This window comes from Bactrocera oleae, chromosome 6, assembly GCF_042242935.1.
Source record: "Bactrocera oleae isolate idBacOlea1 chromosome 6, idBacOlea1, whole genome shotgun sequence".
In the NCBI taxonomy this organism is placed as follows: domain Eukaryota; kingdom Metazoa; phylum Arthropoda; class Insecta; order Diptera; family Tephritidae; genus Bactrocera; species Bactrocera oleae.
This window is the reverse complement of record NC_091540.1, coordinates 2,469,854-2,538,311: the sequence shown is the minus strand read 5'-3', so window position 1 is coordinate 2,538,311 and position 68,458 is coordinate 2,469,854. Positions and strand designations below refer to the sequence as shown.

The window sequence follows — 68,458 nt, the reverse complement described above, 5'->3', positions numbered from 1 at the left end:
TGGGCTGTTAAAGACATGCGTGTTAAGTCATCCGCTATTTAACATAAATATACTGCAGCTGGCTGAGATGGCTTTTGATTCACGCAGAATTTACATATATTTGCTATTTTGGTCTTTCGTATGAAGCTATTTTTGTAAATCTAGAGTTTTGGTGCTATGTTATTTTAGGCGAAATGCCTAAAAGATTGCTCGAGTTGGAGTTTAAAATAATTCGAAAATATTTTTGCCTATTGCATACTAACATGTACATATGTACATTAAGTTGTCGAAAATGAACATTAAGTCCTCATATTTGCATAGATTTAGAATGGCCTACAATATTCTCTAGATTTTACCAGATTTAATTTTTAATTTTTCTTTATAACCTGTGGCTTTTTCTTTGTGCAATTATTTTTTTGTAAACTTTATAGCATTCTTTTAGGCGTAATATCTCTTTTTAGTGTGCTCGCAATGCCACATTATACGTATCTACATTGTCATTTTATATTTACACCAACTATTCCAATTTTACTATTTACTAAAAATGTGCTCACTCCTCGGCGTTAGCCGCCGGTTTATTGCTTTTGACAGCTGAAAGTCTACTTTTATTTAGTTATTAAGACGATAAAAATTATTTATGATGGCTTATAGCAGTATTTTGTTGACCCAGCATATATTTTTTCTGCTTTTTCTTGATTGAGAGAAAGTCCAAAGGCAATAGAACCTTAAGAGGGTGGTGAGAGGCTGCAGTGATGGAAACAGATGGGACTTTTTTTACCTAAGGTTATTTTTATATGCGACTATCGAATAGTTTCCGAAACTTTAACATGAACTTATCGAATGAAATGTTTGCTGAAAATAACGCTTACGAGAGTATTATTGATGAGATTAATTAAAAGAAGTTGCGCTGAATTTCCCCGACACCTATAATTATTTTCAACTAGAGTCTTGAACAGCCTTAAATAAAATATGAAAGTAAAAGTTAGTGGAATGTGATTTTTTAGTAGACAAAATAATATAATAAAGCTTTTAATAAGCTTGATGAGAATTACTTATATGCTCATATTAATCAAACGAAATTTTGCGATTTCTTTCGCTTTTACATAGGTCTCAAGCACAGCTGGTTAAAAGTTTAATTTTAATTTTATTTTTTGAAGGTTTTTTTGTACCGGAATAATTTAATTTTCATTTTAATTTCTAACCTAATCACACAAAAAAAAATGTCTGTGAAATTGAACAAAAATGCCTGTCAGTTGCATGAATTTGATTAATTAGAAATATTCCATAGTGAAATATATACATTTGTTGTTGTTCTTGCCCCTGATAAGCAATATGATATCGTCCAACTAATAACATAAATTGCCTTGAAACAAAAATATATTTATTTATCTTAATTTTGCTACTTCTAGGCAATAAATAAATGTTATTTATACACAATTTTAAATTGTTTTGCTAAAAATGTTGATTAAATTCAGAAATACAGCAAATATTTATAACAAAATTGTAATTGCTTTAGTTTTTGTTGACAGCAGATATTGTTGGTTGCTCCAGCGCACATATCACTTTCTTTATTTTTTGCAAAAAGCCCACCAACTCCAATCAATTGGTGGAGAAATAATTGTTTTTAGTTTTTGTGGTGTGGCATTTGTGGTTAAACGCTATTTCCATATTTTGATTAAAATTTATTTTGTGTTTTTTTGAATTAATAAGCGAAAAACAATTTTGCAGCGGCAATTTTTGTGAATATATTTATATTTCTTTGTATGATGGTCTGTGGATAAAATTTAAACTCGTACTAAGCCTAAGTTGGGATAAGTCAGTTTAAGTTTTTTTCTTGGTAACAGTTCACAAATTGTTAAATTTATACAGATTGCGCTTAAAAGTTGGCTTATCAATGAATATCATTTAATAGCAAAGATTTTTTGGACATAGCGGATTTGACAAATATTTTGTATCTTTATCAGTCAGAGAATAATTTATATATGTATATATATATAACCATACAATGATTGTTGGCTTGCTGTAATCGTCTATTGGATTAGATTAGGTAGTGAATTTATTAATATACAAGTATACTATCTGAATTTAATGCATTTAATGTATAATAATAATTTTTTCAGGGAACTTACTTTACACTGCTCACTTTTTTATTGAAAAAATTTGAAATTATTTGGTGTTTTTTCAATATTCAGAGCTGTATAGCATACTTTAAGGCATTCACGGTATTTTCAATTTATTAAAACGTATTAACGAGTTTGTCTACAAAAATGCACAAATTATCACACCTGATTTCATAAGGATTTCATAAGTTAATTCCATAGCACACTTTTAGGCGTTTATACTTTACCGATTATAATACGCGTGCTGCTGCGCCTAAATATTAATATGAAGTTTATATTTGCTATCACATTGTTTGCAAAGTCCACTGTTGTTATGGATATACTCGTTTGTCACATTTTCCCTTCAAAAACAAGTTCAACAATCTTTTAACAAATAAATACTTTTTTCTCTTTTAATCTAAGTTGAAATTGCCTAAAACAAAGTTTTCAAAAACTTAATTGGCGAAAAATACTTTAACTAGCAATAAATAACGGTTCAGTGGTTTTATAAGATATGTGTCGAAAATGTTCCCGCAAACATAGTAACACACAATTACATGGGCTGCTGGAAATATGAGTAAAATGGTGTGTATTCATAAATGAATATAAATATATGATTGTATAGACACATATTCATATGAAGAATATTTACCCATTGCTATTTGTGTGGCTGCAAATGCTCACATTTGTAAATGTATATTTGAAATATGTTGCTTGGAAAAATATATAAGTGTTTTTAGCTGAAATAAATTTTTGTATATTTGTGTTGGTTTTATTGCAGTAATGTTTGTATGTATCCATCTAGTAAAATTTTGGAAGCATAAAGCTAGCGATAAAACTACAATATAATAAATCAACTTTTTTTTTTTTTAAATCATACTAATCTTTACAAATACATAACTATCTTGGTTAACCATTGCCTCGTTTTCGCTGTAATGTACAACAAGTTTTTAAGGATATAACTTCTGCCCGAATGATTCTCAGTTCGAATTGACAAATTTTATTGCCGTTTAGCAAAGAAATGAAAAATGGAAGCCAATAATAAATATACTTATATACCCAAACGCATATACCATATATATATATACTTGTATATATGTATTTAAAAACAGTAAATGCCAATCTATTGTGAATGATTTGATACGGCTAGTTTGTGTGATAGTTTATAAGGGAGGTTTTAATTTTATGTTCTTTTTTGAGAAAAAAGCTTTGATCTTTGGAAATCTTCAGAGAATTGAAAATACTTTGTCTGCTGCAATATTACTTTAAGAAGATCATATTAGAAAGTTAAATCTCACACTTACTGAACTGCGTGGTCATTATAACTATACCTTTGGTTTTTTGATTTACACAAATATTTTTGATTCCTGGCGAATCTCGAAAAAAATCGGTGTTAAAATCGATCAAAAATATCTTTATTATAAAAACCTCTAATTTCACAGAAAACAGCAGTTTCGAGGTAAAAAAGAACGTTGACTAACGGAGAAGGATACTTCTTCCAGTATACATTTTTCTTTATTCTTGGAACAATTTTACTTATACTTAGGAGGAAAGAAATTGAATGAAAACCCTAATCAATTATTCGATGAATCTAGTCAGAATTAAGGCAATTAAAGAAGTCATTGGTAAAATAGAACGTAGAATAGGTAGACCTAAGTTAACAGTGCTCTTATGACGTGTTGACTTTTGGAAGCGTGGGGTGGATTGCTACTCCTAACCCATAGAATACTTTTTTTACGGATACGAAGTTGTTCTACTGACTGGATATATTTTTTTAGAATTGTTGGGATTTTTCTAACATTCAATAGTATGAGTATTGAGTATTGATTCAAGATTCAGAAATGCAGCTTTTTTAGTTGAGAAGATACAAAACTGGATGGAAATAGTACTGCCTTGTATCATGCACTGAACTTGTGAAACGGTTTCCAAATTTTCGATATTTGCCAAAATAATTCGTACAATTAAACTAAATAACAAGAAGAAAAAAGATGGTGAGGTTCAAGTTGGTTGTCATCGAAGCCATCTAATGGCACGCCCAGGAAACGTGCTATTTCGACGGTATGCTTTACCTCCGCTGAGCCTAGTTGCTTAAATACCAACATCCATCTAGGCACACATTCCATCTGGGCTAAAGGATTTCGACGATTTCGTCTTGCTGATGACACCTCCTCATTGAACAAAATTTGAACGCAAAATACCACACCGACAAAAAATCAATGTAAACAAGCGAAAATTCAATTCATTATTCAGTTGACACATTTGTATATATATACACACACAACCACACTTCTCACCCATTTGTACAAAAGAAAACACTTAATTAAATGAAAAATGTTTGACGAGAACGAAGGTTTTTATTAGCTCACAAGCTGTCACGAGTGTGTCACATCAATATCAGGATGTCAAGCGATTTATCGCCTTTTAAAGGCCTCCAAATTCTTGGGATTAATGAACACACACAAATACAAACGTTTAGGCTGATACCTTTGTATGTATATATGTAAAATCACTTAACGGAACTGAGTTCGACATGAAGTGTGAAGCTCACTTCTTTCTCGTTTAAAATAATTTTTATGACATATTAAACTCTATTGATGCCTCAGCTGCAAGCAGCAAAGTATTATAAATATATTTGCAGATAAAGTTTAGAAACACAGTCGATGTCTCAATATTCTTTTATACAAATTCTTGCAACGGCAATGTAGATTTTTATTACTTTTCAAATTTTATCGCTTGCGATTTAAAATGATTAGAGAATATTGGCTGTATACTTGCTAATAAACTGAAGATTGAATATTAGTCTTATTACTAGCAAAATTCGAGTACATGAATCACACTTTTGGAAATATCAGTCTACCTTTATTTCTTCCAGAACCATGTTGTTGATGATTCTCACCAAGTAATTATAAAATAGTTAATACTAATGCTGCTCAGATGTTAGGTCCCTTTTTCGCATTATGAAACGGTTTGACCGACTATTTCTCGACCTAAGACTATCTTAAGAATATCGCGTGGGGCGATAAATATATATTGAGAATATTTTATGAGCAGAATTTAATTTGAAATAGAGAGAGAAGGTGACCTCGGTAATCTTTTTTCATTTTGTAGTTTTAAAATTTCGGAGATGTCCTAAAGAGTATGGGAGAGAAGGAGAGAGTTTTAGAGAGCGAAAGAGCATACAAGAGAAAGAGTGGTAAAGATAAAGTGCGAGAGGAAGAAGGATGGAGAGATAGAAATAGAGTAAAGTTCCTTGGCTTTGTCTTGCATGGAAATCAAAAAGGCTACATTTTCCTTTCTCGATGTTAGTTATAGCACCGCATTAATGTTTTAATAGCACTCATAGGTATAAATTGGAACTAATGAGCTTCAATACCCGCTGTATTTTTTTCACCACATTAACTTATTCAGTGTTCATATCTCAAGAAGAAATGCATTTCTCTCTAGAACCAACGCATATTCTTAAGCAATAGAAACTTTTCAAATCTAACCTCACTTTTATGGCAGCAACTATCTGATTCTAGGGAAGTTTTCATCATTTCGTATTGTCCTATTTGAAACAGATTGTTTTTCCTCTGAATTCGCTCCAAAAATATAAGATTTCGTTAATTTAGCCTAAATTTGGCTTCTTACTTCAGCCTTCGCTGAATTTATGGCTGACTTTCTACACTTGACGACACATTTAATTATCTTAATTTGTTTCCTCATTGATCTTTCTCATTGCGAAATTCTTTTTACAGAAAATTAATCGCTGTATTTCGCCTACGCTTTTGGCATTTAAACAGTCTCTCCTTGTTTGCTACTGATTGATGTCAATTGAAATGGATTCCTGGAAATCTATCTGGCATCTTCAAAATCGCTTAAGTCTCTTTGTGTAATTAATACGACCTGACTTCTATTGCCTGCATATTTGTTCATTGATTTGGATGGCTAGAATGCGTATTAGAAAATTTTTTTGTTTGATATATGATGAAGTAAATGGAATCGGTGAATACGAGTAAGAGAAAAAAGTAGGCGAATATTTTAACATCGACCAGTGGAGGCACTTGAAAAGTGTTTAATTAAGTATAAGACTGGATCAAATTGCCTTTGACATTAAAAAGGTCTACTGGCGCCTTTGCCTAGAAACATAGTGCATCGCAGGCGGTATTTTGTAATCATTGATTGATTTGATATTAATACAGCTGATTCATGCTGCTCAAAATGACTAATAGTAATATCCTTGTCTGATTGCTGTCGGTGTATAACAAAAGAACTTAATTTCTTGACAGTAAAATAAACCTTTTATTAATTATACTATCGAATTCAGTATTTTAAGTCTTGATGTTTAATTTATTTAGGGATGAGTTTTGAATTCGTAATTTTAAACTTCTTTAACTGCAATTTTCTTGTAATTCATTTGGTTGCTTTAATTGTTTGACAACCAATTCAAGCTCAGTTGAATTTGACGACAGCTTTAAGGCTAACAACAGCTGTTATTTTACAGAACTTACCCTAATATAATAACGTGGGACCATTCGTATTCAATAATAAACTATTTCTATTTCTCAGTCAACAATTAACAAGTTATTTTTAATTAAGTCACTAACTGATTCAAAAATTAACTAATTTTTTATTATCAAAATTGAAATTCCTAATAAAATATTTTTTATTTATGTTTGTTTTTAATTTAGTTTTTGAATTGAATTTAATTAAATGTGATGTGTAAAAAAATTTTGACTTAAAAGGTATATACGCGAATATACGCTTATCAGAGCAAAAGCACCCCTAAACAACTCAAGGCTTTTTATATCTATATTGTTAGTTAATATTTGATACAAATTACCACCTAAATTATACATTTTATGCGCAATTAGCAAACTTAACAATCGATTTTTCAACGAAATCGACTCAGTTATTGTTAGTTCAAATATTTGTTCGACTAATCAAAGCAATTAAACTTCATTGACTCAATTAATATTTTATTGGAGATTTGAGCGGACTTTTAACATTTCTTTGAGTATAATATATAGTGAATATAAAAAAATATTACTCCTTTTAAACATAATTGACTCAATTAAAATTAATGTTTCAATAATTTACCTTTAGAAAAGCGCTTTCCCCAAATAAGGATTAGTGAATATAAAATTTTACTTTAGAAAGCTTAGTTGACACAACTTAGCCAAATGTGAATATACATTATTAGAGATTTCAGCGGTATTTTAACATTTATTATTGACTTAATTAAAGTTAATGATTCAACAATTTATCTTCAGAAAATCTTTTTTCCTAAATGAGTATTAGTGAATATTAAATTTGATTAATTGACTCAATTAAGTTAAATTGACTCGACTAAGCTAAATGTTTTAATATTTAATTAGAGGCTGGAGCGGTCTTTAGATGTTTTCGTCTATTTATTATTGTGGTTAGTAAACTGGCACAGAAAATACCTCTACATTACATTACATCGAGTTCGACAACTTGCTGTAATCGTTAATCGACTCAATTAAACCAAATAATAGTACCTTACGTACTATGTACTCACTTTATTTGCGACCAGGTAAATTAGTTCTCATCACTTTATTTTATTAGTAGTTGGTATCCACATATATTTTGTACGTATTTACCATTGAATTACATTTGAACATTAATTTACATACAATCACTGATATGTACAGGTACACAAATACTTAGCAGACTAACACATACTACCCAGAAGACATTGAATACTATGGTAGAAAATATTTTTTTTGTTTTTCAGCATAGGAGTGATTAATAAGTATTAAAATAGTTGCTACAAATAAATTAGAAGCTAAGATTTATAATCATATAAGTTGTTTGCTGAGCAATTATAGGTATAAATACGTATTTATCAATTAATAATAAAGTTTATGCAATTTTTTTACAGTGGCGGACAAGTTGCTATAGTTATGTATAGTATAAAGTTGCAAAAATAAAAAAAAATATAACTAACAGTAGTCATTATTTTTATTATGTAAGTACTCTTTCTTCTTAAACAGTTCGAACAGCCGCATATTATTTACTTAAACTTAAACTTAAGCGCTAAGCACTCCAGCAGTACATTTTTGCCCTAAGTTTTCCAAACCCAGTACACTTTGCGTACTCACACATACATTCTGCATCAATTCTCTTATAAATCTGTGCGCAACACCGGCGGTCGCTCCGTCGCCGCATTTGCATGTGACACACCGCCATTGGCTTGCAACTCTGTCGCCTCATTTACCACACTGATAGCGCTCAGCTCCGAAGATTCAGCTGTTGTATTGTTGCCTTTAATCAGCTGACCATTGTCATAGCACGCAGTAAGCGTGAGATTGGCATTTGTAATTTCCGTCGGCAATGCTTCGGACGTCTCGGCCACGGTCATTGTTGTCGCGGTCGTAGCCGTGCCATACGTGGTATTTGTAAGCAAAGTAGTTGTGTTACTATCCACACCTAGTAGCGCCTCCTTTTGCTTTTGTCGTTGTTGTCGTATAGCCGCCAATTTGCGACCCTTCTTACCCAACTTGCTGAACATACTAATATCCTTGCTATGCAGCTCAGCTGTAGGCACAGTGCCGGTGCCGCTGGCTGTGAATGTAGTGTCCTTCGCGTTTATAGCGGTTATGGCGGCGAATGCTTTGCGGAAGCTCTTTTTATAGTTTTCACTTAGAAACGCATAGAGGAAGGGATTCATCGCTGAGTTAGAGTAACCGAGACAGCCGACAAGCAGGAAGATGGCAATTTCAAAGCGTGTAGCACACAGACTGGGGGTAGTTGTGATGAGTATTAGTTGCGAAATCCAGAAGGGCAACCAACAAAGTATATAAACCGTGATGACGGTCAGCACTAAACGTGTTACCTTGCGGTGGGAACGTTTCTTCTCTTTTGACTTATTCTGTGGGCCGACAGTACGCAATTTCCGTATGACGAGGTAGTAAAAGCAGAGTATGAAGACGAGCGGTGTAGCGAAACCGAGCGTAAAGACATACATAATAAAAGTGAAACCGGTTTCATGATGTCCCAACTCAGGCCACTTGATGTGACATGAAATATGTCCACTTTGCTCTACCGTATTCGCGAATATGATAACCGGTAACATCAGTAGGGCCGAGGCAAGCCATGCGAAGCAGGATACTAACTTCGAAATGAGTGGCGTGCGATATTGCGTCGAAGAGATCGGATGACAAACGGCTATGTAACGATCTGCTGACATGATCAATAAGAAGATCGATGAAGTAAACTGCGTAATTGACGTACTGACCATATAAGCTTTACACATGAAATTGCCGAATTGCCAACTACCGCTAACTATGGTATGCAGCAGGAAAGGTATGCCAATAAGGAAACATTCATCAGCCACTGCCAAATTGAGTATGTAGACATTCGTAATGGTTTGCATTTTCGAATAACGCAACACGACATAGATCACAAGCGTATTACCGAACAGACCAATAACACAAACGATCACATAGAGCACAAAATTCACTATATGCCCAATAGAGTCACCATTTGTTGGACAATTCTCATAGTATGAATATTCCATGGTTATATTGTAGGTGTCATTCTCTATGCTCACAGCCATCGCTGTGCTGAGATTGTGTAGCAACGGCGAGTCGATAGCCTCTTCGAGCGGGAAGAGCGCCAACGTCGGGATCTGCGGTTCATCGGGGTACGCGTTTGTAGCGACGTTGTGTGACATGTTGTATAGTCTATAGTGCACCTAAGCTACTATAGAGTTGAAGTTGAGAGGCCTGGAGTAGAAGTGAGTGAGTGAGCTGTTGCAGGTTTTATGTTGAGAGGAGTACACGTTTTCAGATGAATTTTGATTTAACTTCGTCTTGCTCAAATTTATATATTTTAAGCTCCGCTTTTTATTTAGTATCTCTCACCAACTGCCTAATAAGCTGCCATATCTGCAAGTAAAGAGAGATATAAGAAAAAAGATTTAAGTGGTAAGCTTAGTACGAAAAATGTTTGATGTTAACTGATGACATGTGTAAGAGGTGAGTCCGCATATTTTTCATTTTTTGAATTTTCGTTTTTACTACTTTTCTTTTGCTTTTGTTCACCATTGCTTCGACACACAATACCTTTAAGACCACTCAATAAAGCCAACACGTCGCATTGATGGGCTTCCATAAATCATAATACAACACAAATAGCCTGCACAAAGTAAAAAGTTTAGACAACTAAGTGGTATTGGGTAGTGCGCTGTGGAAATATGAGTTCGATAACAATATGTTGTTGTGAAAAGGAATATCGAAAAGAGACAGGAAGTGCAAAATTAAGCAAATACAAAGAGGGAAGGTGTATATGTAACAGGTACCAGATATTAATATCGAAAAGAGACAGGAAGTGCAAAATTAACCAAATACAAAGTAGGAAGGTGTGTATGGAACAGAAACCAGATAATAATAATCAATGTCAAATAGAGGGATGAAAACTTCATTCTGGCGGAACTGAATGCGATTATGGTCCGGATTCGCTGAGAAAACCACCTTGTTCTACAATAATAATACTTTTCTTCTTGTTGTTATAATATTGTTATTTTGGTAATATTCTAGCGGAACTCGTATAAATACCACCAGCAATCAGAGACTGGAGATCAAGCGTAGAATATTACTTGCCAACAGGTGCTACTTGGGATTGTTAGACGATTGATTAGCAGATCCCTCTCTCGACGAAAATTACGCTCTATAAGTCTGAAGCGCTAAAGCATGGATGACTAAGTGGTCTTAAAATTTTCTTTTTCTCAAAAAGTTTCATATTTAAATAGATGTAAATACTGAAGTTTATTTAATCTTTAGATAGATGGCAACTGCTGCCATCATGAATATTTTAAAGAAGTTGTCGGTTCAGTGTTCTGCGAGTCTATAGTCATGTCGCTCCGTTCATTTGGAGTATAAGGAAAAAGTTAAAGTTTCCATATGTATACTTTTTTCCTCAAGCTTAAACTAACACAGGCTAGGCTTACGTAGTCTATAAGGTAATATTAACTAAAACATAAAACCCTATAAACACATAGAAAAATCACGGGTATAAAATATAAATTCATACATATGAAAAAAACACCTTTTTTTAGCTCGCCTCAACACAATAGTACCTTTCTATGCCTGACGGTATCTACTATATTCTGCAACAAAACATTTTCTTCGTCTCTGTATTTATACTTTTACTTAGTTTGCGGGTTTCTTATGTTTCATTGGATATTCGCTTTATTGAAAGTGACAGCACATTAACATGCAGCAATCATTTGTAAACGCTTGTCTCAGCTGTCACGTTTTTCAGATGGCTACAAGAAGGGCTTTGAGCGTTTGGTGGCAATACCTTTAGAGCAGTTCAGTAGATAGCGAAGTTTTGCAATAATACTTTGATATATGTAAAGGTGGGTGGGCCTTAAATTCATTTAGTTGGCTAATTTTGTTAGATGAGCTTTTTGAAACTGTTTGTGCTAGTAGCAAATGAAGGTTAGATTAGATTTTTTGAAAGGGCTTAATAGTGTACCAGTAATTTAAAAAAAAAAACTGGAACGAGGATTTTAAACTTATATGGAATATCAAATTTGGTTTGTAACATTATATTAAGCTATAATATTATAGATTTTGATATGACTTTAACATCATGTTATCAAAAATTGATTGGTATACAGTTGACCTACGTTCAAGGCTTATGTTATATTTAAAAAAGTCTAGTTAAACTTTGAGTTTAACATATTCGCAAACTAGAACATAAGTAAGATATTTAAAAACACAGTTCAGTAAACTCGAGTTTGTATAGCGAACACTATCGTGTTTAACTCAGAGTTTCTAAAATATTTACTTTATTAAACATTTTTGCAAGAATATTCATAAACACAAAGTAATAAATTCGAGTTTATAAAGTCACAAATTGTGGGCTTAAGTCAGAGTGGAATCACAAACGCCTTATTCTATATACTTGGAAGAAGATCCTCGACTAATGGGATAGAAAATGTTCGAAAAACACACAGTATTAGACCTTGGTAGGTTTTTTTTTACTAAAATCCATAAAACATTCATCGAAATCAAATAACTGTATGCTTGGGAAGCTTTACTCCAACAATATTATATAAATTAGGTGGGAGTATTATGCAAATTGCAGCTTTATTGTAGAAAAAACATCGCGCCTACTTGGTTTTGTCTGTGGCATAAGGCGTTTCAACGCTAGGCGGAGGAAAATCTTCAAAACATATATATGTGCATATGGATTTGTGAAGCCAAAAGGAATTTGGCAACTTTTAACACCAAAAAATTGTTTACTTCATTCGCACGCGCCAATATGTCGGCAGCGATAAAATCTAAGCTACATTGCTATACAGACGTATAAATGTATATACAAGTATATATGTATATTTATATATTTTTACACTTGTATATATTTAAGCGTTACTTGGCTCGAAGAAAAATGAAATATTGGCATATATTAACTCGGAATAGCTGGCATTGTCATAGGCTCTGCATAGCATTAGCTTTTATTTATTTTGCGATTTAATGGGAAAGTGTGGGTGCATATATGTGCTGTACATATATATTTATATATATAACTAAATATATATATGTGTACATTTGCCATTTATCGACACATTTTGGCGTGCTTGAAAATGTTCAACGAAACGATTTATGCTGGCGCTCGCTAGAAAATACATATGTAACTGAAGATATAAAACTAAAAACAAAGCACATTTAGATAAAAGTAGAAGCAGAAGAAATATGGCAAGTGATAATGTTAACGAACGCGTACGCATTATGTGTGATTGATGGGCACTTTATACTAAATTTCCTACTTTTCTTACACATCAAAATATATGTTTATTTATTATATATATACATATGTGTAGTAGGGTATCCGTTATTCCCCTAATGATCTGTTTTTCGCAAACGACCCCTGAAGTTTCAGTCTTTGCACTGAAAATAAGAATCCAAACTAAACAAGCTATTCATTTTAAATTTAAGCCGTGCCTAAATCAATTTACTTTTTCCATAGATATTTAATATGTAATTTTTTGATCTTTTGCAATAAATTTTTTAGCTTTAAAGAAAATAAATCTTCAACTTTAAAAAGGCAATATTCTAATACAAACTTTTCCGATTTACAAAAAAGGTCTTTATAATTGTTTTCAAAAAAACATTACTATAAAAGTTATACGCAGTTAAAGTTATGCATCATGTACTGTATTCATATAGTGCACCATGGCGTATGAGCAACGCAGAATCTATACATAATTGTATGAATTTATTGGGAAATTTTTATAAAGTCGAAATTTTTTTATTAAAATATGAGTTTTGCAAAGTGGTAGATTTATTCGCTTTGGAGATAAAAAATTTATTGCAAAAGATCAAAAAATCCCTTGCTATATATATGAGAAAAGCAAAGTAATTTAGGCACGGTTTAAATTGCAATACAAATTTTTTTTTTGAAAAATTTTTGGGGACAAGAACTGAAACTACTGGGAGCATTTGCAAAAAAAAAAAATAATAATAACTTTGTAAATAATGGACACCCTAATATATATAAGTGACTAAATCTACTTCACTTTATGCGCATCTTTCGAGGCACACGCAGCTGACCTGAATTTCTCGCTTTCGTCTCGTTTTTATTGACCAAACATTACAAATGATTGGCAGCACTGGTAGGTGGTGGTCGAATACTTTTGTGCAATACTGTGTTGGGCGCATTAACGAGCCTTACTTAAGCCTTATGAGTTTTTGATGTGCCTTTCGTTAATATTAAATGATTATAATGATAAATTTGCTTTTAGTGAGTTACGTTTTGCTTATTTTTGTCCATTACTTTTAATATCTTCCATTTTTGATATGCAATCTGGGTCAATAAACTTGCCTTCTGTGCATTTTATATAACTATTGCTTGGATTGTGTCGCGGTAGTTATACTTTCTCAATAAGATGTTAATAAATTTCACTTTAATAGTATTCAATAAATAATGTGGACGTCAAAGGGATTTTTGCTGAGACTTTGAGTGAATCAAGCAATAGGTATGAGTTAGAGAACGAAATGTTTTAATAATAATAGCAAAATGCAATGCATAAAAGATAGAAGTATGAAAGAATTTTGGTAAAAAATGTACCTTAAAACACTTGCTTTAATATAGGCGATAATTCCTTCAAAAGATAATGGTTGCGCTGACACTCACCAGCATTTAACTAATCTCATTTTGTAAGGTAAAAATCTCTTTCTAAAGAGATGCTTATAAAATTGAATAAAAAAATTTTTTTGCACACCTGAAAAATCTTTAGAGGCTGGCAATTTAATGAATAGTAATGATTATTTCTTCTTCATAGAGCTGGCACCTCTCTCTTATGTATAATTTTCAAACAAAACTTCCTTCACTTTCGCTCTCTTTTCTTTTCCTGTATGTATGTATAATATAGGTATGTATGTATATAAATGATTTTTTGCCATAAAAAAGCGTTAAATCGCCAACAAATTTAAAACACAGTCTGGAAGCTAAAAGCATTCACACGCAGGTATGCACGAGTGCAACACGCAAACAAGGACTGAACCTTGAGTGGCCACTAAGGTGACCAACGACAAAAAGGACATGACAACAATAATGATGAGTCGTCGGTCATATTTGCATAATAACGGCGACGGCGGCAGTAGACGTAAACATACGGTTTATGTGGAAGAGTGTGTTTGAGTGCTCTTGAAGCCAACACTTGCGGTTGCTGTTGACATTGTTATACTTATATGTATATATATAGTATATATACGGCTGGTTGTTGTTGTCGTTAGTTGTTGCTTTGCTGTCGCGAAACGCTCGTTTCACTCCATTTTGGTATAATTTTGCATGTAAATTGCAAAATTTCATTGCAATTCAAGACTCAGCCATTCGTTTGATGTAGTTGAAAACACCGCTGACAAGAGAGAAAAAGCGCAAGGGAAACATGAAGAGGAGTTGGACCAGGGGCGACTGCATGATGTGGTGTGATTAAAAAGGCGGATAATAAAACGGCGGTGTGTTTAAATGCAATCAAGAGGAAGGAAGGGATTTTGTAGTCGGTTTAAGTGGTTGTAAATTTAATATGTGCAAAAAGCAATGAGCGAAAGGGAATTAAAGGGATAAATTCAGTCTTTAACTGAGAAATTAAATTAAATTTATTATAGCTGCTAGCTGCATATGTGAAATGAAAAACTTCAGTTATTTTAAATACTGTGCGGGGTTAAAAAAGAGTCGATTACGAAATAAATAAGGAAAGACTAAGTTCGAGTGCATCCAAATGCTGTAAACTCGTAGAATTAGCATGGATCAAAGGCAACAATATATTTTTAGTGATTGTTCAAACTTTAGAAAATATTAAATTAATCGTAATATTGCCACAAGCTTTCACTGAGATGTCTTACAACAATACCGAGTTAAGCAATATAAGGTCAAGAAACGGGACGAAATTTTGTATATTATATTAGGTATATATGGGGGTACGGATATTACAACAGATTTTAATCATTTATAGAAGCATATTCCCTTATTATCAGCAAAAATTTGACACTTAATTTTTTACTAAGAATTTTTATCACTCTCACTGATATTTTTTATTCAAAGCCAGAAAAGTCTTATTATTCGCAATTGAGGTACTTTGAAACATTATAGTCGGATGGCGATCATTTTTAGACGATAGTTCAGACAGAATATTATTGCTACTATGTGTATAAAATTTTATCCCGATATCTTCCATGTTGCTTGATTTGTATATTGTAAAGTGACATAATCTGATGAAATTAGTATTGGGTTATTACGTTCATTTTCACAGTTATCGCGCTATTAATAGTTTTTAATATAATCGTTATATCCTGATCATTTTGATATATACATATAGCTCTATATCTATCACGATTGGTTTGTGATATTACAAACAACCGTTAGATGAACAAAACTATGCAACAATTTGCGAGAGGAAAACATAATAAACATAGGCATTAAAAAAAATTTTAGTAGAAATTGTTCTATGCGCTCTCCAGCTAGCGCTACTCATCAACACAGCTGGGTATAATAACCCCAAGTCTATTTCTATATTCAACTAGTAAAACTTTTTGACGCGCACCAACATGCAGATAATCAAGCTTACGCGCTTGCCATCCACTTGGCATGCCGGTTGAGTAATAAATACTTTCATTGTCCTAATCAAAACCGTTATAGCGCTAAGAGAGCGCCGAAAATAGCTGCACTTAAGGCGTAATAAACCCGCCAACTGCGTCGCCAACAGCGCGGCTGTAATGAAGCAAGCTAAATATTTCCATTACCGCTGAGATGGTTGAGTTTAATTGCTCAATTGTGTTGACTCAACGAAAAGCGGCGAGTGCGTTGCCGCGTTCCATGTTGAATGGTGGCAATAATTTCCACGATTGGAAGTGTTAGTTAAGATAATTATTAATTTCGAGGCATAAATTATGTTATGAGGACATTAATGGCTGCAAATGTGTGAGTGAATTTCGAGATGAGAAGGTGGTCGGAGTGTTGCACTAGTTAGTGCTATTAGTGTGTGGAAAAATGGCAACTTATTTCTTAAGATAGCTTAAATTAGCCTCGATAAACTTAACCTACTGATGATCCAACTTCTTTAAGCCTTATGAAAAATAAGTTTTCTAAAGGTACACAAAGACCTCCGTAGTGGCGATAACCTGCACAAATTCAATTCCCACACGTCGAATAGTTATTTGAAGTTTGGTAAACAAATAAGTCGCTTGTGGTCAAATCTTGAGGATCGCGGTGCAAGAGCACGCTTTTCTTCAACAAGTGGAGCTGTTTTATTTTCAATTCGGCGACAGTTCGATTAAATCATTTCGTATATTAAATATCTGTGATCTTTTTCTTTTAAGATGCCCATCTCATATTAGTACGCTATCGTGCATTTTTATTACTTTATAGTGGAGAACGCCTGAGCGTGGAAACCGCTGTATAACCGCGTTGAAACTCACTAAATCAATTTTGACGGTCACTATCGAAGAAACAAAGTAAGGGTATAAAGAATCCAAGCGCTATTTAATTTTATCGCTCGATTTCCTTTCCAAAAAAATGAATCGAATAACCTATCAGATTGCCAAGCGACTTGACGAAGAATGATTGGATTGGATTGAAAGGATAACTTTTAAACTTTTATTTGGGTAAATTTATGCTATATATGCTACAGAAATGTTAAAAGAGCAAACGAAGAAGAGGCACCTTCAAAGTGCTCATTTCGGTTTTAATAGCAATGAAATTTTTAGGAAATATTCAGCGTCATGTTCTAAGAAGCCTTAAAATATATTTAGTGTTTTTTGCAAGCATTTTTTAAATGGCGTGCAAAGAGTTTAAAATAGTTTGAATATATGCAACTATTTGAGAACATATCACACTTTCACATCTCTTTTTACAAGTGTCTCTCAACTTCTCAAAAAACTGAGAAGAATATATATATACAGCTTATCTCTTTAACTTTAATCAAATATCGTGTTATTACTTTAGTAAACTTCTCATAAAACAAAAGCTATTAAATTAATTGCTCATCACTCACACAACCCACATTTTCAGCAAATTAATTGAAAACACTCAATTGAGGCTTAAGCACTTGCAGACAATACACGCAACACATATATGTGTCTCTAAGGATATGTAATGAGTGACTTGGAATAGGTTAATAACACGTGGCTATTAAATACTGCATATAATTATTATTGCTTAGTTATTTGCTTGGAAATATAAAATTTAATACGATGCTTATATGGTTTCCGCAATTCTAAATTTGTTTTGTCTATATATGGAGTATTTTTTTATAAAAGTGAAACCTTTTATTTAGTCGGGACTTCTGCCAAATTTCAGAGCATATTTTGCAAAGGAACGCAGTAAGTTAAGGTTATGTTTAATAAAGTTAGGTTAAGTTAAATAGAGTCCGGTCAGGTTAAGTTGGGTTAGCTTTGGTTAGCTGCGGTCAAGTTAAGCTAACTGATGTTAGATTAGAAAAAAAAAATTTGAGTTGAATGAAATTAAGTAAGGTTAGGTTAAACCAAGTCGAAATGCTTTAAGTAAGGCTTGGTTAGATAAGGTTTGATTAATGTATTGCATAAATTTCAGGCTGTTTTATAACACTTAAGTAAAATGAAATTGTAACAGAACAACGTGAAGAGGAACAACGTGAAGAGATGTAAACATTTTCCACTCTATTTTTATACCCTGAACAGGATATATTACATACGCCATGATGTTTTTAACACCCAAAAGGAAGCGCCAGCGACTTTATAAAGTATATATATAATATAATATGACCGTCTCTTCGTTAGACTGTCTGTATATACGCGAGCTAGTCCCTTCGTTTTCGAGATATCGATCTGAGATTTTGCACACGTCCTTTTCTCTCTAAGAAGCTGCTCATTTGTTTGAAAAGGACAGCTATAGCATATAGCTAACCTACAAACTGACTGTTCCAACACAAGTCGTTATATGGAAACTTTTTTATATGAGGAGATATGTTCACGAAATCTGGCACATATTAAAACTCAAGGCATCGCTACAATCTCCGAAGAAATTATTCAAATCATACTACCATAGCATATAGCTATCGCAAAAACTGACAGATCAAACGCAAGTCTTTTTATGGAAAACCTTATTATTTGACATATCTTCACGAAATTTGGCACAGATTATGGTCCAATGCAACGGCACAATTTTCAAAAAAATTGTTGAGATCGGATCGCTGTAGCATCGTGTATGAAATCTTTTGTATCTGTGAATTGTATTATAGCTTCGGTGCAAGCAAAGTTAGTGCTTTTACTTGTTGTTATATTCCTTAAACCCGAGATGTAGTTTTTTAGACATAGGTGCTTTGGCATTTAATAACCGTTAGTGTTTCGTTAACCTGACTTTTCCAACTCCCATCATTTGTACCTAACTAATTCAAGTTTTCTATGAATCATCCCCACTCTTTTTCCAGACTTGTAAACAATACCAGCCAAGTGTAACGAAAAATTGCAATAAAATTCCTCTTTCATCCGGCTACAGCGACGTTCGAGCACGTAAAAGTAGCGGCTCTTAGTGGCGAGTAAGTAGCGGCTGTAATATACAAATACAACATAGAAACTTTTATATGTGCATTAGGGCAGGGTTAGACTGTGCAACATATCACAATGTGCTGACATGAGCAAGAAAGCAAATAAATATAATAAATGAAATTCTGCAGGGTAATGCAAATATTTGGTTTTTAAAAAGACTTTATAGAAGCACTGTTTGCTTGTGCGGATAGTTTTATACATTTCTCTTGTTTGATTTAACTGTATAAAACACTCACAACAGGCAAACAGTGGCGTGTGGCACATATACAACACGGAAACAAATGCGTTCACACATACATAGATCTTCGAAAAACAATAAACAAGAAATTGTACTCATACTAGTATAAATGGAAAGTCGTTTGAGTCATTGGCGCTTCTGCCATTTCACTAATGTATGTACATATAATTTATTGCCTTTGCGTAAATAAAAAAGCTAAATAGATTTATATATCACATTATTATGTTTACTGAACGAATGGAAGGAAAGTTATTGTGTATTTTTTCTACTAAAGCAAATACGCATGCAGATATATAAATATGCATGTAACCTGTAGAGAAAATTTTAGCTGGTAACACAAATATCTGTTTCCGAAATGAAATAATTTTAGCGAGTTCTCGCAATAATCAGTTTGTATGACAGCTATACAAGTATGCTATAGTAATGCGATCTAGAATTTTTTTTTCGGATATTGTAGTTTTTCTTGCAAAATAATCCGTAACAAATTTCGAGAAGATATCTCGTCAGATGAAAAAGTTTTCTATACGAGATTTTGATTCTAATCGTTCAGTTTGTATGACTGCTATGTGCTATTCGGTATGCCGCGAATCCGATAAATAGGCAGTTTCTTCGGGGGAAAAGATAATGTGTGTATCTCAAAAGCTGAGGGACTAGTTCGCGTATACTTGTACGTCGACGTAAGAATAAAACGGACCTGTCTAAATCAACTCAGAGGCAATAGTTCCTTTAAATGGTTTTCATCCCGTCAAAATTATCATAATGGCGAAACAAACAAACAACTTGCATAAATTAATTGGCATAAGTAAATAGAAAGAGAAAGCTGATATAATACTTTCATGCTCATTGTAATGTTTAAATCATTTCTTCTTTTTCTTATGCAACTCTGCTAACAAGAGAGATAGACAGAGATAGAGTGACGAATCGAACACAGATATTGAAATGCTTAGCACTAATTTAATATTTAACAATTGTTCCAATTAGGTATTTTTATTGTAAACCAAAATATCTAAAAAGTTACTTCCGCTTCCTTGTCACGCTCAAGTAGCGCAAACTAAACCAATTGCCCATTAATTTTGGCGAGCAATGGAGTGCAGCGAAACGTTCTCAAGTGGATGGTTAGTGTGTGTCTATGTGTTTGTGTGAGATTACATGTATTCGTTTAACCATGTCTAAGAGTGTATTTGTGTGAGTATGCGCTAATATTGGTGCTAAATGTAAGTGTGCTTAAATAAAATATGCCATAGCTAAAATGTATGTGTGTGTGTGTGCCTAATAATAAGTGTTTCAAATATGTGCTATTTACCATGCGGATGAGCAAACGACTACGATAAGAGCGAAAAGTGAAGCGAGAATGGCCAAAGCGCGAGCCGTGGGAAAAAAGTTTATAAATAAAGTAGTGAAATTAAATGAAGTTTGTTTTTAGAAAACAGTGTATGAAAGTGGAGCAGGAAACTTGTAAAAATTTTGACAGTGTGAGGAAATTTACGAAGCGATGAGGAAGTAACGAGTAGAAAGTAGATTAGTGAATGAAAGCAAAATAAGTTCTTGATAGTTTTCGGGCGTTTTCAGCAAGTGTAGCGCACGCTTTAAGCTTAAAGTCCTTTTGCTTATAGGATTATTACTTCAACTCCTGTTGATAATTGACTTTATGCAAATCCTTCTTTAAGGAGATGAAGTGGTAAGAATTAAAAATAATTAACAACAGAAAACAATGAAAAAGGCTTTTTTTAATCTCTTTGACCGTCTCATAAGCTTTTTATTTATATAAAGACAAGAAAAATTAATGCATACAATCTATAATACCCTTCCAGGTGCATTTTTTAAAGCATAAAAATGTATAAAAGATTACGGCTATAAAAAGTTTGAATGCCAGCTATATGCTAAAGCGGTCTGATCTCAAAGATATGTTCGTAGATTGTAGCAAAGACTTTAAAAAAAACTGTACCAAATTTTGTTCAATAGAGAGATTTTCATACAAATACATGAGCTTGATCGTTTAGTGATATATAGAGAATGACAGCTTAATGCAATAGTGATCCCATCTGAACAATTTCTTCGGAGATTGTAGCGATGCTTTGGATAATAATAAAATTTCTTTACTTTTCCATACAATGACTTCACTTTGATCGTTCAATTTGTATGGCAGCTATATGATATAGTTTCCCGATTCCAATTAATGAGCAGCTTCTTGGTAAGAATAGAACGTGTACCGAATTTCAGATCGATATCTCAAAACCTGAGGGATTAGCTTGCGTATATATAGTCGGACAAACAGACGGATCAATATGATCATTTATATATATATTTTATAGGGTTTCCGACGTTTCCTATTCGGCCTTTCTAAGTTCGTGGCAAACTTAATATACCCTGTTCAGTGTATACAATTTTTTATGAATATCTGTAGATTTATTCTTAAGTTAAACTATTTGAATATATATAAATATAAACTCTTTATATATCTGTAATATAAATTATTTATATATATTACATTTCGTATACCCATATACAATCTCTCACAAATATTTGTATATGGATTTGTAGCCAAAACAATTGTATACTATGCGTAAGCACATTCAGCGCGTTTTGTTTTGCTTTAACGTAGTCTACTTTTAGGCGCTACCGCATTTTAAATATAATTAGATAATTAATATTCATTAACAGCTCGTTGTGGAAATTGACTTTAAACTTAGCTAAATGAGTCGAAATTAATTCAAATGACTCAGTGTCGAGTTGATTAAAGTGAAATGATGTTGCAGATTTGAAAGGCGCTTAGTGTGCGGTTTTTTCGGAAGGCTTAGCAGGAAGTCAAAATGATTTGTTTGCAAATTTGTTTTGCATGCTTTTAAGTTGTTATTATCGTAAGGTTGTTGTTATTAAAATCCTTATGCAGTAAAGGGATTTAAGTTTCTAAACAGTCGTTGGAGTTTATTTTTTAAATTTAAAAAGTTTTTTTTTATACATTTTTGTGGGGAGACAAGGTGCCAAAGTATAAGAGTAAATTGGACTGGAATTTGTACTTCTGTAAAAATTTTAATCATTTATGAATAATTTAAAAAGCTCGTTAATAATTCTAAGCCCGGAATCCCTTTTTGGAATTTTTAAATCGAAAAGGAAAAATCCATGTCTGGTCAAGGAGATATTCATGAAAAATTATTTCTGTTTTACTCTAATGTGGTTTTGTTGTAGTCTAAAAAAGCATTTCACAAATAATATTGAAGCTGCTGAGTTGAGAGTACTTGCGTAGGCTTATGTGTGTCTGTATATTTTATCGTTATTTGATATAAGAGGTTTGGTTCTTTCCTTCCTCCTATAGCATAAAGTACAGATAAGTTTCCATTTGATCTTTCCAGGCAACATTTTCCCGGTATACACGTATTTAAGCCACAATGCCTTCTCCGAATAAAAGAAATAGTGCATAATTGGCACTAATTGAATATTTAATCCACCTCAATGAAAATATGGATTTATTTTAAGATGAAACCCCATTTAAACTCGTGAGTCTACCTGGATACAGGTTCGATATTGTGACGCATCTCTCATAATTTGAGTGTAATCTTTTTCTAGCGAGCCTTTTTTTGAGTATTTTTTTATAAAACACGAAAAATAAATATTTTATATAAAAACCAAAAATACTTTGAGTGCAGTAATTTGAGGACTCACGAAATGTCCTGAAACTTTGACATTATTCTTAGTAGGTTAGTATTCTAAGACAAGAATAGAGACGTATAGTTTGTGGCGCTATCTCTTGATTCGTTCAAAGGCTTTTTAGCCTATCTAGCACATTCAGATGGCAAGTCATTACTATATATCTGTTTAAATACCTCTGGCGTGTTAAGACCTAGGAAGAATTTTTGTTCAATGATGCCAAGTTTTAATGCGGTTTTAGAGCTAAAGAGTTTTCATATCGTTTCCATAAGATGGAGTCACTAGAATTGAATGCATATGTGTTTAGTAAGGCATGATCTTCCCAAGACACAATCGACCAATTAGCTTATCATAAATGTAGGAAAACGATTACAAAGTTGCATGAATTAAAAACTTTTAAATCACTTAAATCTCCAATGTATTTTTTTAGCAAGTTTAACCTGCTCTCTGGCCTCCAAAGAATGATCGCTGGATAGAACTTGCCGAGGCTGGGATCTAATTTAAAACCGAAAGACATTTATGTAACAAAATCGGTATCGAAAAGTTGGAACTAATTCGAAAAAAGTGTCTTTCTGACAAAAATAAAACTTTAAAAGACGTCTCCCCTATTTGAACATTGAATATAATGAACATCCACGGCAGTTATCCACTTTTATTAGTAGTATTAGGTGTAGTTCGCTCATTGTTATGAAAACCGTTACTGTATTTACGAAAAATCAAAACTTAGCTGTATATGCTCTCTATGAAATTTTCTAATTTCATGTAGTAATGCATGAAGTGAGTCTATCTCTACAATATAAAGAATATCCGAAGAATTATCTTAGCATATATGTGCATTTTCTCTTTGAATGGACGCTACTAGAAATAATTATTTCGATCTTTGTATATTACTCAAGCAGGTGTGATAACTTCTGGAAAAAGCGGTTAAAATTTGGTCAATTCCAGTTTCATAGACTAGTCGCTAGAGGTCAGTGTTTGAAATGCTATGAAGATTTATTGTAGCAGCAATAAATTTATAGTTTATAGTTGTGTTAAATATCTATAGAGCAATCCTTTCCAATAAACTGCTTATTAAATTTAAAAAAAAATTTCTAAGTTTTGGATGGAGCATTAGAAAATTTATTTTGAGAGTTTTGGGAAATTTTAGTGCTTAAAACGGTATTTAATTTTAATGTAATATCCGGAAAAATGCTTAAATTTTATTAAATTTGCATTTTGTTTGCATATTCAACTAGTTTGTGTGTTCAAAAGTGCAAAAAATTAAAAAAAAACAAAGATTCCACATTAATCCGTTAAGCATACAAGTAGTTTAGCATATTTGAAGAACTTTATTTATTTTTGTGTTTATTTGACGTAAAAAACACAGTCGTATGGATTTACAGACATGTTTAATTGCATGTTAAAGGAATATATTATCGCAGGCCAGCTGATTGTGCACAAAAATGGTTAGATTTTGTTTTATTAATTTATTTTTTTTATAACTTTTTTTATTTAATCTGTTTGATCTGTTTTACATATTCTATATACGAGTATTTTTTGTATTTTTTAAATTACTTTTTGTATATCAAAAAAGTATTTTACAAGCGCATGTTTTGTGTTGAGCATTTCTCCTCACGCAACCTTGAATTAAAAAAATTTTTTGCACAATATCAAAATGCATATAAAATACAAATGTTTATTTGCCTTGAAGAAAAAAATTTAAAAGCAATATTCAACTTTTGTTTTATTAAATTTGAAAAAAAAAGAAATAATACTCTGGCTTATTGCCACGTGTATGATTTGAAGCGACTCGGAGCGTCTGCCTGTGTGCTTCAATTGTCCGCCACTTAGCCATTGGCAACATTTATTTGTTGCTAGATTTTTCGCTGCTGCCTGGCTATCTTTCAATTTCTATCCGTTGCGCTAAAGCGTTTGTTGCCACAAGCGTCACTAAGTAAACTGCATAAAGAAATTTCCGAATTTTTCTGCGTTAGATTCACTTTCGATTTGGACAAATACAAACAAACAAGTTTGCATACGAATACAGTAAAAAGCGAAAAAACAACAAAAAACTGTATTTGTGCTATTATGCTAGTGCTATGCAGTCAACGTCGCTCGCCAAGTGCTCTTACGACATTCAAAAGCTGTTTTTCCTCAACAACACACACTCACAGTAATTTAATTTTTAAGGTGTGTGTGTTTTCGTTCGATTTACTGTTGATGTTTATTTAAATTCGTTTTTGTCGCTGCTTTGTCCATTTATTGTTTATCTTTGTAATTTCAAATGGCATGGAATTTGGCTAGTTGCGCTTGGGCGGTTGGTAACACTAAGTTCTATGCTATGTCATGTCATGCTATATTATGTACGAGTATGTTTGTATAATGTCTATTGTAAATATTTTATGCATTCTATTACGTCATTTAGTCGCTGTACTTATCGGTGGCCTCTAGGGAGCATATAATTGCTTTCATCCGTTATTATGTTGTTGCTATGGAAGAGGCGTGTATAGGTGGAGCTTTTGTAGGAGTTGGCATAATTTGGACATTATGTGTTGATAGATGGAGCATATTCTTGCGAAGACTTTAAGTTTGTTTATTAACAAAGGAGCACATAAAACTTCAAAGATATGGTTGTGTGGCGCAAACCAAAGAAAGCCTTAGTAATAGTTCGAAAATGCTATGGCTAACTGGTTGCTGAAATGCTTGCATTCACGGTGGAGCAGCAACTACACTCAGTTACTTTAATTCACAATCACACGACAATTTGAGTTCAGTACTTTATAGAAATAATGACTCTGTATGCTTATATTGTTCCAAATGCTTAAATATCACGGATTTCTGGAACATTTATATATTGATGAGCTTGCTAAACTCTTCTTCATTCACGGTAGATTAGCTGCTAGTAAACTATTCACAATAGTTAGTAAATTTAATTTATTATTGTTAACGCACACTTTTGTTCAAACAATTCGAAGTCCTATGATATTCGTCTGCTTAATAAATTTCTGGCTAATGTTAGAGGTATAGCTAGCGGGCTATACTAGTTGCTAGCTAGGAACTGCAGACTTATTCATTTTTATGACTTGAAATAAGTAATGTTTGATGATATTAGACTTTTTTTAAGGAATAACAGACAAGAATCTCTTTCTCTTTACTCTCTCACTTTCTCTTTCCATTTTTCCCTTTCTCTTTCACTTTCTCCTTTGTGTAGATAAAATTTTACAATATTTGTCAATTTTAAAGTTGTTAGATACCCTATAGGATCTGGAGCCACTTGGGCGTATACGTATTGTAATTAAATACAGAAATCCCTCTGGCGTTGTTACTTATATGATTATGTTGTCGTTAAATGACAGATACATTTTATTCACATTCACAGCCGTTGGCAAACTTAATAAGTGTTGCTTAAGTATATACTTAACTCATTTTCGGCTTTGCGAATTAAATGAAATTTTGCAAGATAAGAAAAAAAAAAGCGAATATGTATATATTTACGCCCACATCAAAAAGTTAGCACCTAAAAGAATACACCAAGTCCTCACACATGTCTGCGTAAATACAAGTATTTGAAGCTTTTTCTCTCGCTTTTTACGCTTCAGTATAACACCCAACGGCAGAGTGTTCGTGGAATTTTAATTATGTTGCTAATAAATGTTAACAAGAGTTAAGTAAACACAGACAAGTCTACAATAGGATGGAAAGTGTTATTGTGTGCACCAAACCCATATTAGATTGTTAACAAACTTCCATTGAACTGACTAAACTGAGGCAAACAAAGTTGACAGTGGCCCGAGTGTTGTTGGTAAAATAAGAAACAACTCAGAGTCAATGTGTGCAAGCATATTGTTGTGTTGTTGTGCAGCTATTGAGTTATACTTGTAGGTATAATTACATTCTCGCATGGATGTGCTCATATGGTGATCCGCTTTCCGCCGGATGATGAGTTTGGACTAATATTGAGTTACTAATTTATTAAAAGCATTATTGGTTTATGGCTCTGATGTTTTTAATAATAATGATATATAATAATATTAATAATTTTAAATGGCTGGTGGCAACCCACTGTTCAATTTTGTAGAACCCTGTACTTGGTATGTATGGTTTTGGTTTACTATTTACCGTATATGTATTCGGCCTGCCGACAATGTCCACGGGTGCTATGTTTAAAATGACATTAACTGCTATTGTTGGTGTAGTCCGTAGTGCATCAGAGATGCATATGGGGATCGCTCTTTGGACATGTTCAAGCTTCTTAGCAAGTGTAGTCTTCTTGAACACCCCATTCAAGATGAAAACACCATAGAACATTATTGGTTTGACTAATTTACGGTTTAGTAGAGCCAAAACATCACCTTTGGTGGGAGTCTCTACCTTTTTTCCATAGCTCTTCTACAGCAATATAAGGCAACCGATGCCTCCCTTACTCTCTCCTCAATTTTTGGGCGTCATGAAAAGTTTCTATCAAGGATGAGCAATAAGTATTTCACTTGAAACGTCATCTTCTCCTGTTTTTTAAGTTCGGTCGTTAGCTACCAAGAGCCAAAGCAGTGGGGAAAGTACCCAACCTTGCGGGGTGCGCCTGTTAAATTTTTGGGATGTCCTTGACACTGCTCTTAAGATAGTCGAAGAACCACCACATATGATAAAAATCTTGTGGGAAACTCTGGGAATAGTGCAGTTTCCAGTGCCGAGGCCGAATCTAGCTAGAAGGTAATTATTCTCGTTTGGGCATTTTCAATATCGAGACAAAAGCTTCGGGGAAAACATTTTCAACAAATATAGGTACTACAGATGTGCATACACTTTTTGGAAATTATGAAAAAAGTGTTAGTTAAAGAAAAGAAGGAAATAAAGTGCTGATGAAGAATACTTTTAAATGGATAGAACACCTTAAGTAGCCGAAATGGTAAATCCCAGCCTAAAACTTTTACCAACGACCACCACGTTTAAGTTATCAAACGATATAAATTATTAAAATAATAAATTTAAACCAAAATATTTTTCTAATCTTAAATCCATTTGAAGTCTTAGCCTTTCTGCACTCAATACGTAACAGATTTGCCACAATATTAAATTGCATTAGGAAAGGCAAGCAATTTACCCAACTAGCTTGAATATTAGATAAACTTGACTGCAGCTACAACTTGCCACATTATCACCAACTAGCAACCAAAGCAACATAATGCAAAGAAAGCGGGTGCACACTGGCCGCCACATTATTGCGCTGGTGCCAAGTGACCTACAAAAAGGAAAACACTGAAATACAAATGGGCAACAACAACAGGAAGAGCAACAAGAGTGCGGGCCAAAGGCCAAAGGGGTTATTTGCTGCAAAGAATGAAAATAGCGGAAAGGCGTTGCAAGTACACCACGTAGTATAGGTAATTGTGGGAGCTGGCAACGCTGTGCGGCACGTACTGGCAAATAATGTGTTATTGGTGCAGCAAAGTGGTGCCACCGTGTGGTTACCGCAAATGTTTGTGCTTCATCTGCTTCGTTGAATACTCTGGTTGTATATTATTAACTTTTTTCTTTTTAGTGCGCTTCATATTACTCACTCACCACAACAAAGCGTTCTATGTTCATTGTGATTAAAAACGCTATCACTCATACGCTCCGCAGTCCTGCTGCCAGCAATTGTGGTTAGCTTAGTTAGCGCGCTTTCCTGCTTTCTTTGTGTTGCTGTTGTACACAGATTTCGGCAACTCGCCGGTGGCATCTAAAAATTGCCATTTAAAATACGCAACTACAAAAACAAGAACAATAACAAGTTTTCGTAGTCAGCTCTATGTTTCCTTTCACAAAGTCGATATTTTTTTCTGTGGCTTCAGCGTCTGGCTATAAATTGCCAAATTACCAACAGCAAATATAATAGTAGGTGCAGTTGTGTTGTCAGCTTGCAGTACGGTCATTGGCGAGATTTTCTTCTGCTTTTTCCGTCTCAATGGTGAGCTGAAAAGCTAAATTTTAAAATGTTGCAGCTGCAGCTTTTAGTTTGTATCTACAGTTTATAGTCGACGAGAGCAGGATATTTGTGGCATATATGTATATATGGTTTATATAACTGCATTTTAATTGTAGAAAATAAAACTAAGTTTATCAGGTTTCACTAAACCGTAGCTATTTTCGTATGTACAAGAAAGTTTAACTTGCACAAGAGTTTAAATTTTTATGTGAGAATTTATTTTACTGTTATTTGGGTTACATATGTATATACGTACAATAAAAAATGGTTAATAGCAAATTGTGTTAAATTTTTAGCCTTGTGATAATTTTATTTGAAACTTGGCAAATAATTTAGCTTTATTAGATAGATAAGGGTTTGCCATTATGTTTTAAAAATTATTTCGTGCAAGTGACCGCCGCGAATAGCTCCAATAAATTCCAGCCAGAGCAACTCCGAAAAAAGTATTGCCTCATTGAAAACCACATCTCTAACAGTGTATCCTTTTGCCTTAAATAGATAAAATCACAGCTATGATTTCACTAATATAATATAAAATTTGGCCAACACCTGATGATGGTGTCCCAGGCTTTGATCCTTGCAAATTGCAAGAGAAAAAAATTTTCGCTTACATCTTAACTGAGCTCTTTCTTTCTTGTTTAATTTAGTTTTCTATTCGGTAAAGTCGGCCTCCATGGCGGTATTGAACTGCTTAGTCAACTAAAATTTTTGTCAAGCGAGTGTCGTTTCCCCTTATTTTGAGAACAAAAGAAGGTCGTACGGTGGATAAGGCGGCCTATTTCGAATATTGTTGGCTGGAGCGCTTCAGCTCGTTTTTCTGCAATTCAGCGTCGTATTTGGCATAGTATATCCTTAAGACTGTCTTGACTTTGACCAGGACGTCGATGTAGATCCCACTTTGCGAAGCTCAGCGTGGGAATCGCGGACTATAATTACTAATTACAGCCTCCCAGTGATCTTTTACTTTACTGCTCGATTTTCCTTCCAAATCAAGATTTGAATCAAATACCGATATTGCATATTTTCCATTCGAAAAACGTAAGGATGAGAGTTATTATCTGCAGATACCATGTAACAACACCAGCTAATGTTCATCAATAATTCTTCATCTATACGTTTCATCATTAAAGTAGGTGTTCCTGTTATTTGTTGGAATTTCCTGATGACACATAGAAACATATCGATTCAATGCTGTTGTAAAACTTCTTGAGGTTCTTATTTGAGCAGTTATGTGGTAATGCCTCAATCAAGCACATAACTATCATTCAGTGAAGGAATGTGGCATGTGGCATGAAGTATCACTGAGTAACAGCGGATTGACATTGACAATGACAGTGGCCGTCACTGTAGCCATGGACATTAGCAGCGCGCCCATCACCAGGTGTGGTGGTTCATTTTATGCTGTGCCAGCGGCTAAAGCTGTTATTATCCAAACAACCGAAGCGAAGTACAACCATATACACAAATACAGATGAGTTCCCACATTAATGCGCTCGTAATTTTGCTGTAAACCAGAGCGCATTTAAATACACATTTCGCTTTCATGCGTCTTTTTATGTCTTCCACTCGTTCAGTTGTAATACTTACCACACCACTGTGCTCAATTATCGGCAACAGGTTTGCGCAGCGCTGTGTGCGGCTTTGCACGTAAACTTTATAAACGATTTTTAAGTAAATTGGTGAGTGAATCAGTGAATGTGTGAGTAAGTGGTGTCGAGCGAGCGTACTTTGGGTGTGTGTGATTTCAGGACTGCTTGGCTGTTAAGAGCTCTCAAATGACAACAACTTCAGCGCTGATGACTCTGCGGTGACAGCTGCAACGATAATAAACACCGCACTGTCGGAGAATATAATGAGAAAGCCGCAAGCAGCTAACAGTGAAAGTGAATTGCGCGCTCAGCTCAAGGTGAGTGCGCGGCATTTAGAGGGCGTAAAGGACAAGGCAAGTAAGTTGACTGCCTGGGAAGGTGATTTGCTGTGGATTGTGGATATTACGTAGTTGTTGATGTTTGTGGCAGCATGCGGCGACAAGGCGTTAGCCATGCGCTGCTTCTTTGTTCGCTCGTTGATCGGCGACTTCGATTGCGTTTGACTTTGGTTTACTTTCTAGTTGTTTGCAATTTCGTTCAACATTTGGCCCGATGGGTGTGTTGTCGGTCGCCTTAGTAACCAACTCAGTTTTCGGTTGCAAGTCAAGCATGTAAATACTTATATGAAATCAGTTAGGTATAAATAAATTTTAAGGTACAAATAATACAGCAGAGCGATTGTCACCTTAATTAAATTCCTGTAATTGTTGTAGTGATATTGGAAAATCAAAAGTGAATTCAATAGTGAAGCTCGAACGAATTGCAGCAAGCCAAAAAAAGAGAGGAGTAAGTTAGTGATAGTCGGCATCAATATATTTATATTTGAGCTTGATGGTTCTTTGACTTTTAAGTTTTTTCTCAACTACAAGAATCAGAACTTAAAGTGTTTTTAATTATTTTTTTTAATCGGATGAACTTTTTATCTTTTCAGAGACTATCGGTTTGTTAAAATTGTCCAATTTTTCGATAAATATTTTCTACAACAAATGCTCCGTTATTAATATTTTCGTCATGTTATTTTCGGTTGTATAAATTTTTTAACTATCCAGACTAAAATTTTAATTTCAACCACATGTTTTTCACATAATCAGAGTTGTATTTTCGTTTACATTACTGCATAGTTTAGGAAGCTTTTTTAAACTCAGCTAATACATACTAGACCTATTATAGTTAACATATCCAGTATTTCGCATAAGACATAGTGCTGAAATATAAGTTAGATGCTTAAGAACATCATCATGAATGGAATTGGTTAGACTTTGGTCTTGGTAAAATTTAGTTATAAAACTAATTGAGTCTGTGACCTGTAATATAACTAAAAAAAATAACAAAATTGATAGCTTTAAAAAAATTGTAACAGTGTTTCCACTCGGTTACACCCGAACTTCGGCCTTCCTTACTTGCATAGTTTTATTTTACAAATTTTAAAATCGCTACTTTTCTTGGTACTTACTTTGCCTCATTGATGCCTTATATATAGACTCTCGTATATTTGTGGCTTGGATCAAATGCAAATAAACAAAGCTTCCGTTATTTATGCCGAGTTCACTTTTTGGTTTTTTAAATGTTTATACCAATGTTTTTAAGAATATTTGAACAATATACTGTTTTATAAAATTCAAAATAATTTTCAAGCTGAAGTACTGGCAACACTACTGTAAATTTGACTACCGTTATATTCGTTTCGATTTAACTGTAATTCTGTTATTTTTAATAGATATACATGTTATATATTTAAAACATATATATCAAATTGTAACTTTGCAGTGTGATTGTAATAATAATTTTTTTTCAACACTGAGCTTTTGAAACACTAAATTAAGTTTTTGGGTTTTTAAGTAGTATTTGAATTGCAACAATTGTACTTTTATATATTTTAAGTTCAAATGAAATTTTGTAATTGATTTTTTTAATAAATGTTTGATATAATAATGAGTGATTTTTTATAGATACATTGTTATAAGTGAAGCATACCTAGGATAGATATTTTAGATTTTGGCATATTTACTTATAATTTGACACTCACTTAATTGAAAAGTTTGTTGACTTATTATAATTTCTACTGCATTTGCTGTTTAATTGTTTTAGTTAAATCTAAGAAGAAAATTTTATACTTTTAAGTTATAGGTATTTTTCAACTTTCTAGGACTTGAAAATAATAGGCTATTTTTAGAATATTTTTTGAAAATATGTGTTTCGAATGTTACTTTTGCTGTTGTTATTTTTTTAATTTTTTCTGCATTGTTTGGTTTTGTAAAATATTTTCAAAATGTTGCTTATGTTATTGAATTTTTTGCACTAGAATTTTTTTTTTGCAAATAATGCTAATTCAGAATTTTTATGAGTGTCGACACTATTTCATTTGTTAATAAAATTTTTTAAAATGTATCTCTTGTTGTTGTAATTTTTGTACTTATTTTCATATATTCTTCTTGTTTTTGAAAATATTTTCGAAATTTTGTCTTTATTTTTGTGTTTTCTCGAACTTTTTTTCTATTTAAATCTAATTTAGTATTTTCTTGTTTTTCAAAACCATTTTATAAACAGAATTCAACACTATGTTAATATTTTTTTCCGAACTGCTCACAATACTCATAAATTAGAAAATAAATTATTATCATTTTCGAAACTAATCACACAAACGCCGCAACAATGGCAATTAATTCACTTTTATAGCCAATAAATTAATTAAACAGCAACAATGGTTGTGAGCGTACCCACTCATTCTAAGTTATTTGTAAGCGATAAAGTTCAAGAAGCAGCTGTTTTCGACCGCTTTTCTAGGCCACGTTTGGCAAGTTGTGTTGTTAGCAAACGACTGATTTGTGCCAAAGGCGCGAAAGCCGCAAACACGAAAATCTCGCACGCAGCCAAAGAAGTGAAGCAACCAAAGAGGAAGTACAAAGCACAAACGCACACCAACCCATACACGTACACACATAAGGAATAACGGACAAACGTGTAAACGTTGAAAATGACGAGATAACAGGCATGCACGCAGCAGCACACACACACACAAAATCGCCGATAAGAATGCTGAAACAACAATAACAACAACACACTGACAGCGTGTTAATGAAAAATAGCGAGCAGTGTCGGCATTTTGTGGCGAGTAAATTTTTGAATGTCTGAGTAATAACGAGTAACGGTGAACCGGCACATGCGCTTGTTGCCAGCAAACGTTTTGTTTGTTGTCTGCCGAGCAGCTGACTCAACTGTCAATGACAGCGGTAGTACAAACAAAAACTACAACAAGAATGCGTGCATAAATAAATAAATAAATGATTAAAAAAAAACAACAATGCTTACATGTGCTACAAGGCCATTCACAGGAGCAATAAAAATGACTGCCCTCTGCAAGCCACTGGAATTTCGGTGAACTTTTCCATGCTACGCAGCTTTTTCAAAGTTCATAAAAAGCTTTTGTATTTGCGAAATATTTTTTTATATTTTTATTTATTTATTGTTCACTGTTGGGCACTCGCTGAGTAATTATTATTAGTGATTACATTGACCAGCCCTTCACCCCAAAAGCTACTTGGTTGAGAATGGTGTTAGTATTCACGCCTGCACGGCTGACAAATTGTTGTCCCGTGGAGCTTTCCAGCTGTTTACGTTCAAGTAATCAAATTTGGCAATGAGATACGATGAGTTATTGTTTACATTTTACGTTGCAGGTGCACAAATATTTTATTGGAATAGGTGATTATATTTTGTAAATATACGGTTATTTATAGAAATTCTTACTAGATTTACCAATGTGGTATAAAAAGGCTGTGCGATTTGTTTTAAAATTAAAATTTTGAACTTTAAAGAAAAAATATTTTGGGAATTATTTTCAAAAAAAAAAAAAAAACTAAAAGAAAATATATATATAGCTATGATCTCACTGGCATAACTGAATATTTGTGGTCAACTAGCTCTGTGACAATCTCTCGAACACCTTCTGAGTGATTTTTGTTTATTATTTTTCATTTTTATCATTAGGGAGATACCTAAATACCTTAACCTCACTTTATGTGGTGTAAATACCGGAAATATGAGACAAGTAATTTTTAAAATGAACAAATATTATATAGCAACGAGTTTAGTTTCAAGTCAGATATTATTTTATGGTAAGATTCCAAAATTCCTTGTTGAATGCTCAAAAAGAATATAATCAAAAATTTATATTTCAAAAACAAGCTTTTAGTTAAAAGAAACTCTCAGAAAGCATTTATAATTGGCATTCTATATATGGGAATACCTGTGTTGCCTTAACCAGTCTTCAAATAAAATTGTAGTATGTTTATGTGAGAAGAGATAACCTTTTACTGTCAAGAAAGACCTGAAACTGGGTGAAAGACCTTTTAAATAAAATATCAAAAATTTAAACTAACTATATAATAACTGTATACATAAAAATACACATAATTTTATATGATTTTTATCAGTGGAAAGTATGAGTTTCACATCTTCCTAACTCTGTTCCAGCGGGAAAAATAACATTCCCGCCTATAAACACATATGAATATACTCGGTAGAGATAATCCTGGAAATTTGTGCAATAACTACTCAGTCACTGCTAGAAGAACATATAAAGTTACCATGTAACTGTTATTTGCAGAAAGCTTTCGTGAAAGCTTTTTTTTCAGTTATTGCTTCGAGATTTAGTTAGTTATTTAAAAGTAAAAATGTTTATTTCGAAAAATGTTCATGTTTTGCAAGATAATGGTTCCCTCATACACAACTTTACGTAATTTTCGTACCTAAATGATTCTATATGTATGAATCTGTTAAAAAATTACATTATGTTACATATGCATGCACAATAACATAAGTGTTAAATTATAATAATGTTAGTCTAGGGTCTATAGCATAAATGGTAAATCATAATGTTACCCCTACAACATGTAGTAACTTTACAGCGGTTTCTATTGCAGAATATTTTCGAAAAACGTATGTTAACTCCACGTAAATGCAAAACTCCTACATAACACTGTAGTTAACATATAGTTTGAAGGCGAGTGTGTAAAATTGAGCATAACATAACAGTATGGTAACTAGACCAGTTACCCGAATATTTTATGAGAAATTGTTTAATGTTCTGTCAATGAGCAACAACTGTGGTAGGTAAGAATTTTTATTCTGCTAAGTATAATGACCATGCATGCAAAGGTCCATGAGACTACTAGCTTTAAGCAAGGCTCACATGGCCGCAATGAAAGGTGTCTTAACTGGACACTGTCCCATTGGCACTCACGCGTTGAGACTTAAGATTTTGGAGGTCGCAACTTGTCAAAGCAGCAGGGAGAAAGATGAAGGAAGCTTTCACCAGACTAAGGTTGAAGCATCTTGCTTGCCATACTTTCTACGAACCCAGCGAATTGGCTGGCGTAGATATTAGCCAGCTCAATAAATTTGTGGTTGGCTCTAGGCGCTTTGTAGTTATGCGACGGTCTTTTCGATCCTTACTTAGGAGTTCTAGGCATCACAATGGATAGTCGTGTCTAGCTGTTCAAGTGTGATTATTCGTGGTCTCATGAAAAATCTGCTTATTTGCCTAATCTAAGCAAGTAACTTTAAGATTCGACGCTCGATGGTGATTTTTCAATTAAAAATAGCCTGATGATTCCATACTACCCAATTAGATGATTTTATAGTTTTTTCTTCTTCTTCTTCAAGCTGTATAAAAACATTTAATACCAATTTACAAATTCAATACATTCAAATACAATCCGCTTGCCTCCAGACATCGCTTTTAAAGTCGCAATAATTTCATATTTGAATATTTCGAGTTTCATAACTTGAATAGCCACAGCGTTTACGATGGCATTCATGAAGTAATTGAGCGTAATTAATTTTTAAGTGAAAACAACTGTGTACATTACCGAAAGTTTTCACATTTTTCATACACACACATACAAGTATAAACACACCAAACAAATATAGTTGTGTAAGTGCAATCTTGTAATTTTCCCTCATAAATATTTCAGCACTACTATTTATCATAGCTGTAAATCAATGAATGCTTATGATTACAGAGGCGTTCCTGCTGCATTAAAACTTACGTATATACTTACGTATGTATGTGTATGTGTAGAAGTGTGGGTGTATTTCTTTGATTTTATGGCAAAAACATTTCAATTGGAATTGAATATAAAGCAGACTTTTGATTTTGCATTATGCTTTTTGTGATTTTTAAGTGCTTCAATTGTAATTATAACGGCATTATAAGCGCTGTGTCGGTGAATTTTCATTGTGTGCGTACGAGTGTACGTCTCATGAATTACGGCTTCATTGGTTTTCTTTCCAAAATGCACGTGTAAATATATTTTTCTTGTTCCAACAAGCTACAAGCTACAGTTTGACAATGTCTCGTAAATTTCGAAGTGTTATGGTAGACCTGATTTCCGGCAATACTTTCATCTATATTGATTTAAGTATTTTTGCTTGTAAATAGTAAACGCACCTTGAACTTTGTATTCGCATGGATTTAGTTTATGAGATTCCCTTCGCAATTTTGTTGTTTGACATATGGTAATTGGAAGGGACGGAAAGGAGGCGAAGATTTTAGTAACATAGTTTGATGGCCTTGTTGCTTTAAGAAATATTGATTGGTTTGGAACAATTAGTTTTTATTTGCATGGAGCTTAGATATTAGCGACTGAAGAGCCGGATGGCCATAGAAACCAATGAATCGTATTTTTCGTATGAACTTTAAGCTTATTTTTAAAGCTTACATCTTATTTTTAAAGAAGAATATTTAGTTTAAGTGCGTCTCTTCTAGTTGCGCCATTACTCCATATTTGTGGTTGAGCGTTTTCTAAGTTATAAAAGCGATCCTTCGATATTGCATTATTCGTTATTGGATTTTATGACTAATATAAATTTTTAGTTTTATCTTACGGGAAAAAAGCCCAGCAGATTGACTTCGCCGAGGCGATTAATAACTAGATTCTTGAGCTTCGATTTCACACCTTAACTTTATATCCTGGAGCGGCATATTGCTGAAACTCAAAATAGTTCCAGTTTCCTATTTCCATTTTAAATTGAGATTCCAACGAATTGTGGTATATTTCTGCTTACCTCGCCTTTGGCCAAAATGGAGTTTCTAGACGAGTTTCTAAAGAAAAATTATCTCACCGTCCTATAATCTCTACCAAGTTTGGAAGATTCGATTTTCGGTTTCTATATTGACTAATATATAGAGAAGTAAAATTTCAGAACTAATTTCGGAGATATGACCATATTTGTAAGAATAAATTAACTTAGTGTAATTGGCTTTCAATACTTTCAACGCGTTTTTCTCGAAACGCTGTCCTCAGAGTCGGTGAGGAAAACATCTCCGAAAAGGCAGGACTGATTGACTTGAACTTTTTAATTGTTTACTTAAATGAACTTAATGTAAGCTATAAAACACGTTTATCGCTTCATATTAATCATGAAACACAAATAAATAAGTTTTACTCATTCCATTAATGTTTAGAAGTTTTGAGTTAAGTTTTTTATTGCGTTATATTCTGTACGCTTTTCTCCGTCCTTATAAGTATTTAACATACATTTCAATAAATGCTTACCCTCCTTGTATCAACCAGCCTTGACCTAGTGCACATTTTCTAGTAAGCATATACATACATCTGCTCTTTATGTTAACTTAATACAAGTGTATTCGAAAGACTTACTTTTACATATATTGAAGGCATTGCAAGACTGCAGACGCCCTTACGTCGGCAAGGTTTTATACTTTTATTTTCTTTAACTCGCTAAACCAATACTTTTCTTACTTTCTTAGTTATTTCAATACATACTTGGGCAATAATGTACCATTCAAGGTGCCATAAGATGCTTATAAGTAAGGGTGGTTCTCATCTTAGTAATTGCATAGTAATTGAACTATGAAGAGGCAAAGTATTGCTTTACAACAACAGATGAAGTGCGACTCTTTGAAAATGTTGGTATTCCAGTTAAAGATATATTTAATTTCAGTCAAAATTGTGGCTATTTGCGGCAATCCTACAAACCGCAACCAACCATTGACTGACATTTTGAAAGCACCTGACTTCAAAAACACTTCAAGAGCCTTCAATGCTCAGATTATGTAGTTAAGTGAGTGGTCTCTAAAATTTTTTTCAAATTTAGCTAAGCCTATATTAAAAAACGAGTATAGCGAACTTGAGGTTAACTAAGACTATATCGAGTCTCGAATAATTTCGGTTACCAAAAGTTCATGCCAATATAAAATTCTATGCTTATTCCACCATACCGACAGAACTATTTAAAACTGGATCTTTATTGTAGATTCTAATTCTGAGTTTTTATAGAAGATAAAAAATATCTTGAGACTCGAATAAGTTGAGCGAAATCACTCAAATTGTAGCCATTAAATTTAGTCAGTTTAAGCCTTCTTAACATATTAAAAAACGAAATTGAATAATATTTATACAAACTATTTTCTATAAAATGTTAGTCAAATTCTTTCAACTGGCATCACGCAAAAAGCACAGATCGGGGTTTTCCACATTTGGGTTCTCTTGTTTTTAAACAAAAATATAGAATAAGAGTTGCCACATGTATTTCAATTAGCTAGTAACATGAAGATTAGAAATTATGTTACAGAATTCATTTTTAAAAGTCTTATTTGACAAAGTTTCGTTAAAATTTTTTACTTGATAGTTTTTTGTGGAGTTGCCAACTGTTTTTAAATAAAAACTGTTTGAAAACTGCTGACTAATTGAAAATTGAAAATGGAGTATTTGCAAAAATATGTATGCCAAGTTTTTGTTTAATTAAAAGATGGAATAGGGTTGCTCTGTTTACTAAATAATCATAAAATCTTTGCAAAATGTATACAAGTGAATGCAAAAAAAATACTTCTGCAATGTTTTTAAAAAATATAATCTTATAGAGTTGCCGCCTAGTTCGAAGCATAGATATCAATTTTTTTTTTGGAAAAAGTGTTTTGAAGTGCACGAATTTGGATACACGGTGGCATGGAATTAAAATTTTTTAAACAGCCTGTCAGCGAATATTCAAAAAGGATTAGCTGGGAAGCAAACGTATATATGTATATACATATATATTTGTTCCCATTGCTCCTGCACTTAGCAAAGGGTCACTACGATATTTGCATGTTAGAAATGTGCTTTAATAATTTTTACGAGTAAAATAGGACAAGTTATATTAGCTAAAACGATTTTAAAATTCATACGAGAAAAGTTTGTGGTTATACAATTGTTTTGCAACCAATGCTCATTTAAACTGAGCACATTTGTATTACGTACCTGGTAACAATTTGTATATCCTATATTTTATTTCACCAATCTAAAATTTTTTTTTAATATATGCGCTAACAAAGCCGCGACTTCAAGTTAGTGTAAAATATTTCGAAATTTTTTTAAAAATTATATACATATTAACAAATTTTCGTAACAAAAACCAGCTTGCATACTATTAAGCAGACAATAAAATGCTATAAAATATGGGACAATAAAGCACATATCAACCATTCACTCAGAAATTCCATTTACACATCCATCAGTCGCCACATGTTGAATGCAATAATTAAAAGCTTTGAATATGTGGGAATATATATACAATATATTTGCATAATATATGTATGTATATGTATACGTGGGTGCTTTGCATCACATGCTCAGTAGATATGAGTATGTTGATGGACAACAACAACAAACCAAATTTAAGGTATTTGTATAAAATGAATGAATAATAGGAAAGTGCATTTGCAACGGTAAACAATACTCGCACACTTGTGGTGGCCCACACATATACAAGTACATGTATATGTATATAGTTATCGCGCCGTAACCATGTTGCACGCACAAACCACAGTTAACAGTACTCTTTTGTATAGCTAGCTTCGCATATTAGACACTACTACCAGTACTAGAAACCTTTATGCTGCTTTTCGCTTTAATAGTGTCGCTCTTCACGCAATCAACGCCATTAAAATAGTTAAGTAAGGTAATTCCGTTGGTGCAATGTGATAGCTTAATTGTTGGCGTATTGTTGTGAGATACCGTGACTACATATGTATATGCATGTAAAGGGTGTATTTTTTAGTGATAGATAATTTTTACTTCAAATCATTTACATATTTTAAGTCGATCCCCGACTAGTCTATAATAGTTGATTTATTACCATAGACTCTTGACTTAACGTAATTTTACAAAAATCAGACTAACTTAGTCCCATCTAGTGAGTAAGATTATCAATTGATTAGCTTCTCACTTTTTATAAAATACACAATATGACAATTATGTTTATTTATGTGCCGGTAAGGTAAGTATTGTATCTCATCTCGGAAAAGGGCCCGACGATAAAAATTTTGTTAGTAAGGCGCCGCACAGAGCACGAATTTCGGAAATACCATACATTTCCACGATTCAAATGTCAAACACATATGTTCACTTTAACAGTCGATTTGTCAGCCAGTTTGACAGCTATTTCTCTAGGAAATTTTAACCCCACAAAGATCATGTAAATATATGTTTATCATTTGCAGCACCTTAGCAATGACCACAGTATTTACTATTGTTGACGTTAATTACCGCAATAGCCACCTCTAACAGCTGCATATACTGTATATGCTTTCCAAGCTTAAAAGCTGAAGTTAGAAAGAGCGAAAGAATGGCAAAACATAGTATAGCAAAGCGAAAGAATATATAACAAAAATCTGATATGTACAGCCCGCTCAAAAGAATGCAAAAACAAACAGCGCTAAAAGCCCTTTCTGTCACATTTCAGATAACTATTGTTCTCACATTTTCCAACTGTCACAATACTTCTACTTTCTCATATGACTCTCATGTTGCAATTACACAATTTCATGCGTCATTGCACTGGCTACGCTTAGATTTTCTGTTTGGCGTAGCAGTGTTAAGACATCAGTTTGCAAATTTGTTGAAATGTCATTTGTGTGCCTCATGTTGCATGTCTGCGTAACATGCTGCTCGTCAAGCTGTCCACTAACTGACAACAGCATGTTGGCAACATTTTCTAACTTAAACCTTCTCCCTTCCCCTGCTATGGCAGCTGCGAGTAACGTGTGCAATCACTGTTTCGTAATTTGTTTTCATTTGTGCGAATTGGCAACAATGCAACAGTCAAGTTGTTACAGAAAGATTTGGCTTTTGCTCATTACACATTTCCCGTTAGTTTATTTTCCTGCCCAAGTACTTTAGAACACATATATCACTCAATATACGACCTGTACGAAAGGTATCGATGCATTTTTCAGTTTTAACCATGTAATGCTTCTTTACTTGATGAGTTTATTGACGGATATATTTTTTTGTATAATGGCTAAATCGAATTTGTAGATTTTTGAAATTTATAGTTTAAATTCGAACATGTTTTTGGTATAACAATCTGTTAATGAGGTAGTAAGAAAAGGTTAAGTGCGGTCCAGAAAACAGATCTGCAATTAAGATTACATAAATTAAGACCTGATATAAACGATTAAATTGTAGTTTTTATCATGTTTAGGAGCTAAGTTAGGGCACTTTATATTTTCACCATTAACAGTATTTAAGAGGTGTGTCGATTTTGACCATCTACAACACTAAACTATTGGGTTTTAAAAGTGCGGAGAAGCACATGTACCAAGACTAATTAAGATTTCTAAAGTTTATTCCAGTTATTGTATATACGGACGAATGTACAGACGGACTCAAATCCAGACAGATATTTCACCGGAAATCCGTTCGTTGTCCCGATCACTTTGATATACATAATTCCGTATCTTTATCTTTTAATTTTGGGTGCCACTAAAAACCATTAAGTGAACCAAACGGTTGCACTCTGTGTAGCAAATTGTCAGAGAGTTTACTTTCATGAATTACGACACACTTCCGGGATTAACGACACTATATAAACTACGTGTAATCTTTTTAAACCGCTACTTGCAACTTTGTCACTTAAGTACAGTAAATTGTAATATATCGCACACTTCCACATATAGTAAGTCTGTACCAAGCAGAGCAGAAGCGAGCACGCTCTATGTATGTGTGCTTGTGCGTTATGCGAAAAATTAAAATTACATTACTTACCTGCGGCTTGTAGTCAGTTCGCTACTTTGCCACAATTTTCAATGCATTCTTTTCAACGTGTGTGTATTTGAGTGTACGTGTGTGGGTGAGCTTAAAAAGTTTATAGCGCGCATGTTATTTGTTGTTGGTTTTGTATATAGTTTGTGAAATTCTTTTCACTGCTGCTCGCTTTCAAATGAGTGTTGTGTTTAATTTAGTGCCGCATGACGCCGTGTGGCAGCTTCCATGCATTTTTTCCTTTACCTCTTGAGCGCATTTCTTTTGAGGCAGCCCAAGCCATATAAGGCTGCTGTTTGATTTTAACATGTCGACATACATACATACAAGTATATATACTTGTATAGATATGTATATGTTACCGTTGGTTATTTGCTTATATGTCAGCGAGCTGTAATTTTCTTAAGTGCTTGCGGCATGAAATTTGACTGCATTTGCTTTGTAGCAACGAAATGCCATAATGCCGTTATAATGGAAGTTGGTTTTAATGAATAAAGAATTTTTAAAATGTAATCAAATTGTAACTGGGTGCACTTAAGGACGCTGATCATTTGTGCGGAAGTCTGTTATAGTATCGAAGAAGCCTCGGCACATATACGAGCAGTAAAAGTTAAGCATTGTAAGAAAATATAATGGCTTCTATATATCGTTTGTAGCGCTTTCTCTCTTACTTGAATGAGAGTATTGATAATATCCAAAAGGTGGAGGATCCTAAGTTATAAGACGATTTGAAGTAGAAGGTATTCATTAGAGTGCTATTGCTTATCGAGAAACGGAATCCTCGTATCAACACAAATAACTATAAAATTATGAACAACAAATGTAAGTACACGATAGTTTAACTTTGAGTACAAAATTTTCTCACAAAAGACGCACATAACCTTAAGGCATTATATATACACTTGCAATTCAGAAAAAATGCGTTTTTTGTAATATTTTTATAAAGATATATTCAATTCAACAAATAAATGAAGATAATATACATTTTCATAATTTTGTGTGTTTTAAAAATCGGTGATTCATTTCGAAAGATTTTGTATTTCTTTTAACATGTAGCAGATCACCAGAAGCACCCCCGAAAAAAAGTGTCGGATAATTCCCATTGACTCTGAAAACAGCGCTTCGAGTAAAACAAGTTTAAAGTTTTGCTAGTCGATAACACTAAATTAAAAAATTCTTACTTATGGCCATATCTTCGACACTAATTGATGGATCAACTCAAAATGTTCGGAGAATATTCTCAAATTTTTGTATGTACATGAGATATATACGTAAGATATATTTCAAAACAAGCAAACGATTTCTTGAAATTCCCAAGTAATCCTTTAAACTAAGCGCGCCTTTAAGTTTGTGGAGATTTTGATGTCTTCACCCCAGCCAGAGCATGTACACCATGATAGGTGAACATATTGGGCTAATATTTCCCTTCAATATAATTGGGTAAATCATGTTATGAGCCTTTGAAATTTTTATTTGTTTGCCAAATTTCTTAATGGCTTAATACAGAGAATCAATAATTGCCTTATTTCCAACAAAACACCAGTCAAAATATCAGTTGGTGTTTAGCAAATCAGCTGTTTCTTTTTTGTAGACTGTTTTTGATCTTATTTATTCAAAAACGAGACATTTTTCTAGGGAAAAGTGAAAATGTCCTCGATTTTCTTTAATAAAGACCAAAGTGCAAGAGCTTAGACAGTTTTAAAGAAACCGATACAATTTTTGTGGCACCTGTGTTTAATGTCTCCTAAGACTAGTACCGGTTATGCAAGGGATAAATGTTTTATCGAGACTTCCACTTGCGAGTTGTATGCAATAAAGTGTACAAAAAGAAAACAGCAGCAAAAGATAGTAATTCCTTCAAAAACGAAGCAAGAAAATATATCGACTTTAAATATACATATTATTTTACCTTATAGATTTTCTGCATAATTTAATCATCAACTTCAATGCGAAATTTTTCTCTAATTTCCTGTTCTACTTCACGATGGCCTCCTGTACGCCTCCGCTCCACTGCCGCGTTTCCATATTAAACAATTTGCAGTGAAAAAATTTAATTAACGCCCTTTTGTTAGCATTTGCAATTTCTTGGCGAGTTTTTTGGGTGCAAAGAATTTACAACTGATTGCTTAATACCCCTTGACAGTTCAATTAACACGAAATTTGTTTCTAATTAGTTGCAGACGACTTAAATTTATTCAGCCAAAAGAAAGATAGTAATCGTTTTCGGCTCGGTGTCTAAAAAGAAAGGAAAAATTTACTAGACGTAAGTGAACTTTCTTATCGCTTTTTCTTACTTTACATTCTATTTCTTTCATGTTCAAACATTCAAAATTTTTCCATTTTGCTTCTGTGATTGGAATGCACATGTTTTTGGTAAAATTTAGTGTGGAATTTCTTCTGTAACTAAAACTATATTTCTTACACTTATTTTGCTTTTACGAAAGATTGTTTAAGCTTTGACTTAAGAATGTAATAAGCTATGAGTGACAACGTAATTAACGGTTAATAATGAGTACTACTGCATTGTTAGTGTTATCGCTTTTAACTTATTGACAGGCTACTAGGCGGTTTCTCTTTTGATGCAGTTTAGTCTAGCATTTTGACAGTTTCGCATATTTCAAGATCACCTTATATTTGCAATGCCTTTTACTTCAAATTCTTCCTATCTTACTCAACTATTCTCATTATATTTGCTAACAAATAATTTGATTATTGTTAAAGGTATTGTTTGTGCGAAATTACCTATGGTAAAAAAATAATATTGTTATGAAGAGAGTGAAAATATTAAACCTTTTCTTGGAATTTTGTAAAGTAAAACAAATTTCGACCACTTAAAAGGAAAATAATAAGAAAGACCCACAAGTTCTCTAATGAAAATTTAAATAAGAAATATGACTGGCGAGCATTGAAGCAAATATAATCGCATAATTAAACAATGCAAATAAAAATACAAAAAATGTTTTGCAAATTTTTCAAAACCTATTCAAATATTTTTAACGTTTCATTTTCTTCAAATCTTTATTTGTCAGCCCATAATTTGCCGACAATTACGGGTAAATACAAATCGAAGGCTAAATCTACTCAATTGCTTTTGGCTTATTCAGCATTCAAAACGTTCAATATGCAGATACTTATGTTATTACCAAATTTTTTAATATTTTTTTGCGGATTTTCTTTTTCTGTGGATATAAATGTGCTTAAAAACTCACACACGTATACACAAAAGCATTGGCAACGCCGCCACAGACGTCTGCGTTCTGCGGTCTGTGGTCTGCGCTAATATGTATGTAATTCGCAATATTCGCTCACTGTCTAGTCTGCCAGCATAATACGACTAGGGTCTCGCTGAGTTCGCACACGCCCACAGAAGCATTGTGCGCGTCGATAAACAAAGGTGGGCCAAATCGAGGGCGGCGAAGGCGTACAAGCGTGGAGACAGTAAGCAATAAAAATGCAAATTTACATGGCAACGCTGAAATATAGGAAACAGTTGCAAATTGCGTTCTGAAAGTAAAATTATTTAAAGAGAGAGGAAAGTGAAAATATCTATTTGAGGGTAAATGAGATAATAAATATTTAAGTTTCTTGGGGTTTTTATTTAATTACTATTGCAGACGTCTGTGTAATGGTGACTGGTATTTAGAAGGTGCGAGCGTTTATTATGAAATTGTGGATTCAATTTGGCACTAAATTTCGCACTTAGTAATAGCAAACTACCGACTGCATTAGTAGAAAATTCTCATTATAAAATTTATAATACTATACAATATGGAAAAATGTAGTTAGATTAAGCTAATACAATAGAATAAGAAAAACTGTTAACTTTGGCTGTACCGATGTTTTAATACGCTTCACAGGTTCATTTTCAGGTTTATACAAGGTCTAATACCATACAAAACAGACACTGCTATACATTTTATACTTTGACGATTTGAGATCAGATATTCTGGATGCAGAAGAGTCAGCGAATTAACCTCAAGAACGTGTGTAATTAGCAGTGCCCCGTGTGGCGTGGATTTACTTATCACTACTAAAAAGACTGCGCTAATATCCTTGTCAAACTGTCATCGCTTTGGTGGGTTTCGGCTTATTTCCATTTATCAAAGCATCACTTAAAACCAGCTAGCCCGGTTCAAAGAGACCGCAATCCCAAAAGCAACTAAGTGACAAAGTGCGTAAAGTACCTAAGATACCTACTGTAGTACATAACTCACAGACATATGCACAGCTATGTGTTCATATATACATATATACTAAGAACAAGCATATCGTATATATGTATATGGTATACGCACATCAAACGCCATCAAAGTTGCCTGTAAACAACTTGCACATAGCTTACATAACGATATTAATGTAGGAGGCCCTGTGACCTCTTTCGTGTATTTGTGTGCATCGATGCTAGCGTATACCATACTCGTACTTCAATTAAAAGATGCCCGACGCCCCATGGTGTTGAAGTGCGTTAAGACATAAATGTGCAGAGACACAATAAAAGGCGAGCTGTGCGTTGCTTAGTGGCACTTGCTAAATGCGCAACAGTGCTATTAGATGAGTAGTAAGGAATGCAAAAATAACAGCAACATATGTACATGGTATGTGGACGATACTCAAATGCTGTTAAGCTAGTGAAACTACACTTAACCACTTAGTTCTACAGTATAAAGAGTAGGACTGAAGTGTAAGTAAAAAGTATGGAGGTTGCAGCTACTTACTACTTTAGTGGGACAATTTAAGTAGGAAGTATATGAAGGGAGAGTTGAAGGCCTAAAACCATTAAATGCATCGATTATCACTTCACTTGGAAAGACATGTATACTTCCAATAGGTTGAATATTAGGTTGTTTGCTGAATATTTCATCATCCACTACGCTCTTAGATCTAGTATTCTATGTCTAAATATATATCAAAATTCAGTTTGTTTTGAAAACCGTAATGTCTGGAGTATATTTGTGTATCTCTTCATCTGGCTAGTTAACAGTTGCGTCTTTTAGATAGGCTATTTTCAGATAGGTTTCTTAAAAAGCTATAACATTAAATTTTCAGGTAGTTTCCATCACTTAATACAATGTGATTGTATGTGTATTAATTGAAGTGAAGTAAAGCTCTCTTTTGGTTGTCGCATTTGGAATGATGACAATCCATAAGCCATTGTTGAGACGAGGTTAGATCCTCAAAAAATCACTGTTTGCTGTGCTCTATGGGCAGAGGGAATCATTGGTCCATATTTCACCTAAAACTAAGCCGGCCTGAATTGGAGGAGGGTGATGTGTGTGTTTCAGCTGTAAGGCTTTCAAAAATAATCTCTTAAAGAATTTTTTTTAACATGTTATCTTATTGATCAGAAGAAACATGTAATAATACTTCAAGGATTTTTTAATAACTTAAAGCAACCAAAATAAACACAACAATATTTACATTTAATTTATCTTTTGAAATTACTTTTATAAAAAGTATTACAAGCTTTTTATAAAAAAGGATCAAGTTAATACAGACAAGCAAAATCTGTGGCAAATCTGTGGAAAAACAAACCAAGAAAAAAATATATGGCATGAAAGAAAAATTTTGTATTATATTAAATGGAAAATAAACTAATTGACCTTTAACCACTACTAAGCCTCTACCAGCCAACTCCATTCTCTTTGCTATGTGGTTTTTAAAACCACAAGTCAAGTGCAGGAAAATAAAACGAAAAGTGCTTTTGCACTATTGGAATTTATTCAGTTATTAATAGAGCGTGAAAATTAAATTGCATGACATTTGCTATGGTTCGAACTGGGATGGATGTTTACAACCATTAACTGCATATAACGACACAAACATGTGGAAAAACAGTACATATATAACAACAACTAGAGAACAGAGCGTTTAAGTGCAGTAAAGGAGAAATGCTAAGGCAAAATTACTCTATATTTACGGAAAAAATTATACAACAAGGGCAATATAAAAATGTTTGCCTTAGAGACTAAGTTCAATATTGGGTTTTCAGTTAAAGTGAGTATTAGATTAGAGAATGATAAAATATATATTTGAATTGTTCAAGAATGAGATCACAAGCTTTACGTTGGCTTACGGCGCAAAATGGTTGGTTCTATAAGATCAATTGAATTACAGACACTATTTAGAAAGAGAAATAGAGAGATAGATTTATATGAATATTAGTATTCATTGCAAACTGGCTAGGATTCAATTCCTTCATTAGCACAAAAACCTTAATATTACCTATTTTTTCTTGGAGCTTGGAACTAATCAGAGTTGATTGCGCTAAATATGGAACGGAAATATATTTTGAAAAAAATTTTTAAAGTGGCACAGCTAACGAATCACACCGTGACCCAAGCTTACTTTTAGTTTTATTAACTTGTTCAAAATCTTAGAAAGTATAATAAAATAGGGCAAAATATGCCACTCTAAAACTGCGCAAGTATGCAAAGTAGCAAATTATGAAAATAAAACAAAAATATTAATAGAAATAAAAAGTCTGGTTCGGACGTCATACTCCAATATGTATTTATTTTAAAATTTCATTGAAGTGGCTAAAATTAAGTCATTAGTGGCTGCGTGAAAGTCTGCAATTTGCTGAACTCTTTGCTTTTTCTAAAAAATCTGCAGTGATCATATTTTCTTATAGCGCTTTTGGCTGTTGTGTTTGAAAAAATGTTTGCAATGCTTATAATTTAATTTGCTTACACTTTCAATTTCTAATTCTATTTCCGGAGGCATCGTCAATTCACAATTGTTTTTAATGCCAACCACGTCTTTTATGTTTCTAAATAGATATATATTTTTTGGAAGCATTGCTCGTTGGCAAGCTTTTGTACCACTTTGAAGTTGCCGATTTTTATTGAGTTTATATTAGTGCACACAAACATTTTTGGTAATTTTTAAAATTTTTGCGTAAGTTTTTATCAAAATTTATCAGCTGAATTGTATGAATAGTAGATAATTGCTGGTGATATACTTCTTATAAATAAGCATTACGGGGTCATCATATGGAAAAAAAATTTAAACTTATATTGGCTGCTCTTTTATAAAAGATTAAATCTTTCAAATAACTAGAAACGCTTTTGTTTAATGGATATTTTCGGAAAAATAAAGCAGTCTATTTAAAGGTCTTGCTAATATGAGATCAGTTGCCATTCAAGCAAAATAGAAAGTGGACTTAACAATTTCATTAATTAAATGATCTTATTTTAGAGCATGAAGTAGGCAAGATATTTAGCAGAGTAAATAAGATCTACTATTTCTTTTCAAGCAGAATTCATTGAACGTCACTAATGTGCGGAGCTTGCACCTTCCATTTTCAACTAACAAACTTCTGTCCTTGCCTTATTTCATACTCTCAATCTGCTTCCGCATAAATACACTCTTTTGGCAACACTAGCGCCTATTACGTTTACCGTTACGTTAAATACTTAACGCAACCGTTTCACAAGTTCATAAAACAGTTTTATTTCATGATGTCTGTATGATTTTTATTTCTATTCATAAATTTTGCCTTTTTGCGCTTCTTAATTAGGCACAACACTTTTCACTTCCTCGCATTTTTGTTTTGATCCCGCAGTTTTTGCCTGCATGCAAACATTTTATAATTGTTTGCCATTCTAAGCACTCTTTATGACGGACAGCAAACAAGCCGAAAGTTTATGTGTACGTGCTACATTTATTTTATAGTTTTCTGACACAACAAGACTCTTGTACGCTAAATAAGTTTTTATTGCTTAGAAGAAATAAACGCGAAGCATGTTGCAAGTCCATTTGAATTTATTCGGCGCTGTGTTGTTCTATGCTGCTTGCTATTTGCATGTCGTGCCATTTTTGACGTGACCGCTATGCAAAACACTAAAAAAATATAGTAAAACAAACTTGCTGTTGACCAAATGCTACGAATTGGCCACGAAAAATTTGCAAATATTTAGATAAGCGACATCTCGCCTTACTGTCAATTTTGTCAAGCGCTTTTACTGAATTTTATTCGAAGTTATATTCATACGAGAAGTGTCTTGTGTTGCATGACTGAAGCGGCTGATATGCAAATAAATATAACTATATGGCTAGTAATATTTAGGAATCAAACTGCCCCAGCATCTATAAGAGCAACGCATGTTCATCATTTCTTCTTCTTCTAGAGCATAATAAACAGTTCCATCTAATTACATCCGCGCTGCTGATTGGTGAATTAAAGAGCTTTTTCTCTTTGTTGTCTTATTATCATTTTAATGTTCTTTTCCTTCCAACTTATCAGGAAACTCAATCAGTCCTATTTTGTTTCGTATATTCTATCTATTGTTGCTAAGTGTGGATTGATGCCTTTCTCCCTGTTTTATCTCTCTTTGTATTATCCCTGCTTCTTAATGAGCTTTTGTTTGCTTTTATACTTAATCACTTCGCTTTTTGTTTGCATTATTGTTACTTTTCTCATGAAACTTTCTCACCTTTACTAGTCGCATATATTTTATTGGAAAGCATATATTTATATTTACATTCCACACAGGGTTGCACTGAATTTTTTATTTCAATCGTATATTTATAACTGAGCTTTTTTCGCATGCATTTATTTCTTATGATTTACCAAAGAATAATGCATGCATTTTCAAGTTATATATAAAATATTGTTTCTAATTTGATTTCAAATTATATTTCAATTTGGAACTTGACAAATAAGTCTAAGAATATTAAACAAGGTTAGAAACTTGCCAAAATTAAAATTCTCGTTTTTCGATTTTTGGTTCTCGCGAAAAATATCACGGGACTCGCACTTGAACTGTTGAAACACCGATTTTTGTGATATTAAAACTTCTACAGTTGGATTAAGATAGTCTCATTTAACTTATAGATTCCAGCCCAATTCTTCTTAGATATAACGCCCAAAATGTTTTAACTGCAAGTCAGTTAAAATGGAAAAGAAATTGTCAAGCTGGTTTTATCATTTTATTCACCTGACAGCTTTGATCGTTGGCGTCCGTTAAACAGTAAATAACTTCAAAAAGCAAAGAATATATTTTTCATACCCTGGGTATATAAAGTTTGCCATGAAATTTGTAACCTGTATCGATACAGTCTAACGGTGAAATATCTACGATTCTCTACATATTTTCTCAAAACGAAAATATACTCGGACAAAAGCTTCGAACTTATGTTCTAACGAGTGATAGACATTTACTCAAGGTAACTCACCCACTATGACTTCTAGTTATTAATTCAAAATTACTTCAAATTACCAATTATATCCCGTGTAGCACCTCGATTTAATATGGAAATCTACAAAAGCGACTTTTAATACGCGCTTCTTTTATTCACATTGACATTGACATAAGGGTATGTATTTGTACTATATACACATACATATATTTCACTCCGCCACACACACAAGCAATCTCATTTTCTATTCACTTCGCTCATCGCTATTCACCTCATTTAAAATTGTGCAACAAACCTTCTTCTTCTTGAAATTCACAGCGCACTTCCTTTTCAATTGGCAGTCACTAAATTAGCTGCATATCCTTTCAATTTCATACCATTGACTTTGACATTCGCGCCCTGGAGGAAGGCAACACGCTGTTGCTGCTGCTGGCGTTGCCACCTTAACCCAAATCACCCGCAACTAATCTGCGTTGATTTCCTTAGCTCCTTCAATGTCAATATAAGTTGGTCTATATATATGTATGTGTGTGGCAGGTCACTTGGTCGTTACTTGCTGCTTTTATTAATATTCCTCACTTGTTGTCGCCAAAGTTGCTGCTGCCGCATTGCCAGCGCGTTGACAAAGTTCAAGGTTAAACACCTGTTTGTTTGTTCGTTTGCCTGTCTGCTTGCTCGTTTTCTCTCATTACATTTTTTTCTACAGCTGCAGTTGCGTGAAAATATACATACAAACATATGTATATGTGTAGTTGTTGTCACGGCAATAGCCTCCTCAAGTTGCAAGTTCAGCATGCAGTCGCCGAGGCCGAGGGGTCGTATATCATTACGCACAGTCGCTTGGCGTCTGCTCTGCGGTAATATATTCCTGTTCGAGGTATTACTATTCAGGTGTAAAAAATCGATTTAGTAGCAACGTAAACATACAGCTAATAAATCTATGCAGAGAGTGTTGTAAGCAACTTGCAGTGAGTGCAGAACAGATTTAATTTAAATTGCAAGATATCTTTATGGACCGTTTAAAATTTTTGATAGATTTTTTGAATTGGCTTTAAATTTTGTATTTACATTGAGCACTCTCTTTCTGGCACTGAGTGAGGAAAGTTATGTGATTATTTTAGACACCTTTCAATTGCAGCTTTTGGTAGAAATGAAACATCCGAAGAGTTGGTTTACTCTCGGGAAGTCAAATATATTCTGCGCATAAGCTGCTCAACACCATTCAGCTCCTTCTTGTTTCAAGCAATGGCCGCTAGAAGAACACCTCAGGTGTTGGAAAGTCAGCAACGGCGGGCATACCATAAAAGTACTTTGGGGTGGAAAGTGTAGTGAACAGACGAAAAGGCTTCAACTTTGAAGGGGTCGCTACGCTTGAACAATTCGTTTGCGTATGCCCAACCTTCCGCCTGTAGTGATAGGATGACTGCCACGGCTACCAATGTTTAGTTCCAGATCTAACTCCAATAGATATTGAAACTTTTTTTGCCGAGAAGCTTTTGGAAACGGAACGAGGCTGACTTATATGATACCATCGTTTTTCGCTGGCTCGCTTTTTAACGCGTGTAAATTTCAAAATTACTGCTGGTCTATTAATTTGGTAGAGTATATAATATTATTTTATATGCTGTTAATGGCTAAAGTTTTCCGGAACTTTTCATAGCAGCTTTGATTGAGGCTTGGTGTAGTATTTACAAATAACTAAATAAAAGATATACTCTTCACCTTGTACCATTTGAAAGAAAATGCACAAAAATACGTTGCATATGTCCATAGAAATAATAGCAAGATGATTCGAAGACTAACGTTTCACTGTATGTAGATAGTGTCAATTCACGATAGTTGGCAACACTAATAGCAGAATAATGAAAAGTGACAGCGAATGCCAACAAAGTCAAGTAAAAAGGTGTGCAAAACTAAAATAAAAGTTTTCCAAAGCACCTGTGGCTATAAACCAAAACCAAATGGTGTTGTTGTTATTGCTATTGCAATAACATAGCTGCGAATAGAGTGCGAATGTGCCATGATATGGCTGTAATAGATGTCAATGGGGAGAGCGCAGAAGATAAAGGAATGCAATGAACAGGTAAGTGATGGCCCCAGTGGGAGTGTTGAAAATGCCAACTGAATGTTAAGCAGAAGTGGCGGCCAGATATTTTCAAGAGTAGGATAATACAAAAGAGTATAGAAAACCTAAAATGTAGCGAAAAAATAAAATGGAAAGAACAAAGTTTTATTATAAAAAATTTAAGAAAGCGCCAAAAGGTCTGAAGTGTCACACTTTAAAGAGCGATAAGCTTCCGTAGCACATATGCGCACACATACTACACGATATATGCTTATGCCCACAGCGCTATAGTTTTGTTGCTTTCTCAATTTTCTTGTTCTGCCTTCCGTTGGCAACTTTTTCAACTCAATCGTTAAGGCCATTTAAATGATTTAACTACGTTGAAGTGCATAAACACTTGGCAGCGCTTAGCTTAGGGCGCCTTATATTGTCGAAATGCTTTTATTTCCTTTTGGCTGAAGTCGATTTAGTTGCTATTTTGATTTTATATGTTTGTGTGCTTTACACATTAAATGTCAATAAAAATCGTATTTGGCAGGTGATTTGTCTAAAGTGTTTACTTGAGCGCGTGCTTGCGTATTTCTTCTGGCGATTGGATTATTGCCAAGGGATTTGCAATGTGTGTGTCTTTATTTTGGTTGATAATGTGTGAGATAAAATGAGGCTGATCTTCGTGAAGTTATGAAGGATCCTACATGACTAGCTAAGCACGTCAGTTCGTTATGACGCCAAAAACTCGTAAGTAGGAATTCAAGAGACTCTCGCATGTCACGAAAGTGCTTTGAGAATGTCACAAATTTGTTGAGGCGCGCAAAGCAAATTCCAGCTGGTTCTCCTATTTTGCTAAAGGTATGACTACCGCAGTACTTCAACCTTTGCCTAGCGAAAGATAGTAGCAGTAAATGAACTCCGTTGCCTGCTGATTATATTAACAACACAAATCGTCATTTATATCGCTGAACTTTATGGCAAAGTAAAGGCGAAGTAATCAAAGATTGCGCGATCTATTTCGATATCTGGCTGACAAAGAACGATCAAACAGTAAGAAAATGAGTTGTATTAGACTTTGTAAGCTGTTCATTTTTTTGGAAATTTCCAGCTATTGCTGAATTATAAATTCTTAGTTGTATTTCCATAAAAAGTGTGGATTCGGGGTGGTGCTCCATTTTGTCCACATTTAGCTTTGTCAGCCTAGTGCATACCATAACTTATTGATTATCGGTTAAACTTGATAATATTATTTAAAATTAGTATAAATATACAGAGGAAAATATTGAGTCATTGATGTTTTTATAAATTAGAAGCGATACGAGAAGATACGAAAAAGTTTTAATCAAATAATTTCCGTTTAATATAAAAATAGTGGAAAGAAGTTCGGCAAAAGCACTTAAAATTTTACCTAAGCATACGATGAGTCTACTGTAAGTGGAAAGCAATACTATTATAGCTCCATGCTAGTGCTGTGGAATCTTGTTGGGTCTATAGCCCAAAAGTACCTGCATATGGCCTTGCTCTGCAAAAATCAATGCATATTATAATGACTCCTTTGTAATCTATAAATTCGAGATCTTAATAAATTAACTTTAAAGTCTTTAAAGCATGATTTTGAGGAGAAAAATTTGCAATTTTTTAAACCTTACCTATTTAATATGTAGCAATTTTTAAATCCTTTATAAACCAGTAGTCCTTGAACTGTTATTAAGTTCCACTCATATGTTCCATATTCACTGTGTCTATAAACAATGATTATGCATAATCCAGATTTCTCCGACGCCTAGTTCTGTTAGTGAACTTTAAATAAACTTGCTAATTAAAATTGTAAGCGCGTAAATATGTGTAAAATACAGCGTATTTACATGCGCCTGAGTGCAGAAGCTTACTTGCAAGATTTTCAGGCACATCCGCCTACATTATGAGCAAACAAAGCGAGCAGAAAACAGAGGGGTATAAACAAAAGCCAGCTGCAAATACAAGCTTGTGCTTTATGCGCGACACATGCCCTTTGTAAACAACCAGCGCTAATACACTCACATACACACACACACACAAATCTATCGTAAATGTTGCAATATGCTTACGTTGGCAATGGCACCGCCATGGCGTATACGCAACATTTGGCGCTTTGTGCGCGCTGTTCGTGAGTGTGTGTGTGGTAAGTGCTACTTTGCTGCATTGCCACAGTGGCATCACAATTTCCGCTTAAGCGGCAATATGAGAAAATTTCCATTCATTTTTCATTCGCACAATTACACGCAGAAAGCCAAGCAGCGCGCAACTAGCGCTAGTAGTATATTTATGTGTGTCACTGTATGTCATCGCTTTTGATATGCAAATTGCGCTGCTGCATTGTGTTGCTCATTGGCTGCAGCAAGGTTTTTGCTCACACACATACACATGCATGCATAGATTATTATTACAAAAGCAACAAACATATGCTGACTTGCAGTAACAGCACTTGCGTTTAAGTGCATACACTATGACAGTCTTTTGGTACACACACATACACATGCACTTGCTTGCCACTTGTCCGCCAGTAGTTTGGCTTAGACACTTTTTCTTGCCTTTATGACCAAATAGATAAGCTTTGTGTGCAACAAACTCGCTGTTGGCCTTTGTGTGACTGCACTGTTTTGATGGTAACCTACTTTACTTGGTAATATCTAACGCGGGATAGCAGTTATTTATTTGTATGAGTATACAACTCGGGTTGGAAAATTCTAAAGTAGCCGCAACCACTTTACATGCATACTACATGAATTTAATGGCATACCTGTTCTTTTGAGAATAAATCACAGGCTCGTTTCTACAAAGTAGAATGCCCTAAGATACTTCAATGATAACCAATACTCCAACTAATTGTTTTAGTGCTTAGAATTAGCAATAATTTGACTAGTACTTGTAGTTAGATATATTCTTGCTAAGAAATATCAGTTTTGCGTGGAAATATGAGCTTTAAGGGTCATTCACGTATAACAGGAGCCATATACTTGAAGCCTTCTGAGGCACCTGAACGTTGCTCATGAAAAACTGACGTGCAAACACGTTGAAACTCGTTAAACCTCTCTTTGAGGGTCGAAGGAGAAGAGTCACCGCATACAACATACAAGCGTTGTTTGATTTCTATGCAAGATTTTCTTTCAAAGAATAAGTAACGCATCACATTGGTCTACAGTGGTTTTGTTGCCCTAGATATAACATCGATTTGACACCCTTTTTTCATCACTTTTAGATCTTCATGGAACCGCTGTCTCTCTGTTTCTCACTATAATATCCTAAATTATCTGAGAATGTATCCAGGTAGTTGCGGATATAGCCTAACTTGCTACTCACATTTGCTCTTAGAATTATAAAGGTTGGCAGCATAGCACAATTTCTGTAGCAACATGTTGCAAGAGTATAATAACAAGGAAGAACCCAGTAGGACTTGTAGCTAATATATTTCACATACTGCGCTTATTTCAAATATCTGCGATAGTCTGGATATTTCAGCCACTTTACACTGTGATGCTTCATTGTAACAGTAAAGTGAGAATATGCAGAGAACATAATGGAAAACACACGTTTAATAAATTTAAATAGCCTATAATTTGAAGTAAAAATATCAAACTGACTTTCAACATAATAATATATAATAAAATAAAAATAGCAGATATTGCAGCATATACGTTGTCACAATATATCTTTCCAAATTTTCACCTTGCAACAAATAACTGGAAGAGTAATCCCTCACATGTGCCATGCTTTTGTTGAACGCAGCCAATAGTGAATAATGCATGCACAAAGCACTGCGTGATAAAAGCACTGCCAAGGTAAACTAGTGAAAATTGCTTGAGAAAGATACTCAAAGCAATAGTGTTGCAAGCAAATGCGCTGCCAGCATAAAATTGTTGCCACTCCGCATGCAAAGCTTTCATTCATATACTTTCAGTATCTCACTGCCTCCAACTCCACGCCAGTATTTCACCGTTTCGCGGTATTTCTTGCCACATTTTCTGCCGGCGACTCAGCCAGCAAGCAAAGCGCATAAAACAAATATACTTATGAAAGTGCAGCTACCGATTTAACACTTACATGCAGGTACGACTTGTAGTGTGCGCCTTCAGGTATGCAAATGAGATGTGTATACATTCAGAAAGCTGTTGTTCAGAACTAGAATATTTGATGCAAACGAGCGAGTGCCAAAATTGCATTTAGATACGTATAAGCAGCATAAGGTACTACTTTAGCAGCGGTGTTCGCTGAAAAATGTACTAAGGGTCAAAGCATGTGACTTTTAAGTGCATGCCATGTTAGCTAGTGTGCGTAATTTCAGTTTTTTCACCGCATATCACCGAATTTGTTGTTATGTTTTTGAGCGATGTGAAATTTCTGAGGCCCCTGTGCCTTCGAACATTTTCGGTTTTCGAGAATGCATATTACCAATATTCACAATTTGGTTTACTGATAAAAATCATATATAATAAATTTACCTTTGACCCAAAATTGTATTTATTTGTAGACTTATAGTATTTATTTTTAATATCATCCCATGGTCTGTGGCAAAGCGCAATAAAAAGTTTACCAATCAAAAGAGAAGAAAGAGAAAAAGGAAAATTTAATAAATTACAACAATTTCGTGCGGCGTTCGTTCGCCTGTAGCGTGAATATCAAATAGCGGCCCGCATGCGTTTATATTGCCATGTAAAGGTTGCATTGATTTATAATGACACATAAAAAGTGTTTATTGAGTGGCGTGGTACATAAAAAGACATACATACATTTCTTCATACACACGCCTATATATATATATACCTATACCCATATACATCGATAATACTTTACGGCTTTTTACTGCCACTATCCTTTTTCTGCTGCATCCAAACGAGTAGTTGGCGTGCCACCGCCGCACCACTTTCCTATATAAACTGATTTCAATGCCCAAGGTCGTTCCCGTATTTGAGTGTCAGCATTGCAAACGCTATTAATGTCAATTTTAATGGCGTCAATCAATTTGGTATTTCGTGTGAAATGCCGTTAATTTTTTGCCCGGCTCTGTCGTTTGACCATTTTTTGCTTCTATGCAGTTGGCATTTTATATGCTGGAAATAATGTGGGCGGTGTGTATAAAAAGCTGAAAACGAGAAATGTTCATTTAAATGATAATTTTATAGAGAAAAAACTAAAAAAGAAAGTGTTGGCAGTAAAAAGTTGCGTATACGCACTGGTCCACATGTATAACTTTTAGGCTGTTAGCTAAGCTGGAAAAATTCCACCAAGCGTTCCGCAAAACTGATGAAACACTTTAATTGTCTACAAAAGAAACTAGCAGCTCTAGCTTAAATATATCAATACAATAACCACTAAAGCGAATCACTGACTTGTCAAGTTGTTCGACAAAAATAAAGTTTAAGCCTATGGCGACACTCACGGGACATATGATGGATTATCAAAGTCAAAATATCTTACTTAAAAGATTATATGAGTAACTTTATGCAGTTTTTCCGTTCGAATATTTGGTCATTATTCTCTAAAATAGTGGCTTTAGAGGTGTTTTCATTACTTTGGTAAGCCAAAAGATAGAGAGAGTAACGGAGTTTAACATGCTTCGTTTGTGTGATTGTCAATGGTCAGCTGACTTAAAAAATAACGTGACGGAAGCGGATAATAGACGTTGACTGATCAAAGTAACGCCAAAGTTGTTCACAATTCTGATGTTGCATAAAATCAAAAATGAACGAAAAGTGTTAAAACTACATTAAATTCAGCCAAACAACCGCTGCGATGCTGTTGTTATCATAAGCTGATTCACCGTGAAGATATTTCAAAGTTAGTTTTTTCTGTGTTCTGGAAAGTAATATTCCCTGCTGATAACGTATTTTGAGTCAACAGTAGTCACTTCACTGAAGTAGCTGAAAGTCAGCCTGGCTATAATTTATACAACTGTGTGTCAAATTGGTCAAATGTACGTTGCTGGGACGTAAAATGAATTTATATTGTACAATAGTTATTTGGATTGAATCAAGAAGCTATTTTGAAAAATTGTTAGCTACAAAAAAGTTTTAATCGTAAAGATTTTACTAAAAGGGATTATAACAAAAAAGGGTCACAACAAAATACTATCCAAAATGCATAATTAAAATGCTTATGATCACTCCTCGAAACATTTTTGATACCAAAGCCTTAAAACAACTATTTCTACAACGTTTAAGCTTGATAATCCAGCTACCATACATAAAAATAGTACCTTTTTATAATATCTAAATATTTTCCTTCGATAAAATGGACAAATACATAGAATACCCATTTATATACTTTCCACAGCTTCAATTTTACAACTCAAATTCACTATTTGAATTTGTTTTTGGTTGACATGTGACATGCAATTTCGTTGTCGTCACAAATATTTGTCTTTATGTTGCATAATTTTTGTGGCATGTACAAAAGGGTTGAGATGACAGCTGCAACAAAAAAACATATTGTTACAAGTACTTCCAAACCCAGCGCCCCGACAATTCTTCCTTGGAATCCAGCAAATTCTTGACAGGCGTTGAAACCACCAGCTGACTTACGAGTATACCTCTTATATATTTCTACGCTTGTCAACACTTGTACTGTTAAAAACAGAATTGGATTGGCTTTCTCGAATGTTACACCTTGTATGTCACCGTAAGCAAATGCGAAGCTTGTTGGGCATATTTACATGCAACGGAAATGCTTCGCCACTGCAGTCATAGTAAACAAGCAGCTGTAAGTTTGCGCATGGTTATGGGTGTGAGCTGAAACAAATACAGTTACTTGCAAGAGTAGTTTCCGCAATGACCAATTCTATGTGAAGCAGTAGCTGTTGTTGTTGTCAACACGCTTGTAAGCATAAAAAGTCAGGCAGCCAAGCAGCCAAACAGCTGTCGTGCAATAATTTTATCTCGACAAATGTTTTTGCCATTCTTAGCGTAGTTGCTGTTGTTGTTGTTGCTTACATGATTTCATTGAAAACAAGAAAAAATGTTAACTTCGGTGGCACCGAAGCTATACTACACATCACAAATACAAAATATTCTTAATAAGAATTTGATTTTGCTCGGCCAGCTTGTATGGCAGCTATATGCTATAGTGACTCGATCTGTGCAATTTCTTCAGTAATTGTTCTGTTGCTTTGGAAAATAACCCATGCCAAATTTCGTGCAGATATCTTGTCAAGTAAAAGAGTTTCCCATACAAGGACTTCATTTCGTTTGTTCAGCTATGTATATGCTATAGTGTTCCGATCTCGGCTGTTTCGCCAAAGGAGCAGCGTCTTAAGGAGAAAAGGACGTATATGCATTGAAGTTCGATATTACAGGAACTGAGAAACTAGTTTATACAGGCGGGCGGACAGATATACAGACATACGAACATGGCTAAATCGACTCAGCTCATTTTGCTGATCACATATGCATATAGGTATTATAGGGTTTCGACGCTTCCTGGATGTAACCAACTTTGTGACATTGTGGCAAACTCAATATACCCTATTCAGGGTAGCAAAATATTATAGTAATGTTTTTGCTACAATATTTTTGTAACTTTTGTTTTTGCGTTGCAGCATTTTATGCGCAGCTTACTGGCTATCAGTGCGCTTGCTGCCACTTTTACGTGTACGTTTTGTGTGTCAAGTAGTAAACTACTCGAAATACGCAAACAAGAAAAAATAAGGACGGAATTCCATAAAACGCTCAGTGACCTCAATTCGCTCGCCCGTTTGTTGTTGTTCTCGCTGCTATAAAAGCAACCAACAAAGCAAAGATAGCAACTGGCAATAATACTCAAAGCACTATGACGCTTTTCGAACTTGTTGTGCAACATGTTGGTGTGGCATGTTTTACGTGTGTGTGTGTATAAGTGTTATATTGTTGTACGTGTTGTTTGGCGCTGCGTGCCATTGAACTGTGTTTCGCTAAGCACTATGAATAAAACTAATAATAAGTTTTCATAAACTTTATATTGTACATATATTTGAGTGCTTAGTTATCAATGAAGTTGACTGCGCTGGAAATTTAAACGTTTTATAGGTTTTGCTGATTCCCTCTGCGTAAAGTGATTGACAAATAAAAAGTTCATATATTTGTTGGTGAAAATTTAGAATTATGGGTGAGCTCTATTATTCTTATTTTCGTTAAAATGCTAGGTTTTTTGGTTTTGATCCTGTCATCCCATGATAGCATTAACTATGGTTGAATTTATACCGAAACTATTACACATTTATCAAGTATCTTAATAAAACTAAGGTGTAAAACCTTTCGCTGCTAACAAAGCTAAAATTCAAAAAAATCAGTTTCGTATTTCTCCTATGCCGAGGACGAGTGAAATAAGTCCTAAAATTATACCAGCTATATATAATGATCAGTCTGCATACTAATATCAGTCAATGTGTGAGTTATCTGGGAATGTTTTCTCGAGCAAATCTTGCACTAGTAGTAGATCTAATCAGTCCAGACCTTCTCCTAACCTCAATATTTTCAACCAATTAGCTGGTAAAAAATCTTTCTGAACTTACAACTTGATACGAGTATTTCTTTTATCAAAATAATTTTTCTTCACTCACACTTTTATAAAAATACTACTTATATAAATGTTGAGATATTTTCATACCATTTCAGTGAAGCACACAAAAAGGATATGGAAAATAAATGAAATATTCTCACCATCACTCGCAGCAGTCACGTATCGGTCATGAGCCGGACATGTGACACAAAAATATTCAAGTTGAGGCGTGACATAAAAACGCATGGTTACTTTCGACTTATGGGCGGATATATAAATAACCGAATATGTATGCATGTCAATACATATACCAAAGAGTTCAGTAAAAATATGAGCGCGTCTTTTATATATATATATACACGTATGTAAGTATGGGCACATGCTTGCAGCACTTGAAAGTGCTGTTTGTTGATTTGTTTGCAATTGAAAGGGAGAAATGGTTAGAGTGCGATATTTTATTGGCCACATTGTTGTAATTTCCGATTGTCGCCTTTATGCTTTTCGGCCATGTCCGCCACTTCACTTTGCAACATTTTTGGTATTTTTGCACGTCTTTTTCACTAAATTGCCGTCAGTGAAGTATGAGGTGCAGGCAGTGAAAGTACAAAGACTAAAAGGCGAAAGTGTCGGCAAAAAAGTATCCAAAAGGAAAACATTTTTAAATTGTTATTTTTAGAAGTTTGCTCAAATAATTATCGGTTATTTTGTAATCAAGCACGTAGTTTTGGATGCTAGTAAGGAAAATGATACTAAACGTAGCTTTTTCTGATTTAAGTTAAGAATATGTAGCTAAAATATATATATTTTTTACCAAATTTATATCTTCTCCAATGCAGAAATTGAACCCTTACCGCTATAGTGGTTGTTTGTTTCAAGGCAAAGTTGTTATATGATCTTTAGATTTAAAGCTAGATAGGCTAGCCTTTCATCCTATTATATAATTGGCAGGATATTAAATATTATTTCTCTTTACACAGAATTTTACAAGTAATTTGGGATTAAGGAAACTTCTGGGATATAGAGCGTCAATACTGTTCATTTTAGGCGGCCAAGTACTTAAAATTCAGTTTAGAGTACCATATTTAATATATGGTATAATAGAAGTTAACTTTACTTAACTAGACCTTTTAATTAAAGTCAATATTTCGAAAACATTAGTTCAAGTTTGTTTTTGACAAATTTTCTTAATTCTCTTTCAAAAGGATACCACTCCATACCCAACACATAGTGCTACCATATATAAAATCTCAAAAAAAAAATATATATATATGTATGTATATAACTGTTTGTAAATATGTGATCGAAAAACAATTGAGTTGACGGCAAAACACTGCCAAAGCGGCACCAAGTAAACCAAGGGAAGCGGCAAAATGGCCAAATAATTTGGAGAGAAGAAGAAAGAAAAATATTAAAGGATGATTGTTAAATTTTTAGCAATTTTTTTGCAAGAAACTAAAATGTATTATGAGTATAAGATTTTGTACGGAAAAATGTGCTGTTCTTATACCACCAAGGGAAATGGCGAGTGAATCGTTGCGAAGAAATATTATATAAACACATTTATACCATAAAATTTGTTGCTGCAAAAATTATAATGTGGTTTCAGGTCACTCGGAATTCAACTCGTTTCGTCACCTTGATAAATTTTGTAGATATTGTTCCATATCTATCTTGATTAGTTTTGGGTGATACAAACAACCGTTAGGTGAACAAAACTAATGTACTTTTTGCAACATGTTGCGAGAGTATCAAAAAAAACTGATATGATTATTTTAATACTAATTTGTTATAATTTTTGTGAACTCACGTTCGCCACTTTGAAATGAAAATTTCAAACTCTGTACGGAATAGCTTGACAGGAAATATAAAAGGATACGACGTTCATTTCCTCTTGCTGTGAGCAATATGAAGAAGAGAGTTCAACTATCTGCATGTCATTACTTTCACTAGACAACACCCAATCACCCGACATTACATGGCAGTACACCAGGAGTTACGCTACGTCGCACAGCTGCAAGCGGCAAACAAGAAAGTGACAAGAAATCCGAAGTTGATTGTCTTCACTTTCGTTTGTCAGGTAGAGTTTAGATTGCTTTGATGTGACTAGCATTGATCTTACATATGAATACATGTACACGTGTTTTGTATGCAATTACTAGGCAGTGAATATATTTCATGTGTGCGAGCATGAATCCTAAAATACGCAGCTTATTTAAATTCACATGTGCGCCTAACGGCACATCCTGTCGACGCAGCGTGCCTATTTGTGCTTTTGTTAAGCCTCTGCATCCACTCAATATTCCCATTCTTTATTCTTGTTGCTTTCGTTGTATTTTTTCTTTGTTTCTGATTTTCTTTTGGCATTTTTTCGAGTGTTAAGCTCATGCGCGCATTTTAGAACGCCATGGCGTATGATGAATATTGCAAAGTCTCTGATATATTTGCTCGCAAAAGTATGCCTCGTTTTATACAGTCAATTTCCGGTGCTCCACGTAATCCATTTTGACAGTTTAGTTTGGCAGTTTTGGGGGAATTTGAAAGACTCCATTTCTCTCTTTTTATTTGTTTGAATTTTTGCATCGATTTAAAAAACAAAAATACACAAATCTGGTTTGCATTTTTCCTTCTCCATTGGTTTGAATGCTTTTATTTATTTGCAGTACTCTTAGCACAAACCGACAATTCACATATATATTTGCCCAGAGAACGATAGCTCGCGCCTCACTAAATGCCGCATTTTTTTCTGGTTTCATTTATTTTTTTAGTCTCCATTTTTCGAGCTCACAATCGGGCTTACGTGGCTGGCAGCATGCGAAGCTCTCATGTTTTTGATTTTGTTTTCGCATTGGCGAGAAAGTATTTTGATGGCTGACAGATTCATCCTAAGATCACACTAAAGAATTGTCGGTATTTAGTACTGAGTGATCAATTGGTTGACATTCAAATATAAGATCAATTATAACTTAGTTTCGGCTTCTCATATGTATCAATTATATGCTAAATTCTCAAATCTGAAACGTCGCCTTTATGGAACCACAATGTCTTTTATAGTCAACCGATGTCGGTGGTCTTCATTTTCCACTTTTTGCTAACAATGTGCTAATCATCTAAAAATTTCTAATTTTCAACTGCTCAGAAGTTTTGGACTTAAATATCATCTTACAAAAATTTATTATATGACAGCTATGTATATGTAAAAGTCAACCTATTTATGATTTTATTGGCATATGATTGAATTTTGCAAACGGTTTTTGTTGTGACAGATACTAATTTCGAAAAGTTTTGTGTTTAAAGCTAAGTAAGTTTAAAAATTATTTCTAAAAATCCCATTTTTGAAAAATTTTTTATACTGAAACTATTTGTCATATTCATTTCATTTTGATGATTTCTGTTACACAACTTCCATTACAAAAATGTTATTATTTTACAAAATTTCATCATTAATTTAGCTACGTAATTTCTGCAGTTATAGAACGATATAGATTGATTTTGATACTTTTTTTTATGTTCACCAAATTTTCGATATGTACATATATTTGTCAAACAAAATTTGCTGTTTTGAATCACTAAATTATAGAAATTATAGCATTATATCTTTTATAAAAAATTTTAACTAAATCAGTTTGCAGGCAAAAAAAAAAAAATAGATGACCAGCTGTTTATATCGATTTCGAATCAGTTGTGGGTCCAAACTTTTTCGCATAATACCGCAGTGACTCCTTCTGCTCTTCGAACACTTATAAGCATGAAAATACTTACACTATGCTAAACACAATAATTTCCGGTTAACACAAATCCTATTTATAGTAATGAATAAAGCCTTACCACACCGAATTTAGTTTTACTGCAAATACATTGACACAAAGCATATTTGCGGTCAGCTTGTTTAAATACCGCAGAAAAGTGATTTTAATTGAATTACAAAGGTATTAATTTAGTGTTAAAGTTAAATTTCAATTAACGGTCTAAATACCAGCAAATATATAAATACCTTTATTTTAAAATAAATATTTTTCAAATATTTTTAATCACTTTACTTGTGGTAATGCGTTATTTATTTAATGACAAAATTAATTTTTTACACTCATCCAAATAGCGAGAGGCAGTCAATACAACGAAAAAAAGCACGCACCCAGAGGCATCTTATTTATGATTATTTGATAATGGAATTAAGTATTTTTAATTATTATTGCACTTAAATGCGTAAATATTTGCGATTAATAGAAGTTATTAAGCATTATAATTAAAACAAATATTTGTTATACCGCCGCGCCATGTTACACATAGTATAACATTGACAAGCTAATCGAGCGGTTTGAATCAGATTTGGTTCACAATATTTGCGGTTTATATCTTTAGTGTAAAATTTAAAAAATAAATAGATGAAATCGCAACAGAACCACGCCTACTTCCCATAGCACACTATTTTGAATTTAAGCAGTTTATCCTATTTTTCAATCGTTAACTCTAGAAGCTGTAACTGATAGTAATACCGAATAGCGTAACCCAATCGCACTGACACAACTTGTTATAGAGATTGCTAACGTCATCTATTGGAAAAATAATGGACTTTCATTTGTTAGATCTATATGAGTTAAAGTAAAGAAATTGAGTGGAGACTTGTTATATAAAGATCTAAGCCCCAAATTCTACGAATTCCTTAAGCACACAATATTCGGCTGCATCCGCACTTAGCCCTTTCCTACTTGTTTTTTTTTTATTGTGTGCTTGTCCTTGCATTTATTATATTGAGTTTTTATGCTGCTATACATCTATATACTCGTAAATATCTACTCACATAACAATATATACATACATATATGGTATATCTAATATGTGCATATGTATTAAGTCAATGCCATACCGTCGCTATGTCGCCCTTAATTTTTTGTTTGTTTTCGCTGTTAATGATTTTAATTATCTTTATGGCTGGCGATTTGCATATGTGGCGAGTCATTTAATGTGGTATTTATACTGATTTAGTTTAGAGGGGGTTATGTGCAAAGAATAAAAAATAAAATTCACATTTAAATTGTTTGCATACTGTGGTTTAGTAAGCAGTTTAATTATAAAATAATATTTTCGAATTCTTTACTAATTGAATTCAACTCTAATGAAAAAATGTGTATGATCCACCAGAAGACACAGTTGCTAAAAAACACGGTTCAAAAATTAAAGACAAATTTCTTAGAAACATGAATCTTATTAATTGCAAAGATGTTAAACTTATAGTTGCTTAATTTAAATACTTCAACAAGTATATTTATATTTGTTGTGATTGTAAGGGTCGCTTAACTGAGAAAGAAGCAAGCATTCGCCCAGCGGAGTCAGCCTGAAAGAGTTCTGCTTATGTAGTTGTATTTTATTCAATGAAAAACTCTATAAAGTGAAAAGATGAGAATATGTTTTTTACTTCAGTTTTCCCATTAGTATGCTCAAAAGGCAATATTCCTTAAATTTTGTATACATATACCCTTATGTAGATATACATATAAGTGTGTTTTCAAGCACATTAATGGTAACAAAATTTTCTAATAATTTCCATATAGAAATGTAGCTAAATGAGACTTAATGAGACATAAAGTTTGTTTTAATTTAACCCTAGTAAATTAAATTATTAAAAAATTATAAAAATCTACGAGTATATTTAAGTGATCAGCGTGACGAGCTGATTCGATTTAGCCCTGGTCGTCTATCTGCCCATTTGTGTTTCCGCGAATTAGTCTTTCAGTGTTTGAGATATCATTCAAAAATTTTGCCATTCATATCGGCGATATATATTATAGTTGTCCGATTTTCTTTATTTTTACGGTCATTATTAAATATATATTAAAGAACGGTTCTGCAAAATTACGTGCCCTTAGCTTTTTGATTAAAGGCAGGCAACCGGAAAATAAAACAACTGAATAATCGGTTGTAGAGGAGATATGCCATGATATACCATAGTTATCCGATCTGGCCGATTTCGACAAATGATCAATAAAATCTCGGAAAGCAGCTGTGCGTTAAATTTCATTTGGATATCTCAAAAACTTAAGAACAAATTTTTATAAGCCCGAATAATAAAACTTCATCTAAAAAACGCTGGCGCAAACCAGTTTTATATCCATATTCTTTTACACTCCGTAGAACATGTCCCGCATACCCTTACGTTTATTTAGAATACGATTATTTAG

At 33.7% G+C, this 68,458-nt stretch overlaps 1 protein-coding gene and 1 long non-coding RNA gene across 5 annotated transcripts; one reads left to right on the top strand and one right to left on the bottom strand.

Annotated features, from left to right (window-relative positions):
• Nucleotides 1–7,759: 7,759 nt before the first annotated feature.
• On the bottom strand, nt 7,760–45,099 carry LOC106622600 (somatostatin receptor type 5). 4 transcript variants are annotated; one of them, XM_036358453.2, is made up of 3 exons: nt 45,000–45,099; nt 44,487–44,812; nt 7,760–9,970 (listed from the first exon to the last, which is right to left on the bottom strand). In XM_036358453.2, exon 3 carries the CDS (start codon nt 9,754–9,756, stop codon nt 8,206–8,208), a length of 1,551 nt encoding a protein of 516 aa, XP_036214346.2. In that variant the 5' UTR covers nt 9,757–9,970; nt 44,487–44,812; nt 45,000–45,099; the 3' UTR covers nt 7,760–8,205. The 4 variants fall into 4 exon arrangements, with proteins under 4 accessions (XP_036214346.2, XP_036214347.2, XP_069967375.1 ...); XM_036358454.2 differs by lacking the exon at nt 45,000–45,099 and adding an exon at nt 44,872–44,999; XM_070111274.1 differs by lacking the exon at nt 45,000–45,099 and adding an exon at nt 44,877–44,993.
• Nucleotides 45,100–45,369: 270 nt separating this feature from the next.
• On the top strand, nt 45,370–46,404 carry LOC118680121 (uncharacterized). The gene is made up of 2 exons (XR_004975630.2): nt 45,370–46,133; nt 46,192–46,404. It is a non-coding gene; the product is annotated as an uncharacterized lncRNA (long non-coding RNA).
• Nucleotides 46,405–68,458: the final 22,054 nt, after the last annotated feature.

Excerpts from the sequence above, each read along its gene's own strand:
- LOC106622600 (XM_036358453.2), bottom strand. The coding sequence starts at position 9,756 with ATGTCACACAACGTCGCTACAAACGCGTACCCCGATGAACCGCAGATC.